The following is a 71,186-nucleotide window of genomic DNA, read 5'->3' as shown; positions in this document are numbered from 1 at the left end:
GATCTCGGAGGGTTGTGGAGATTGGAGGAACAGAGCGAGCTCGGAGGGTTGAGGGGATTAGAGGAGCAGAGAGATCTCGGAGGGTTGTGTAGACTGGAGGAACAGAGAGATCTCGGAGGGTTGTGGAGACTGGAGGAACAGAGAGGTCGCGGAAGGTTGAGGGGATTGGTTGAGGTAATGCAGATCCTACGGGAGTTTGGAGACTTTACGGGCTATAAGCTCAATGTGGGAAAGAGTGAGCTCTTTGTGATCCATCTGGGGGACCAGGGAAGAGGGATAGACGACCTACCGTTGAGGAGGGCGGAAAGGAGCTTTCGATACTTGGGGATTCAGGTAGCTAGGAGCTGGGGGGCACTGCACAAACTTAATTTGTCGCGGTTGGTGGAACAGATGGAGGAGTATTTTAAAAGGTGGGATGTGTTGCCACTCTCTCTGGCGGGTAGGGTACAGTCGATTAAAATGGTGGTCCTCCCGAGATTCCTTTTTGTATTCCAATGCCTCCCAATTGTGATCACTAAGGCCTTCTTTAAGAGGGTAAGCAGGAGCATTACGGGATTTGTGTGGGCGAGCAAGACCCCGCGGGTAAGGAGGGGGTTCTTGGAGCGTAGCAGAGATAGAGGAGGGTTGGCGTTGCCAAATTTGGGTGGTTATTATTGGGCAGCCAACGTGGCAATGATCCGTAAGTGGGTGATGGAGGGAGAGGGGGCGGCGTGGAAGAGGTTGGAGATGGCGTCCTGCAAAGGAACGAGCCTGGGGGCGCTGGTGACTGTATCGCTGCCGCTCTCGGTATACCACGAGCCCGGTGGTGGCGGCAACGCTAAAGATCTGGGGGCAGTGGAGACGGCACAGGGGTGCGACGGGAGCCTCGGTGTGGTCCCCGATCAGAGACAACCATCGGTTTGTCCCAGGAAGGATGGACGGGGGATTTCAGAGCTGGCACCGGGCAGGGATTAGAAGAATGGGGGACCTGTTCATTGACGGGACGTTTGCGAGCTTAGGGGCGCTGGAGGAGAAGTTTGGGCTACCCCCGGGAAACGCTTTCAGGTACATGCAAGTGAGGGCGTTTGTGAGGCGGCAGGTGAGGGAATTTCCGCTACTCCCGGCACAGGGGATTCAAGATAGGGTGATTTTGGGCGTATGGGTCGGGGAGGGCAAGGTGTCGGCGATGTACCAGGAGATGAAAGAAGAGGGGGAGGCTTTGGTAGAGGAGCTGAAGGGTAAATGGGAGGAGGAGTTGGGGGAGGAGATTGAGGAGGGGCTATGGGCTGACGCCCTAAGTAGGGTTAATTCCTCTTCCTCGTGTGCCAGGCTTAGCCTGATACAATTTAAGGTGGTTCATAGAGCGCATATGATGGGGACGAGGCTGAGCAGGTTCTTTGGGGTGGAGGACAGATGTGGGAGGTGCTCAGGAAGTCCGGCGAACCATGTCCATATGTTTTGGTCATGCCCGGCACTGGAGGGGTTCTGGAGGGGAGTGGCGGGAACCGTATCTAAGGCGGTGAAAGTCCGGGTCAAGCCAAGCTGGAGGCTAGCAATATTTGGAGTAGTGGACGAGCCGGGAGTGAGGGTGGCGAAAGAGGCCGGCATTCTGGCCTTTGCGTCCCTAGTAGCCTGGCGAAGGATCTTGCTAATGTGGAAGGAGGCGAAGCCCCCCAGCCTGGAGGCCTGGATAAATGAAATGGCTGGGTTCATTAAGTTGGAAAGGATAAAGTTTGCCTTGAGAGGGTCTGCGCAGGGGTTCTACAGGCGGTGGCAACCGTTCCTCGACCATCTCGCGGAGCGTTAGATGAAGGTCGGTCAGCAGCAGCAGCAACCCAGGGGGGGAGGGGGGGGGGACATCGTTCATTGGGGGGGGTGGGGAGGGAGGGAGGGGGAAGGGGGGGTTTCTCTGGGGGGCATTTGAGCAAGAAAACACATGAATGATCCGGAAACTGACATGTACGGGAAGAATCCAATGTACAAAGTTTTGTATCGTATTGACTTGCCATGTACATGTCTTGCCACACGAGTTATTTTTCTTTTCTTTGCGGGGGGGGGGGGGGGGGGGGGTTGTTTGTAAGGTGGATAATATTGTTAATGAAAAATTCTTACAAACATTTTTTTTAAAAAAAAGAACTTTCGAATCCAGGAAATCATGCTTTAAAAAAACGATTAGGTAGAGAGTGTTCCCACCTTGCTCAGTTTGCAGACGAGTTCTGTTGGTCTTGTCAATTTGTTCTGTATGTCACAAAAAACGGGTTTCACAAAACGTTTTTTAAAAATTATGCAAACGGTAAAATCTTTTCCATTTCCAAACCTATCCATTTCTTTTGTGTTCAACAGGATTTTTTTCCGACGTCATTACCCAGTCAACACAGTTACATTCTGCAATCTGGACCCACATGATCGAAGGTACGTTCACCCTCTGTTCAGGTAAAGTGAGCTGTTACCACTCCGATACTGTTACTGCCTTAGAGACGGTACGTGGCTAAAACTCACAAAATATGTCCTCTGATGTTGTTGCACCATTATCAATCAGACATTCCTTCGAAACTTAGTGCTCAGGGGGTGAGGAGCTGTAGCACTGGAGAAAGGAACCCATTGTCCCATTTAGCACTCCCAGGTCATATAACCACCCAACCAAATGCAGAGGCAAACTCCCCTGTGTTCTACCTTGCCCTCAAAAGACAAATGTGACATTTTCAACTGTTTCCCACACGAGCCATCTACTGGCCTCTGAGTGTGTGTTCCAAAGTAGGAGTAGCCTTGTGCTGTGGGCCCGATGCTCACTAGGAGTAGAACATAGAACAATACAGCGCAGTACAGGTCCTTCAGCCCACAATGTTGCACCGAAACAAAAGCTATCTAACCTACACTATGCTATTATCATCCATATGTTTATCCAATAAACTTTTAAATGCCCTCAATGTTGGCGAGTTCACTACTGTAGCAGGTAGGGCATTCCACGGCCTCACTACTCTTTGCGTAAAGAACCTACCTCTGACCTCTGTCCTATATCTATTACCCCTCAGTTTAAAGCTATGTCCCCTCGTGCCAGCCATTTCCATCCGCGGGAGAAGGCTCTCACTGTCCACCCTATCCAACCCCCTGATCATTTTGTATGCCTCTATTAAGTCTCCTCTTAACCTTCTTCTCTCCAACGAAAACAACCTCAAGTCCATCAGCCTTTCCTCATAAGATTTTCCCTCCATACCAGGCAACATCCTGGTAAATCTCCTCTGCACCCGCTCCAAAGCCTCCACGTCCTTCCTATAATGCGGTGACCAGAACTGTACGCAATACTCCAAATGCGGCCGTACCAGAGTTCTGTACAGCTGCAACATGACCTCCTGACTCCGGAACTCAATCCCTCTACCAATAAAGGCCAACACTCCCTAGGCCTTCTTCACAACCCTATCAACCTGGGTGGCAACTTTCAGGGATCTATGTACATGGACACCTAGATCCCTCTGCTCATCCACACTTTCAAGAACTTTTCCATTAGCCAAATATTCCGCATTCCTGTTATTCCTTCCAAAGTGAATCACCTCACACTTCTCTACATTAAACTCCATTTGCCACCTCTCAGCCCAGCTCTGCAGCTTATCTATATCCCTCTGTAACCTGCTACATCCTTCCACACTATCGACAACACCACCGACTTTAGTATCGTCTGCAAATTTACTCACCCACCCTTCTGCGCCTTCCTCTAGGTCATTGATAAAAATGACAAACAGCAACGGCCCCAGAACAGATCCTTGTGGTACTCCACTTGTAACTGAACTCCATTCTGAACATTTCCCATCAACCACCACCCTCTGTCTTCTTTCAGCTAGCCAATTTCTGATCCACATCTCTAAATCACCCTCAATCCCCAGCCTCCGTATTTTCTGCAATAGCCAACCGTGGGGAACCTTATCAAACGCTTTGCTGAAATCCATATACACCACATCAACTGCTCTACCCTCATCTACCTGTTCAGTCACCTTCTCAAAGAACTCAATAAGGTTTGTGAGGCATGACCTACCCTTCACAAAGCCATGCTGACTATCCCTGATCATATTATTCCTATCTAGATGATTATAAATCTTGTCTCTTATAATCCCCTCCAAGACTTTACCCACTACAGACGTGAGGCTCACCGGTCTATAGTTGCCGGGGTTGTCTCTGTTCCCCTTTTTGAACAAAGGGACCACATTTGCTATCCTCCAGTCCTCTGGCACTATTCCTGTAGCCAATGATGCCATAAAAATCAAAGCCAAAGGTCCAGCAATCTCTTCCCTGGCCTCCCAGAGAATCCTAGGATAAATCCCATCAGGTCCCAGGGACTTATCTATTTTCAGCCTGTCCAGAATTGCCAACACCTCTTCCCTACGTACCTCAATGCCATCTATTCTATTAGCCTGGGGCTCAGCATTCTCCTCCACAACATTATCTTTTTCCTGAGTGAATACTGACGAAAAATATTCATTTAGTATCTCGCCTATCTCTTCAGACTCCACACACAACTTCCCATCCCTGTCCTTGACTGGTCCTACTCTTTCCCTAGTCATTCGCTTATTCCTGACATACCTATAGAAAGCTTTTGGGTTTTCCTTGATCCTACCTGCCAAATACTTCTCATGTCCCCTCCTTGCTCATCTTAGCTCTCTCTTTAGATCCTTCCTCGCTACCTTGTAACTATCCATCGCCCCAACTGAAACTTCACACCTCATCTTCACATAGGCCTCCTTCTTCCTCTTAACAAGAGATTCCACTTCTTTGGTAAACCACGGTTCCCTCGCTCGACGCCTTCCTCCCTGCCTGACTGGTACATACTTATCAAGAACACGCAGTAGCTGATCCTTGAACAAGCTCCACTTATCCAGTGTGCCCAACACTTGCAGCCTACTTCTCCACCTTATCCCCCCCAAGTCACGTCTAATGGCATCATAATTGCCCTTCCCCCAGCTAGAACTCTTGCCCTGCGGTGTATACTTATCCCTTTCCATCATTAACGTAAACGTCACCGAATTGTGGTCACTGTCCCCAAAGTGCTCTCCTACCTCCAAACCAACACCTGGCCTGGTTCATTACCCAAAACCAAATCCAACGTGGCCTCGCCTCTTGTTGGCCTGTCAACATATTGTGTCAGGAACCCCTCCTGCACACACTGTACAAAAAACGACCCATCTAATGTACTCGAACTATATCTTTTCCAGTCAATATTTGGAAAGTTAAAGTCTCCCATAATAACTACCCTGTTACTTTCGCTCTTATCCAGGATCATCCTCGCCATCCTTTCCTCTACATCCCTAGAACTATTTGGAGGCCTATAGAAGACTCCCAACAGTGTGACCTCTCCTTTCATGTTTCTAACCTCAGCCCATACTACCTCGGAAGATGAGTCCCCATCTAGCATCCTCTCCGCCACCGTAATACTGCTCTTGACTAGCAGCGCCACACCTCCCCCTCTTTTGCCTCCTTCTCTGAGCTTACTAAAACTCCTAAACCCCGGAACCTGCAACATCCATTCCTGTCCCTGCTCTATCCATGTCTCCGAAATGGCCACAACATCGAAGTCCCAGGTACCAACCCATGCTGACAGTTCCCCTACCTTATTTCGTATACTCCTGGCATTGAAGTAGACACACTTCAAACCACCTACCTGAACACTGGCCCCCTCCTGCGACGTCAAATCTGTGCTCCTGACCTCTATACTCTCATTCTCCCTTACCCTAAAACTACAATCCAGGTTCCCATGCCCCTGCTGCATTAGTTTAAACCCCCCCAAAGAGCACTAACAAATCTCCCCCCCAGGAGTGCCCAACATCAATTCACATTGGGCCAGAGGAGATTGTTTTTCCAATAAAATATGTAAAAGTACATTACACACAAGTTCAAATTTGGCATTATGCAAAGTGCAGTACAGTACCATTTCTTTCAGCGCAGTACGTGGCCCTCTGACCTGCCTCACTACACTTACAATTGCATGTTCTATTTACCAGCTCTGACAAAGAGTCATCCAGACTCGAAACGTTAGCTCCCTTCGCTCTCCACTGATGCAGTCAGACCTGCTCAGATTCTACTGTTTTTTCTGTTTTTGTTTCTGATTCCAGCATCCGTTTTTTGCTTTTATCCTTTATTTAGCATGTATGTTTAAACTTCATGTCAAACATAACGGGTACAGATAACCTGAAGGGTTTTAAATGGTTTCCAGTCCCTTTGCACTGGCAAGAAGGCCTGAGAAAGTGGCCTTGGCCCATTGAGTCTCAGACAGTGGCCTTTCCCCATTGAGCCTTAGACAGTGGCCTTTCCCCATTGAGTCTGAGACAGTGGCCTTTCCCCATTGAGTCTGAGACAGGGGCCTTTCCCCATTGAACCTTAGACAGTGGCCTTTCCCCATTGAGTCTGAGACAGGGGCCTTTCCCCATTGAACCTTAGACAGTGGCCTTTCCCCATTGAGTCTTAGACAGTGGCCTTTCCCCATTGAGTCTGAGACAGGGGCCTTTCCCCATTGAGTCTGAGACAGGGGCCTTTCCCCATTGAACCTTAGACAGTGGCCTTTCCCCATTGAGTCTGAGACAGGGGCCTTTCCCCATTGAACCTTAGACAATGGCCTTTCCCCATTGAGTCTTAGACAGTGGCCTTTCCCCATTGAGTCTGAGACAGTGGCCTTTCCCCATTGAGTCTGAGACAGTGGTCTTTCCCCATTGAGTCTTAGACAGGGGCCTTTCCCCATTGAGTCTGAGACAGGGGCCTTTCCCCATTGAGTCTGAGACAGGGGCCTTTCCCCATTGCGTCTTAGACAGGGGCCTTTCCCCATTGAGTCTGAGACAGGGGCCCTTCCCCATTGAGTCTGAGACAGTGGCCTTTCCCCATTGAGTCTGAGACAGTGGCCTTTCCCCATTGAGTCTTAGACAGGGGCCTTTCCCCATTGAGTCTGAGACAGGGGCCTTTCCCCATTGAGTCTGAGACAGTGGCCTTTCCCCATTGAGTCTGAGACAGTGGCCTTTCCCCATTGAGTCTTAGACAGTGACCTTTCCCCATTGAGTCTGAGACAGGGGCCTTTCCCCATTGAGTCTGAGACAGCGGCCTTTCCCCATTGAGTCTGAGACAGGGGCCTTTCCCCATTGAGTCTGAGACAGGGGCCTTTCCCCATTGAGTCTTAGACAGGGGCCTTTCCCAATTGAGTCTCAGACCGGGGCCTCTCCCCATTGAGTCTTAGACAGTGGCCTTTCCCCATTGAATCTGAGACAGGGGCCTTTCCCCATTGAGCCTTAGACAGGGGCCTTTCCCCATTGAGTCTGAGACAGTGGCCTTTCCCCATTGAACCTTAGACAGGGGCCGTTCCCCATTGCGTCTGAGACAGGGGCCTTTCCCCATTGAGTCTTAGACAGTGGCCTTTCCCCATTGAGTCTGAGACAGGGGCCTTTCCCCATTGAGTCTGAGACAGTGGCCTTTTCTCATTGAATCTTAGACAGTGGCCTTTCCCCATTGAGTCTGAGACAGTGGCCTTTCCCCATTGAGTCTGAGACAGTGGCCTTTCCCCATTGAGTCTGAGACAGGGGCCTTTCCCCATTGAGTCTGAGACAGTGGCCTTTTCTCATTGAATCTTAGACAGTGGCCTTTCCCCATTGAGTCTGAGACAGTGGCCTTTCCCCATTGAGTCTGAGACAGTGGCCTTTCCCCATTGAGTCGGAGATAGTGGCCTTTCCCCATTGAGTCTGAGACAGTGGCCTTTCCCCATTGAGTCGGAGATAGTGGCCTTTCCCCATTGAGTCTGAGACAGTGGCCTTTCCCCATTGAGTCTGAGACAGTGACCTTTCCCCATTGAGTCTGAGACAGTGGCCTTTCCCCATTGAGTCTGAGACAGGGGCCTTTCCCCATTGAGTCTTAGACAGTGGCCTTTCCCCATTGAGTCTGAGACAGGGGCCTTTCCCCATTGAGGCTTAGACAGTGGCCTTTCCCCATTGAGACTTAGACAGGGCCCTTTCCCCATTGAGTCTGAGACAGTGGCCTTTCCCCATTGAGCCTTAGACAGGGGCCTTTCCCCATTGAGTCTGAGACAGGGGCCTTTCCCCATTGAGTCTTAGACAGTGGCATTTCCCCATTGAGTCTTGGACAGTGGCCTTTCCCCATTGAGTCTGAGACAGTAGCCTTTCCCTATTGAGTCTGAGACAGTGGCCTTTCCCCATTGAGTCTTAGACAGTGGCCTTTCCCCATTGAGCCGTAGACAGGGGCCTTTCCCCATTGAGTCTGAGACAATGGCCTTTCCCCATTGAGCCTTAGACAGTGGCCTTTCCCCATTGAGTCTCAGACAGTGGCCTTTCCCCATTGAGTCTCAGACAGTGGCCTTTCCCCATTGAGACTTAGACAGTGGCCTTTCCCCATTGAGTCTTAGACAGTGGCCTTTCCCCATTGAGTCTGAGACAGTGGCTTTCCCCATTGAACCTTAGACAGTGGCCTTTCCCCATTGAGTCTGAGACAGGGGCCTTTCCGCATTGAGCTTTAGACAGGGGCCTTTCCCCATTGAGTCTCAGACAGTGGCCTTTCCCCATTGAGACTTAGACAGGGGCCTTTCCCCATTGAGTCTGAGACAGTGGCCTTTCCCCATTGAGCCTTAGACAGGGGCCTTTCCCCATTGAGTCTGAGACAGGGGCCTTTTCCCATTGAGTCTTAGACAGTGGCCTTTCCCCATTGAGTCTGAGACAGGGGCCTTTCCCCATTGAGCCTTAGACAGGGGCCTTTCCCCATTGAGTCTGAGACAGTAGCATTTCCCCATTGAGTCTTAGACAGAGGCCTTTCCGCATTGAGTCTTAGACAGTGGCCATTCCCCATTGAGTCTTAGACACTGGCCTTTCCCCATTGAGCCTTAGACAGTGGCCTTTCTCCATTGAGTCTGAGACAGTGGTGTTTCCCCATTGAGCTTTAGACAGGGGCCGTTCCCCATTTAGTCTTAGACAGGGGCCATTCTCCATTGAATCTGAGACAGTGGTGTTTCCCCATTGAGCTTTAGACAGGGGCCTTTCCCCATTGAATCTGAGAAAGTGGCCTTTCCCCATTGAATCTTAGACAGGGGCCTTTCCCCATTGAGTCTTAGACAGGGGCCTTTCCCCATTGAGTCTTAGACAGTGGCCTTTCCCCATTGAGTCTGAGACAGTGGCCTTTCCCCATTGAATCTTAGACAGGGGCCTTTCCCCATTGAGTCTTAGACAGTGGCCTTTCCCCATTGAATCTTAGACAGTGGCCTTTCCCCATTGAGTCTTAGACAGGGACCATTCCCCATTGAGTCTGAGACAGGGGCCTTTCCCCATTGAGTCTTAGACAGTGGCCTTTCCCCATTGAGTCTGAGACAGGGGCCTTTCCCCATTGAGTCTGAGACAGTGGCCTTTCCCCATTGAGTCTGAGACAGTGGCCTTTCCCCATTGAGTCTTAGACAGTGGCCTTTCCCCATTGAGTCTGAGACAGTGGCCTTTCCCCATTGAATCTTAGACAGGGGCCTTTCCCCATTGAGTCTGAGACAGGGGCCGTTCCCCATTGTGTCTTAGACAGGGGCCTTTCCCCATTGAATCTTAGACAGGGACCATTCCCCATTGAGTCTGAGACAGTGACCTTTCCCCATTGAGTCTGAGACAGGGGCCTTTCCCCATTGAGTCTTAGACAGTGGCCTTTCCCCATTGAGTCTGAGACAGTGACCTTTCCCCATTGAGTCTGAGACAGGGGCCTTTCCCCATTGAGTCTTAGACAGGGGCCTTTCCCCATTGAGTCTGAGACAGTGGCCTTTCCCCATTGAGTCTCAGACAGGAGCCTTTCCCCATTGAGTCTCAGACAGGGGCCTTTCCCCATTGAGTCTGAGACAGGGGCCTTTCCCCATTGAGTCTGAGACAGTGGCCTTTCCCCATTGAGTCTGAGACAGGGGCCTTTCCCCATTGAGTCTTAGACAGTGGCCTTTCCCTTGAGTCTGAGACAGTGGCCTTTCCCCATTGAGTCTGAGACAGGGGCCTTTCCCCATTGAGTCTGAGACAGTGGCCTTTCCCCATTGAGTCTGAGACAGTGACCTTTCCCCATTGAGTCTGAGACAGGGGCCTTTTCCCATTGAGTCTGAGACAGGGGCCTTTCCCCATTGAGTCTTAGACAGTGACCTTTCCCCATTGAGTCTGAGACAGGGGCCTTTCCCCATTGAACCTTAGACAGGGGCCTTTCCCCATTGAGTCTTAGACAGTGACCTTTCCCCATCGAGTCTGAGACAGGGGCCTTTCCCCATTGAGTCTGAGACAGGGGCCTTTCCCCATTGAGTCTGAGACAGGGGCCTTTCCCCATTGAGTCTGAGACAGTGGCCTTTCCCCATTGAGTCTGAGACAGGGGCCTTTCCCCATTGAGCTTTAGACAGTGGCCTTTCCCCATTGAGTCTGAGACAGTGGCCTTTCTCCATTGAGTCTGAGACAGGGGCCTTTCCCCATTGAGTCTGAGACAGGGGCCTTTCCCCATTGAGTCTGAGACAGGGGCCTTTCCCCATTGAGTCTGAGACAGTGGCCTTTCCCCATTGAACCTTAGACAGGGGCCGTTCCCCATTGAGTCTGAGACAGTGGCCTTTCCCCATTGAACCTTAGACAGTGGCCTTTCCCCATTGCGTCTTAGACAGGGGCCTTTCCCCATTGAGCTTTAGACAGGGGCATTTCCCCATTGAGCTTTAGACAGGGGCATTTCCCCATTGAGTCTGAGACAGGGGCCTTTCCCCATTGAGTCTGAGACAGGGGCCTTTCCCCATTGAGTCTGAGACAGGGGCCTTTCCCCATTGAGCCTTAGACAGGGGCCTTTCCCCATTGAGTCTGAGACAGGGGCCTCTCCCCATTGAGTCTGAGACAGGGGCCTTTCCCCATTGAGTCTGAGACAGTGGCCATTCCCCATTGAGTCTTAGACAGGGGCCTTTCCCCATTAAGTCTGAGACAGTGGCCTTTCCCCATTGAGTCTGAGACAGGGGCCTTTCCCCATTGAGTCTTAGACAGGGGCCTTTCCCCATTGAGTCTGAGACAGGGGCCTTTCCCCATTGAGTCTGAGACAGGGGCCTTTCCCCATTGAGTCTGAGACAGTGGCCATTCCCCATTGAGTCTTAGACAGGGGCCTTTCCCCATTGACTCTTAGACAGTGACCTTTCCCTTGAGCCTTTGTTGTGGCTGCCCCAAGCTTCATTACATACTGTAGCACGTGGTCTTGGAGCTTGGAATGTGCCAGTCTGCAAGACTCAGTAGTCAACAGCTCGTTGCAGAGACCGACAAGTTTCGGGCAGACCAACGAGTGTATTTGACAGAATTGATGATCCTCCAGCAGCTGGTGATGATCATCAGATCATCAGCAAACAGATGATGTTTGTCTTGGTGTGTGCCTCTGGGAACAGTCTGTACAGTGTAGAGACCTGCGTCACAGAGCTGCTCTGGCTAGACCCCAACAAGACCACTTTCCAGACCTGCTCCACAAAGACACATTCCAAAAGGAGGTGGACACCATTGGACCTGAGGAGATTGAATCCTATCAGTCTAGGTCTTAGCGACATGTCCTTAGTGCCCTGTTCAAGGCTGATGGTAAGGCTTACTTGATAACCTATCATGTTAGTGAGAAAATGAGCCTTTACATTTGAATGTGTTGTTTAGCTTAGCTCCTACAACACTGTGATTGCAAATCTTTACTGATTACCGCATAGCCCTGTGTATGGGATTCATCCAGGAATGAAGATAATGTGCTCCATTATCAGGCAGACATTCATCCGTTCATAAGCGGTTTTCATTTCATTTTCATTTTATTTCATTAGCACCTTGATCCCTGTGCAGAGGGGACTGTAATGTCACCCTAAATCTAACCACAAGGTAAAAACGTTTCTCCGCTGGATATTGGATTTTCTCACACCTGATTAATGCAGTAATCCTGATAATCTCTTTTTTTAAATGTAAAATTAGAAAAAGTAAGCTTTCCATCTCTAAATCCTTCAGTGCTGCATCTACTTTTGTTCTCTCTCGCACTCTCCCACACTAAGCCTTGTCTTTTTCAGGTGGACCAACGCAGACGGAACAACGTCAAAGTAAGTGGTTCTGGAAGTCCGCGGTGGATTGAGTCAGACACTGGGTTTGGGGAGGTGGGGGTCTGGCAGCTGTGAATCCGTCCGTCCGCAGATACCATTCTGGGCCTTGTGTTTAATCCTGGGTGGAGGGGGAAATGTAACACAGAAACTGACCAATTTCCCCATGGCAACGGAGCAGTATCAATTTTACCGAGCCAGTCACCTTCATGACTATCATCATTAAGGCCATGTACAGATATTCAGCTGGGATCTGCTCAAACCCTTGTCTTTGTGACATGCAAAACTATTTCTGATGCCAGTAAGTTTGCAAGGTATGAAGTTGTCCTGTGTTGCCCTGCGGATTAAAGTCTGTGTTGTGGTCTTGATGTTTTGATGTATCTCCAGCCCTGAATTCCTACAAAGATGTGCAGGTTAGGTGGATTGACCATATTAAATTGCCCCTTAGTGGCCAAAGATGTGCAGGTTAGATGGGGTTATAGTGATAGGATGAGGGAGTAGGCCTAGGTAGGGTGTTCTTTCAGAGGGTCAGTGCAGACTCGATGGGCCAAATGGCCTCCTTCTGCACTGTAAGGATACTATGGGGAATCCGTCCCTTAACAGCAGTGGAAAAGCTTGAACAAATACTGGTTGGGATTTTCAAAAGGCTTACATGGTTAGCGCCAGCCGGGATTTGAAAAGACGACACAGCTCAGACCCAGAATTCAGCAAAGCCTTAGCTTCCTAAACCCCCGCTTTTACAGGGGTGGCACAGTGGTTAGCAGTGCTGCCTCACAGCGCCAGGGACCCGGGTTCAATTCCGGCCTCGGGTGACTGTGTGTGTGGAGTTTGCACGCTCTCCCCGTGTCTGCGTGGGTTTCCTCTGGGTGCTCCGGTTTCCTCCCACAGTCCAAAGATGTGCGGGTTAGGTGGATTGGCCATGATAAGTTGCCCGAGTGTCCAAGGATGTGTCAGTTAGGTGGGGTTACAGGGATAGGGTGGGGGAGTAGCCGAGACAGGGTGTGCTTTCAAAAGGTTGGCGCAGATTCGGTGGGTTGAATGGCCACCACCTGCCCTGTAGGAATTCTATTTTAAAAATCTGGCCTTCAGTGGCAGCTACAACCCACACTGGCATGTAACAAGTGACTATGATTTCTGGCTCTCCTCTCTCTTCCAGAATGTTTGGTTTTGTGGCTAAGAAGCAAGGGAGCACATCGGACAACGTCTGCCATCTTTTTGCTGAGCTCGACCCAGAACAGCCCGCGTCAGCCATTGTGAATTTTATCACAAAGGTTATGTTGGGGCCCCAGAAGAGATGAGGCCGTGCACACAGTCCCTGCAATCAAAGAGGAGTCAACTGATGGAGCAAGATGGATGGCTACTTCTGAATCACCAATGCTGTCAGAAATGAAAGGAACTAAGCTTTCAAATCATCTGATTTTTTTTTAAATGCAAAAAAACGTCTTTCTCTGTTTAAGTTCAGCCAGACCTTGCTGTAGCTTCTATCTAAATATTCCCATGACCGGAGATTCCTTTCATATTTTAATTGAGGTTTCATTTGCTCCAGGGTCACAAAGGGACAACAGAAGGAAGGGCTTGACTCCATCGTAACCTCATTTGCCCTCAGAACCTTTCAGAGTAAACGCTAAGATAAGGTGGCTGCCTTGTATGGTGATGGTGCCTTGCTTTGGTGGGAGTTTTCAGTGCCTTGCCCATGGGAGCTCAGTCACTGGCAGTGCAGCATATAAACAATACAAATGGAGTTGCTCCCTGACGTTGTAAAAGGGTGTTGTCAGCTGATTAAAAACTGGCGCGTGACTTTTGGAAAGCAGCAACAGATTCAGGTTTCTGAATTCAGGAGTACAATATTCATAAGGGCACAAACCCCCTGTACTGGCAGATCCTTTGGGCTAGGTACACTCTTCTCCAATTGTAGCTGCATTGACAGGCTCCCCATGCGAGAACAAACGTGGAGTTCAGGGCAGGTCAACTCCCAAAATTAATTTAATTACTTTACAGAATGGTTGGACCAACACTGTAACAGTTCAGTCCAGATAAAAGCCAATTCCTGGGCTTTCTCAACACACACATACACACACATATATACATATTCACACATATGCACATACATTGACACACAAATCCCGGCCCATACTCAATTCAGAGCTAGGTTCAATCAACCTTTGTGTAAAATTGTGACTTGTTTTGCGTTTTTCTGACACGTGTCACAAATTTTTCACTGGTCTATCCTGTGCCCAACAGAATAAATGTTTCTCTTGTGCTGACCCACAGCTTTTTGGGTTTGTAGAAGCAAATGTGTCCGCATCTCACACCCGGATGTGTCGTCATCCTCAGACAATTGGACTGGTTGGAAGGTCCGTTATTCAGAGTTTAAATTCATTTCACCACCAAAAACATCACAACCACCTCCTGCCCCACCCCCTTCTCCCTGAACCGTTAACTCCGCTTCTCTCTCCACAGATGCTATCTGACCTGCTGTATATTTCCAGCAATTTCAGTTTTTAATAGAAGCAAATTTACTCCCTTCATCAGATCAAACTTTCCAAATTCCTCAGCAAAGTACAAACGAATCTAACACAGAATATTAAATTGACAAAGGTTCAAGCAAAATATTTTAATGGTCCACAAAATATAATACCACAGGCCCTCATTTATTTTATTATAATAATCTTCATTAATGTCACAAGTAGGCTTACATTAACACTGCAATGAAGTTACTGTGAAAAGCCCCAAGTCGCCACACTCCGGCGCCTGTTCGGGTACACAGAGGGAGAATTCAGAATGTCCAATTCACCTAACAGCGCATCTTTGGGGATTTGTGGGAGGAAACCGGAGCACCCGGAGGAAACCCACGCAGACACGGGGAGAACATGCAGACTCCGCACAGACAGTGACCCAAGCTGGGAATCGAACCCAGGTCCCTGGAGCTGTGAAGAAAACAAAGACAACCTCTCGATGCCTATTTGAACAGAAGCAATTTTCAGAGAGGACTGTCAACACCCAAGACCAAGGGCTGAATTTCTGCTTTGGGGGTGGGAAACGAGCTCGGTTTGTTTCTGAATCCCGAATCCACACCTCATGAAATGGTCGGTGTTGGGAAACCTCCACACCAGCCAGTGTCGGTATCTTCGGGCCCCTCCGCCTCCATTCTTGACCTCGGCAATGCCCAAAAATGTTGTTTCAAAGTGCACGCTGAGATCCCATGACAGCATTCCTGAGGCTTGGGTCGAGAGTATTCTGTATTCCCTGCAAGTTATAAAGTGTACTAACCCTTCCTTTATTCTGCTGCATCCTCAGAACAATAGCCACCGCTGCAAATAGTGTGACAATTTCCTATTTGCCACACCACATGCTTACCCTGGATGCTTTACCAGGTAATGGGTAGTTTTGTGTTGAGGGTTTGGGCCCCACTAAGTTGGATTTAAGGGAATGGTAGCACAGTGGTAATGTTACTCGGCTAGTAATCCAAAGGCCTGGTCCAATGCTTTGCAGACAAGTGTTCAAATCCTGTCACAGCAGCTGGGAGAATTGAAATTCAATAAATTAATTTTAAATAATCATTTGGTGGCACAGAACTTGCATATTTCTGAAAAGAGACGATTGTGTCAAAACGTTTTGGCTCACACTCATCAGGACAATTTGTAAGAATACCAATGTGTTGATCTGATGAGTGCAAGATGAAAAGCTTTGACAAAATGTCTTCTCAACAATACTCAAATTATGTTTTTTAAACCACAGAATAAAACGGTAGTTATTAATCATCATGAAACTACCATACTGTTGTCATAAATCTGGTTCACTAATGTCCTTTAGGGACCGGAATCTGCCATCCTAATCTGGTCTGGCCTACATGTGACTCCAGACCCACAGCAATGTGGTTGACTCTTAACTACCCCTCTGAAATGGCCGAGCAAGTTACTCCGTTCAAGGGCAACAAGGGATGGGCCTCGTCAGTGATGCCAACATTGCAAGAAACAATAGAAAAGAAAATTGACCTGCCCAAACTAATTTCACTTTGGTTCCTTACAGCCAGCCAGAAGGGTAATGTGCTAGGCACTCGCTCTATAATCATTGTACGTTGGGACTACCAGACTGTTCGAAGGAACCTGGGGCTGGATTCTCTGCAGCCCCGCGCCAAAATCGTGTTTGGCGCGGGGGCAGAGAATCAACTTTCATGCTGAAATCGGGCCTGGCGCCGATCCGGCGATTCTTCGGGACCCGAGAATCAGCGTTTTTGTGAATTACACCGTTGGGGGGCGGGGGGGGGGGGGGGGGGGGGGGGGGGCATTGCCAGAGGCCCGACCAGCGATCATCCGCTCCTGACCGTCCGAGTTCCCGACGGTGTGGAACTAACATGCTATGGCTGGTCGGGACTCTCACGTGGCGGTTGCGGACTCAGTCCGCACCGCCCTGGTGGGGGGTGGGGGGATCGGGCACCGGGGGACAGATTGGGCGGATTGGATGCAGGGGCGCGTGGCCGATCGGGGGGGGCCTACTTCTTGCAGCTGCCTCCGCGGTCCAAGTCCGCAATGGCACTCGGCGTGGCCGCCGCCGTACGCATGCGCGGACTCGAAACCGGAAGTGCGGGGGCCCATATCCACAGCTAAAGCTGCGAGAATCACTCTGGGTCCCTGACAGTCCCCTGCAGGGCATTGAATCGGCTCAAACTGTCTTCAGGAATCTTCGGAGTGAAACACCACGGGCGTCATTCTCCGCCGGCGGGAGTCTCCGTTCTGCCGGCGCTCGGGGGTTTCCCGACGGCGTGGGGGTGCCCCACAATGGGAAACCCCATTGACCGGCCGGTGTTACGGAGACTCCCGCCGGCCGGTCGGCGCAGAAATGTGGCGGGGCGGGTAGGAGAATTTCGCCCCACGTTTTTACCCTGGCGTGTGGACATAGTCCCATTTTGGGAGAATCCAGCCCCTGATCTTGTGCAGCAGTTCGCGTGCCCCGCTCCCACAATAAACCCTTGCATCTCGCCTGCAGAGTGAATCCTGAGGGAGTATGCATCAGCCTTGATGAATAATGTTGCAGTGAATCACTTGAATTTATCGAGCTGTCCTGGAAAAGTATTTTGAGTGTCAATGGCCTTTCAAATGATCATGTAAAATGCCATAGGGTGCTGCCATAAACTGTGAGCAGGAATCAGAAAGCTAGCAGTGACTGTTCAATGCCAGACTCCTTGATATATAATATATCGTGTGTGTATGTAATATATTCGATGTATATGAACTTGGTGACAGAAAATGGGGTATTATGAAATCTCTGAATGGTGTTCTAATGTTTGATGGATGGTGAGTTCATGCGATAGTTCTTGCTGTGCTTATTTTATTAAATATATAAATTTATTTTATTTGGGCGTGTAACCAGGCACTGTTTGCAAACACAATAGTTTCGAAATTTTACAACTGCGGTTAGCATTTCTCATTGGTTGCTGTGGGGAATGCCGAATTCACATTCTGAATGATCTGTCACAAAGTCATGGGCAGCGCACAGACTCCTACCTGCCTTGTGCATGCTCCAAGGTGCTTCACAGGAGTGTTAATCAGACATTTGATATTGAGCTACCTATTAGCACAGGTGACCCAAACTGAACAAGTTGTACTGGTTTCACAAGAGGGGGAAAGGGGAAATGGTTGTAAAGTCAGGTGGTGATCTTCAAGGTGAAGCTATGTGGTGGAGGTCAATGCAGTAATACCTATCCTCTTGCCTGTCACTGAAGCACCCTCATACCATATTGTGCAAAGTAGCCATCTCTGATGTGACTGAGGACCAGATGTGCCATTATTTCAAACTAATGAGTCGGTGAATAAGTTGCTGGTACACGCTCAAGTAAAAAGAGAGTTCACGAGCGTTCAGTTCAGTGAAGAAAAATATATTTTTATGTTCTTACTCAGATATAGACAGAGGACAAAAGTATTAATCAGAGAAATTTCTATTGTAATGATAGAGTCAGTCACAAAATGTCAACATGTCACTGCTAAATGTGTTGTAACCTTCATATCTAATGATGTATTCAAACAAATAAGACTCCCAGATAATTCAAGATTCAGGGCAAGAATCAGTCTGCCAGGAGCCTTCCTGGAAAAGATTCTGTGCCATATTTTTGCCTGGAGAGAGGAGGAAAGGGTGAATCAAAATGTTATTGATGGAAATAGAGTAGGTTTGGTAAGCTGTCTACTGGAAAATGCAGTTCTACGTTCAACCTAATGCACACAAGGTGAGAGAAATATAACTGCGGCTCAACAGTCTGGTTGAGGTGAGGTGCAGGTAGCCTGGCCCATTGGCATTGTCACAGGCCAGGGCCTCACAATGTCACTGGAAGTGGAGTGCCCTCAGAGTGCCTCTACCTGCTGGAAAATATTGAATGGGGCAACAGGAGAGAGAGACGCAAGTCAATGTGTTGAAATATTTGGGATGAAAGGGGAATTCAGCAATCCAAAGGTGAGGGGGGTTGGGGGGTCTCTCTACCACCGCCTCGCCCCACTCATGCGACCTCCCCTCCCCCCACCCATGCAGACGATTTAGAGACAACTGGACTATAGGCACTCGAATCCCAGCATGTTTGCCCATTATTGCAAAGGATAATTGTCCCTTCTGAATAATTGTTTGGAGGCCCTGAAAAGACTTCACCATGGGGGGGCGTGGGGGGAGGGAGGATGGATGGGCGATGGATTCCTCACCACCCAGAGTCACTGTGCATGTGGTTTAGTAATTTGTGGAGCAGAGGAACCGAATCTGAAGAGGTTGATATACACATTGGACAAAGTGGCAGAAAAAATTACCTATTTGAACAGCTTTCACCATACTGTATATTACATATTTTAATCAAAGTCTATAGTTTTATTTGTATAGTTCAGACATTTATTTTACCTGATAATGGAGAATTTATGGAAAAAGCTTTAGTCAAGAACGTATAATATATTATACTTATGCTGTTATTTACCTTGTGTGTAGTGTCTTATCAATCCTAAACAAGCTCCATATATTCCTTTGTGTGTATACCATGTGTTCATATCTGCTTTCCAAGTATACTACGTCTCTAAAGAAATGAAAGATCGCAATGTTTTCCTCTCCCGGCCCTTGTTCCTAACCCTTCACTGGAAGTCTTTGAAGATGGTAAATGATCAGGGTTGGGCAGGCCACCTAGCCTGGGACTTTAAGCCTTTGCCTCTGCTCGGGTAGCTGAATTCAGTCAGAGCAGTCACCAGCACCCCTCAGCTAATCAGCCCTCTAATGGATACTAGGCAAGGGACAAAACCTGGATCGATTGTGCTGCCTTTCTCAGTCGGATAGCTTGCAAATGTTCCCATGAAAAAAAATGATTGAGGAACAGGACCAAAGTATCTGACGGTGAGTAACATCACAACCAAAGCTGATTCTGTCCTCGTTACCTGGTTCATACAGCTCGATTGGGGTGTATTTATGTTTTTAATGCACTATGTTCATGGTGGGGTGAGGAGTGGGGTTGGTTTGTTGCCAAAACAACCATTTATTACCAAATTTTTAATCTCTATTCGCCAAAATTACAGTATCATCATGCGTGATTTGAATTCTTAAGAGAATATTTCAGCTTCGTAGTATCAGCAGTACTAAAACTGTCAGAGCAGCGCCTCCTGCTGAAAGATGTGTGACACTGTTGGAACTTGTTTTAAACGTTTCCCGTGCCAACTCAGAGTTTATAAGAATCATGTGCTGCAAAGTGTAACAGAATTTAATTTGTTAATAAAACACAGTTGCTAGAAATTATTTCCAAAAGTGCCAAGTTGCATTTACCTTAAATACTTTCTGGACACAAGACTCGCTACTGACAAGAAAGGTCCTTTCTGGCAACAAGAACTGTTCTTTATATAGCTCCTTTAACGTAATAAAACGTCCTCAGATGCTTCACAAGAGCATTATAAAAGATGCAATATGTAAGAAGACCAAAGACGTAGGAGGCATTGCTGGACCTCGTAATAAAACAGAGCAGATAAGGGAAGTTGATAATGGGGAGCATCTGGGGAATAGCAGTGACAATATAATTAGGTTTGATTGAGAGATATAGATAGTACAAAGATCAAAGTAATTGAGGAAAAGGCAAAACTTATGGAATGAGAATACAGTTTAAGGAAGATGAACTGGAGAAAAATATTGACAGCATAATAGTGGACAATATTTAAAGGAAAATCTTATAGAATTCAGAAGAAATATATTCCACTAAAAAATAAGAACAAACTAGACATGTGAGTGCAATGGATAAAGAGGATAAAATTAAATCTGATGAAAGAGGCATCCTGCAAAGTACATAAATGATAAAGGAGAAATGACAAAAAAAGAATATGATGAACTTCGAAATAGATTCTTAGGAAGTCTTGCAAGGTAAAGAAATAATTAGTAAAATCATCTGCAGGCACATAAATAACGAAAGGAGTTAGATAAGGATCTAACTCAAGGATGAGTAAGATAAACTCCCAGAAGCAGACACTGAAATGAGCGAGCATGAACAAAATCGGAAAACGCTGGAAATACTCAGCCGGCCAGGCAGCATCTGTGGAGAGAGACACAGAGTTAACATTCCAGGTCAATGATCAGTTCTGAGGAATGGTCATCGGTCTGAAATGTTAACTCTTGTTTCTATCTCCACAGAGGCGACCAGGCCTGCTGAGAATTTTCTGTTTTTATTGCCGATTTCCAACATCCGCAGTACTTTACTTTTGAATTGGGGTACAGGACAGATACTGACTGAGGAGGTTACCAAAGAGGAAATGATGACAGCAGAAGAAGTCGACGGGTATATTTGAAATGATTAGGACAGAAAGAAAGGAGGTACTGCATTAACGAGTCAAACTCAAGGAGGAAAGATCCCACATCCAGACAGATTGCACCAGCGGCTACTCGAAGCAGCTGCTGTGGAGACATCTCTACTACCCCCAGCTCCACATTTAGGCAAGTATGTTTTTTTTTACATGTTTCTGGTGGGAGCTTCCAGCAGCCCTTTTAAGGACATGGTTACACTTGGCAATCCTATATATAGCAGGCAGGATGTGTTCAGGGCAACCCAATTTCAGGAAAGGGGGGAGGGGCTCAAACAGATGTTGCCAATGAGTCCCCCCTGCAAGTGGTTTCTTGAATTGTCCAGGCAGAAGCTGTGGTTTGATCCTGCCCATCTTCACTGCTGTGGAGTTTTGTCTGGTGTTGTGAAAAAAGGCAACTAGCCCCAAGCAAACATATCAGGGGCAGCACGGTGGCACAGTGGTTAGCACTGCTGCCTCACGGCGCCGAGATCCCAGGTTCGATCCCGGCTCTGGGTCACTGTCCGTGTGGAGTTTGCACATTCTCCACGTGTTTGCGTGGGTTTCGCCCCCACAATCCAAAGATGTGCAGGGTAGGTGGATTGGCCACGCTAAATTGCCCCTTAATTGGAAAAAATGAATTGGGTACTCTAAATTTTGGTAAATAAATAAAAAGCAAACGTTTCAGGAAAAGGAAAACTACAATACAAGATCAGCACATCCAAGCACGAGTTCAGATCTGTCCAGATCCCACAGACACACACACACATGCAGACACAGACATACATAGACACACAGACGTGCACACAGACATAAAGACACAGACAGACACGCACACACAGATATACATAGAGACACAGATCTACACACAGGCATACACACAAACACAGAGAGACATGAAAACAAATGGCCTTCCTATAATATACCATGGGTTGTTCGGTATAACTTTACCCACCAGCTCACTGTAACGGAATAAGTCAAATACTCCACTGCCTCCAGTGGAGGGTAAAATCGAGTGGAGAGTCGAAACACTGTTGGAGCTGTCACTTTCCCATTGGCTGGGGAAAGTTGGAAAGCTGACCTTGCCAGTGATGTTCACATCCGAGAAATTAATAAAAGTAATGATGATCCACAAGAGGTGCAACAAATTGATGTTTTGGAATATTTTTGCCTGATGACACACAAACAGAATGCAAAATAACCAGTTTCTAAGGTGTGCTCTGAACGAATGACATTTCAAACTGGTTTCAGCATTGTTTGGTATTTACACCCTGTCATTTCCCATTGTACAAAGCTAATCCTGATGAATTGCAGCAGTGGGAAATACCAAGCTGAATTCTGAAGGCTATGCGTCCTGTCCAATCATTATTCTGATGCAGTTTGTCGCTGCTGACTCTCTGACTGGACAATGACATCTTCCTCCTGCCATGATGCTGAGCTTGTCCAAACAGCCCGTATCCTAGCTTGCACCAAGTCCTGTTCACCTATTGTGGTAGTATCAGGTATTGCGGTACCCGAGAGGCTGTAGACCATTGGGTAAACCTAGGAGTTTACCATTGGCTGTTTGGTATGTAGCTCCGCCCTGATAGGCGGGGTATAAGAACAGGTGCCGTCCCAGCAGCCCTCATTCTGTACCGAAGCTGCTGGGGAACAGATCTAGTCTAGTAAAGCCTTCAGTTATGATACAACCTCGTCTTCGAGTTTAATTGATCGTGCATCAATTTAATAGACTACTCTTAAGCTGAAAGAATGGATCTCCGAATCAAGCCGGAGTGTCTACAACTCAGCCCCCACGTGGAGAACTCGGCGGCGATATTTAAGCACTGGCTGGCGTGCTTTAAAGGCTACCTCGAGACGGCCGGAGGCACCCCCTCAGGAGAACAGAAACTGCATCTCCTGCACTCGAGAGTAAGCCCTGGAATCCTCTCCCTCATCAAGGAGGCGGAGGACTATGATGATGCGATCAAACTGTTAAAGGGACATTAAAGACGCCCTGTAAACCAGGTCTACGCACGTTACCTGCTTGCAACTAGACGGCAAAGCCCCGGGGAATTGCTGGAGGACTTCTACCGTGCGCTACTGGTGCTGGGCAGAAACTGTGGCTGCCCGCAAGTTTCGGGCAGTGAGCACACGGAACTTCTAATCCGGGATGCCTTCGTAGCAGGTATGAGCTCTTCAGAGATCCACCAAAGACGTTTAGAAAAGGACACCCTGGGACTGAGAGAAGCACGGGCCCTGGCAGGGTCCATGGATGTTGCCTCCAGAAACGCGCAGTCCTATGCGCCTGACCGCGCAGCGGCCCCCTGGGCTGCGTAGCATCCCGCAGCGGCAGCCCCACTGACCTTCCCCGTGTCCCCGCAGGCCTGCGCTGTAAGACGGCCCGCTAGCTCCGTTGGGCCCCGTTGCTTCTTCTGCGGGCAGGCGAAGCACCCCCGCCAGTGGAGGTGCCCAGCCCGCACCTCCACCTGCAAAGGGTGCGGCAAGAAGGGCCATTTTGTGGGGGTCTGCCAAGCACGAGCCGTGGCCGCGGTCTCCAACGACTCCGGACCGCCGCGGCAACTTTCCCTTCGGGCCCCAGGCGGCCAGCACTCACCACCACCCCCCTATCCGAAGGCCACGCCCAACCCACGGCCGCGCCCATCTTGCCCCTCGGACACCACGCTGGACGGATGGGCGCCGCCATTTTGTCCATCCCCGCCACCATTTTGTCCATCCCTGACCACCATGTGCGATCCATGGGAGACGCCATCTTGAATGGGGCCCCAAGCCCCCAGCACAGCCGACTACATGCTGCCCGATCACAACCCACAACTGCTCAATCTGGCCTCGGTGACGCTGGACCAAAATCGACCTTGGACACTCGCAACAGCAACGACGACAATCTTCATCAACGGCCACGAGACGTCTTGCCTGATCGACTCTGGGAGCACGGAGAGCTTTATACACCCCGACACGGTAAGGCGCTGTTCACTTGTTACCCACCCTGTCAACCAAAGAATCTCCCTGGCCTCCGGGTCACACTCAGTGGCGATAAAGGGGTTCTGCCTAGCAAACCTCACTGTCCAAGGCAGGAAATTCAACAATTTCCGCCTTTATGTCCTGCCGCACCTCTGCGCGGCTACACACCTGGGGTTGGACTGCCAATGCAACTTGCAAAGCCTCACTTTTAAATTCGGCAGACCCTTAAGGTCGACCCGCCTTCCCTGTTTGCGAACCTCACCCCGGATTGCAAACCTGTCGCCACCAGGAGCAGACGGTACAGTGCCCAGGACCGGACCTTCATCAGGTCAGAGGTCCAAAGGCTACTGAGGGAAGGGGTCATTGAAGCTAGCAACAGTCCCTGGAGAGCTCAAGTAGTGGTGGTAAAGACCAGGGAGAAACATAGGATGGTCATTGACTACAGTCAGGCCATCAACAGGTTTACGCAGCTGAATGCGTACCCTCTCCCCCGCATATCCGACCTGGTGAACAGGATCACGCAATACAAGGTCTTCTCCACGGTGGATCTCAAGTCCGCCTACCATCAGCTACCCCTCCGCACTAGTGACCGCAAGTACACTGCCTTCGAAGCAGATGGGCGGCTCTACCAATTTTTAAGGGTTCCCTTTGGTGTCACTAGTGGGGTCTCGGTCTTCCAACGCGAGATGGACCGAATTGTTGACCGGTACGGCTTACGCGCAACGTTCCCGTATCTTGATAACGTCACCATCTGCGGCCATGACCAGCAGGACCATGACACCAACCTCCGAAAATTTCTCCAGACCACGAAAATCCTTAACTTAACGTACAATTAGGATAAATGCGTCTTTAGCACCGACCGCCTAGCCATTCTCGGCTACGTAGTGCGAAATGGAGTTATAGGCCCCGACCCTGAATGCATGCGCCCCCTTATGGAGTTCCCCCTCCCTCACTGCCCCAAGGCCCTGAAGCACTGCCTCGGGTTTTTCAGTTATTACGCACAGTGGGTCCCCAACTACGCAGACAAAGCCCGACCCCTAATCCAGTCCACAACCTTCCCCCCGTCAACGGAGGCCCGCCAGGCCTTCAGCCGCATCAAAGCAGACATTGCAAAGGCCACGATGCGCGCCATCGACGAGTCCCTCCCCTCCCAGGTCGAGAGCGATGTGTCCGATGTAGCTCTGGCCGCAACCCTCAACCAAGCAGGCAGACCCGTGGCCTTCTCTCGTACCCTCCATGCTTCAGAAATTCGCCATTCCTCGGTCGAAAAGGAGGCACAAGCCTTAGTAGAAGCTGTGCGACACTGGAGGCATTACCTGGCCGGCAGGAGATTCGCTCTCCTCACTGACCAACGGTCGGTGGCGTTCATGTTTGATAATGCACAGCGGGGCAAGATAAAGAACGACAAGATCTTGCGGTGGAGGATAGAACTCTCCACCTACAACTACAAGATCTTGTACCGTCCTGGGAAGCTAAATGAGCCTTCCAATGCCCTGTCCAGCGCACGTGTGCCACTGCACAAGTGGACCGCCTCCGAGCCCTCCATGAGGACCTCTGCCACCCGGGGGTCACTCGCTTTTTCCACTTCATTAAGGCCCGCAACCTGCCTTACTCCATCGAGGAGGTCAGGACAGTCACCAGGGACTGCCAAATTTCCGCGGAGTGCAAACCGCACTTCTACCGGCCAGAGAGGGTGCACCTGATAAAGGTTTCCCGTCCCTTTGAGCGCCTCAGTATGGACTTCAAAGGCCCCCTCCCCTCCACCGACCGCAACACGTATTTCCTGAACGTGATTGGCGAGTACTCCCAGTTCCCATTCGCCATCCCCTGCCCTGACATGACCACAACCACTGTCACCAAGGCCCTCCAGGGTATCTTTACACTGTTCGGGTTCCCCACGTACATACACAGTGATAGGGGGCCCTCCTTTATGAGCGACGAACTGCGTCAATTCCTGCTCAGCAAGGGCATCGCCTCAAGCAGGACGACCAGTTACAAACCCCGGGGAAACGGGCAGGTAGAGAGGGAGAACGGAACGGTCTGGAAGACCGTCCTACTGGCCCTGCGGTCCAGGACTCTCCCCGTCTCCCGCTGGCAGGAAGTCCTCCCGGAGGCCCTCCACACCATTCGGTCGCTGCTCTGTACAACTACCAATTAGACACCTCATGAACGTCTCCTTGTCTTCCCCAGGAAGTCCTCCTCCGGGACCTCGCTCCCAACCTGGGTAGCGACACCCGGACCCATCCTGCTTCGGAAGCACGTGCGGGCGCACAAGTCGGACCCGTTGGTCGAGAGGGTCCACCTGCTGCACGCTAACCCCCAGTACGCCTACGTGGCGTTCCCTGACGGCCGGCAAGATAAGGTCTGCCTACGAGACCTGGCGCCCGCCGGAACCCCACGCGCACCCGAACCATTACCCCCACCCCCTCCCCCCCACAGCACCTCACTGGAGTTCGGTCCTCCCGCCGCTCCTACCTAGGCCATTTCACCCACTGACGCCCCCTACAGGCGCCCCCTCTTGTGTCAATCGTTTGCCCCACCAGCGCCGTCTAGGGGTGACGAAGCTGCCATGGAGGACGAAGCCACGCTCCCGGAGTCGCAGACGCCCGGACCCCCACCAGAATCACCACAGAAGCTCAGACGATCCAGGAGGACGACCAGGCCACCCGACCGACTGATTGCTTCACTGTAACTAACTGTAAATGAACCTGATTGTATATATCTTCCACGCTTGTAAATATTCATGGTATCTCCATATCTGATCATACCATGTTAAATGCAATTGTAACCACTGGCCACCACCCCTGCAACAGGGGGTGAATGTGGTAGTATCAGGTATTGCAGTACCTGAGAGGCTGTAGACCATTGGGTAAACCTAGGAGTTTACCATTGGCTGTTTGGTATGTAGCTCCACCCTGATAGGCGGGGTATAAGAACAGGTGCTGTCCCAGCAGCCCTCATTCTGTACCGAAGCTGCTGGGGAACAGATCTAGTCTATTAAAGCCTTCAGTTATGATACAACCTCGTCTTCGAGTTTAATTGATCGAGCATCACCTATCACCCTGCCCAATGCTGGCTCCTGGCCCAGCAATGCTTCCATTTTAACATCCCCCCACCCCCGCCTTGTTTCCAAATCCCCCTGTGGCCTTGTCACTCCTTCTATCTGTAATCTCCTCCAGCCCCACAATTGGGGAGCTCTGTGCTAATTCACCCTCCCGAGCATCCCCAGTTTTAATCACTCCACATTTGTGACTGGCTCTTACTGTCACCCAACAGCTGCTCTTCTCTTCAACATCCACAACTGACAGAAACAAAACTTGCCAAAAATGGGGAGAAAAAGGAAACTGGGATCCATTAACCAGCCATGTTTCACAGAGCAGAATTATGTGAAATCAGTTGAACGAAATGTTTACAAACGACTCAAAGGTGCTGTTGAATATAAAACACGTGTGTTATTGTCTCAGAGTCCCAGGGAGACATCGCCTGCCCCTTCAGCTGATGAATCATTATTCCACGACTTGGAGGAAGCACTGAGGGTGTCAAGGACGCAGAATGTCCTCTGGGTGACGTGGGGGGACTTCAATGTTTATCCTAGGCCCAGCCATCTTCAGGTGCTTCATCAATGACATTCCCTCCATAATGTCAGAAGTGGGGATTGTTCGTTGATGATTACACAATGTTCAGTATTATTTGCGACTTCTCAGATACTTAAGCAGTCGATGTCCAAATGCAGCCAGACCTGGGCAACATCCAGGCTAGGGCTGCCAAGTGGCAATTTACATTCGTGCCACACAAGTGCCAGGCAATGACCATCTCCAACAAGAGAGGATCTAACCATCGCCCCTTGACATTCAATGGTATTGGCATCGCTGAATCCCCCATTATCAACATTCTGGGGGTTACCATTGAGCAAAAACTGAACTGAACTCATCACATTAATACTGTGCCTATCAGAGAAAGTCAGAGGCTGGGAATTCATAGAATCGCTGCAGTGCAGGAGGCCATTTGGCCCATCGAGCCTTTACCGACCCTTTGAATGAACACTCTACCCATGTCCACTCCTCCCTATCTCCATAACCCAGTAACCATCCCGGGACACTAAGGGACTATTTAGTACGGTCAATCCACCTAACCTGCACATCTTTGGACTGTGGGAAGAAACCGGAGCACCCGGAGGAAACCCACGCAGACACAGGGAGAACGTGCAGACTCCGCACAGACAGTGACCCAAGGCTGGAATTGAATCCGGGTCCCTGCCGCGGTGAGGCAGCAGTGCTAACCACTGTGCCACCGTGCCGCCATCTCTCGTTCTGTCATCTATTTTTGGATGATCTGAATGTTGGACCCATGTTGAAATGAACAATGTGGGACTGATACTGAGATTAGATTGTGTTCTCGCATGGGGAGCCTGTCAATGCAGCTACAATTGGAGAAGAGTGTACCTAGCCCAAAGGATCTGCCAGTACAGGGGGTTTGTGCCCTTATGAATATTGTACTCCTGAATTCAGAAACCTGAATCTGTTGCTGCTTTCCAAAAGTCACGCGCCAGTTTTTAATCAGCTGACAACACCCTTTTACAACGTCAGGTAGCAACTCCATTTGTATTGTTTATATGCTGCACTGCCAGTGACTGAGCTCCCATGGGCAAGGCACTGAAAACTCCCACCAAAGCAAGGCACAATCACCATACAAGGCAGCCACCTTATCTTAGCGTTTACTCTGAAAGGTTCTGAGGGCAAACAAGGAATTATTTGGTGAGTAACTCACCTCCTGACTCTCCAAAGCCTGTCCACCATCTACAAGGCACAAGTCAGGAGTGTGATGGAATACTCTCCACTTGCCTGGATGAGCGCAGCTCCAACAACACTCAAGAAGCTCCACACCATCCAGGACAAAGTAGCCTGTTTAATCGGCACCCCTTTCCACAAACATTCACTTCCTCCACCACCGACGCACAGTGGCAGCCGTGTGTACCATCTACAAGATGCACTGCAAGAGCTCACAAAGGCTTCTTAGGCAGCACCTTCCAAACCCACGACCACCCCCATCTGCAACAGTAATTTTCAAAGTCAGCGTCATGACCTGCAGCCGGGTTTCGGGAGGGTCGCGGGGCCACGCGTTGTGGTATTCCCGATTGCGGAGCCATGCGTCGCAGTGTTCCTGATTGTGGGAGGAAGAGCCCAACGGCAGGAGCAGCTTTCAGAATCCCGGCCGTTCCGTGCATGCGTACCCCCTCAGCAGTGCAAACGTCCAGAGCCCAGCCAGGCAGAACGCCTCCTCCTGATGTCAGCGTGCTGACCCCAGAAGCAGATCATTGTTTTAAATCGCTGGAGTCTTCCTGCCTGGAGTGGCAGCAGAGAGCAGGTCACGCGCTCCGTGCGCTGACATCACGTGTTCTGGGCACACGAGAGAGAGTCCTCCATTTTGTAGCTGCCAGCAGTGCTGGTGTGAGCTCCTCTGGTGAACAACCCATTGAGAAGAAGCTGAAAACAGGAACAAAGCAGCATAAAGATGATTATGTGAGGTGTGGGTTATTAATTGTGCCACTGCAAATCAGGATTCAAAGTTCATGTGTGATATATGCAGGGAAGTACTGGCAAGTGAAAGATTAAAACCCTCAAATCTTCAAAGATATTTGAAGACTAAGCATGGCGGGTTCGAGGCCAAACCCGCTTGATTTTTTCAAAGGATGCAGTGAGATCTTAAATCATCAGCTGACGTCCTCAGCAGAAATGGAACATTGAATAACAAAGCAAGTGAGATCGTGAGGATCAAGCAGACTCACCTGTCACATTAAAGGTAAGTGAAAATGGTGGGTTGCGAAGGTCGGCCGGCGCGGGTCGCGAAGGTCGGCCGCCGTGGGTCGCGAAGGTCGGCCGCCGTGGGTCGCGAAGGTCGGCCGGCGTGGGTCACGAAGGTCGGCCGGCGTGAGTTCGGAAGGATGGCCGGTTGGTAAAAATGGGTCCCGGGGAAAAAAGTTTGAAAACACTCATTAGAAGGACAAGGGCAGCAGACACATGGGAACACCACCACGTGGAGGTTCCCCTCCGATTCATTCACCCCACTGACCTGGAATTATATCGTTGTTACTTCACTGTCGATGGGTCAAACTGGAACTCCCTCCCTCACAGCACTGTGGGTGTACCTACACCATCAGAAAAGGAAGGATGTTCTGAGTTACGGGGAGAAGGCGGAGAATGGCACTAAGGGAGTTACTCATTTGGAGAACCAGTAGAGACACGGTGGGCTGAATAGCCTCCCATGCTATAACAAGTCTGATTGTATAATTCTGTGAAAGACAGCACTGCCAACAGTGTGGCACCCCCTCACTACTGCACAGAGAGGGGCAGACGAGATCATGCGCCCAAATCTATGGACTGAGGCTTAAACCTTCTGACACAGAGGAAAGAGTCTTTCCAACTGATCCACTCCCACCCATGTGTGATTATGTGTCTGATACTTGCCTGCATGTCATCATGCACTCCTACTTGTGTTAAGGGATTTCACAGTGGTATTCTCAGAACAACATGTATGCTGGGCTGACCCCATACACTGGATGATGTTGCCAAGAGACAGCAAGTGGATGACAAAGAGGAGCATTGCAGAGTTGATGGGCGGGGATGGAGATACAATGGAGATGTTTGCGTGTTGTGCCCAGTGCAGGAATGTCATATTATCAACTTTCTGTAATGATAGTAGGTATTTCAGACATATTATATTATATGGATTTGGTGCAGTATGGGTTAAAAGTCTGGGTTAGTGAGTATATGACTGCTGCAGTAGTGGTTTTAAAAATCCTGATTTGAAAGATAGCCAGGCTTTTTGGGAGCCAGAGGTGTAATTAAAGCACTGTAAAAGTTTGGGCTAAAGGTTTTTGTTTGGATTAAGAGGGCTCCCTGTGGAGTAGTTAGAGACTTGGCTGGGTAAGATAATGGGCTGGATTCTCTGGCCGCGCCCTCCCATCAACTGGAAATTCCCGCCTGAGGTCAATGGACCTTTACATGGTCCGCTTCCCGCCCGTGGCGATCTTGCGGCAGGCGGGGTGGAAGAATCCAGCCCAATGTAACTAATGGGAGTAGCTAGGGTACCAGGCATTTTTCAGAAAAGCAGTTTCGTTTTAGATTGGGATGTGAGCTGAAGTCAAGCATCTGCTCTTGATACAGTTCAGTTAAATATATGTCTGTAGGCAGACTAGCAGTTTCTTTCCAAACAGTTCAGAATTAATTGTGTGGCTGGAAGGTAAGCTGAATCAAGCTGAGAAGTAGCTTGATACGGGCGTCACGGTAGCACAGTGGTTAGCACAGTTGCTTCCCAGCTCCAGGGTTCCAGGTCCGATTCCCGGCTTGGGTCACTGTCTGTGCGGAGTCTGCACGTTCTCCCCACGTCTGCGTGGGTTTCCTCCGGGTGCTCCGGTTTCCTCCCACAAGTCCCGAAAGACATGCTGTTAGGTGGATTGGCCGTGCTAAATTGCCCTTAGTGTCCAAAAAGGTTGGGTGGAGTTACTGGGTTACAGGGAGAGGGAGGAGGTGTGGGGTTGGGTAGGGTGCTCTTTCCAAGGGCCGGTGCAGACTCGATGGACCGAATGGCCTCCTTCTGCACTGTAAATTCTATAATTCTATGAAAAAATACAGCCAACGTTCTGACAGGGTCAGGTCTTTCTTTAGTGGAGTATCCAGACATGGGGTCCCGGTTGTGGAGAAGTCCAGAACTAGGGGTCATAGTTTGAAGATAAGGGGTAAATCTTTTAGGACTGAGGTGAGGAGGAATTTCTTCACCCAGAGAGTGGTGAATCTGTGGAATTCATTCCCACAGAAAGTAGTTGAGGCCAGAACGTTGTGTAATTTCAGGAAGGAATTAGATACAGCTCTTGGAGCTAAAGGGATCAAGGGATATGGGGGGGAAGGCAGGATCAAGATATTGAACTTGATTAGCCATGATCAGAATGAATTGCGGAGCAGACTCGAAGGGCCGAATGGCCTCTTCCTGCTTCTATTTTCTATGTTTCTATATTCTGGTCATGTCCTGAACTTTGTACGCTTTTGGATCTCCTTCTTCAACACCATCTCAGGGATTCTTGGGAATGAGTTGGAGCCATGCCCGCTGGCGGCTATCTTTGGGGTGTCAGATTTGCCAGAGCTGCAGACGGGAGTGAAGGTGGATGCTCCTCGAACCAGAGGCTCCGGTTCCGCCCAGTGCTTTGTCCTGGTTGAGTGACCTTATGGAGAGTTCTTTACTTAGAGAAGATCAAGTACATCATGAGGGGGGTTGGCAGAAGGGTTGTACTTGAGATGTCAGGGTGTTCGGCATCAGGGTGTTCAGCATAGCAAGGGGGTGTAGTATAAGGGTGTTCGGCAGAGCAAGGGGGTGTAGTATAAGGGTGTTCGGCAGAGCAAGGGGGTGTAGAAAAAGGGTGTTCAGCAAGCAAGGGGGTGTAGTACAAGGGTTTTCGGGAGAGCAAGGGGGTGTAGTATAAAGGTGTTCAGCAAGCAAGGGGGTGTAGTATATGGGTGTTCAGGAGAGCAAGGGGGTGTAGTATCAGGGTGTCAGCAAGCAAGGGGGTGTAGTATAACGGTGTTCAGCATAGCAAGAGGGTGTAGTATAATGGTGTTTGGCAGAGCAAGTCGTGTAGTATAAGGGTGTTCGGCAGAGCAAGGGTGTAGTATAAGAATGTTCTGCATAGCAAGGGGGTGTAGTATAAGGGTTTTCAGCATAGCAAGGGGGTGTAATATAAGGGTGTTTAGCATAGCAAGGGGGTGTAGTATCAGTGTGTTCAGCACAGCAAGGGGGTGTGGTATAAGGGTGTTCAGCATAGCAAGAGGGTGTAGTATAAGAGTGTTCGGCAGAGCAAGGGGGTGTAGTGTAAGGGTGTTCAGCAAGCAAGGGGGTGTAGTATAAGGGTGTTCGGGAGAGCAAGGGTGTAGTATAAGAATGTTCGGCATAGCAAGGGGGTGTAGTATAAGGGTGTTCCGCATAGCAAGGGGGTGTAGTATAAAGGGGCTCAGCATAGCAAAGGGGTGGAGTATAAGAGTGTTCAGCATAGCAAGGGGGTGTAGTATAAAGGTGCTCAGCATAGCAAGGGTGTGTAGTATCAGTGTGTTCAGCACAGCAAGGGGGTGTAGTATAAAAGTGCTCAGCATAGCAAGGGTGTGTAGTAAGGGTGTTCGGCGGAGCAAGGGGGTGTGCTATAAGGGTGTTTGGCAGAGCAAGGGGGTGTAGTATAAGGGTGTTCAGCATAGCAAGGGGGTGTAGTATCAGTGTGTTCAGCATAGCAAGGGGGTGTTCGGCAGAGCAAGGGTGTAGTATAAGAATGTTCGGCATAGCAAGGGGGTGTAGTATAAGGATGTTCAGAATAGCAAGGGGGTGTAATATAAGGGTGTTTAGCATAGCAAGGGGGTGTAGTATAAGAATGTTCGGCATAGCAAGGGGGTGTAGTATAAGGGTGTTCAGAATAGCAAGGGGGTGTAATATAAGGGTGTTCAGAATAGCAAGGAGGTGTAATATAAGGGTGTTTAGCATAGCAAGGGGGTGTAGTATAAGAATGTTCGGCATAGCAAGGGGGTGTAGTTTCAGTGTGTTCGGCATAGCAAGAGGGTGTAGTATAAGGGTGTTCGGCAGAGCAAGGGGGTGTAGTATAAGAATGTTCGGCATAGCAAGGGGGTGTAGTATAAGGGTGTTCGGCAGAGCAAGGGGGTGTAGTATAAGGGTGTTTGGCAGAGCAAGGGGGTGTAGTATAAGGGTATTCAGCATAGCAAGGGGGTGTAATATAAAGGGGCTCAGCATAGCAAAGGGGTGGAGTATAAGAGTGTTCAGCACAGCAAGGGGGTGTAGTATAAAGGTGCTCAGCATAGCAAGGGTGTGTAGTATAAGGGTGTTCAGCATAGCAAGGGGGTGTAGTATAAAGGGGCTCAGCATAGCAAGGGTGTGTAGTATAAGGGTGTTCAGCATAGCAAGGGGGTGTAGTATAAAGGGGCTCAGCATAGCAAAGGGGTGGAGTATAAGAGTGTTCGGCAGGGCAAGTGGGTGTAGAATAAGGGTGTTCGGCAGAGGAAGGGGGTGTAGTATAAGAATGTTCGGCATAGCAAGGGGGTGTAGTATAAAGGTGCTCAGCATAGCAAGGGTGTGTCGTATAAGGGTGTTCGGCGGAGCAAGGGGGTGTACTATAAGGGTGTTTGGCAGAGCAAGGGGGTGTAGTATCAGGGTGTTCAGCATAGCAAGGGGGTGTAGTATCAGGGTGTTTGGCAGAGCAAGGGGATGTAGTCTAAGTGTGTTCGGCATAGCAAGAGGGTGTAGTATAAGGGTGTTCAGCATTGCTAGGGGATGTAGTCTAAGTGTGTTCGGCATAGCAAGGGGGTGTAGTATAAGGGTGTTCAGCATAGCAAGAGGATGTAGTATAAGGGTGTTCGGCAGAGCAAGGGGGTGTAGTATAAGGGTGTTCAGCATGGCAAGGAGGTGTAGTATAAGGGTGTTTGGCAGAGCAAGGGGGTGTAGTATCAGTGTGTTCAGCATAGCAACGGGGTGTAGTATAACGGTGTTCGGCATAGAAAGGGAGTGTAGTATCAGTGTGTTCAGCATAGCATTAGGGTGTTGAGCAGAGCAAGGGTTAATGTGGGACTGGCGAACAGCACCGCCCACTGTATGATGTAGAAAATCACATGACCAGAGACAGACTTGGAGAGACTTGAGTAGAAGTAATGCATTCTGGGAGGACTAACAAGGCAAGGGAATATACAATGAATGGTAGGACCCTAGGAAGAACAGAGGAACCTTGGTGGGCAGCACGGTAGCATTGTGGATAGCACAATTGCTTCACAGCTCCAGGGTCCCAGGTTCGATTCCGGCTTGGGTCACTGTATGTGCGGAGCCTGCACATCCTCCCCGTGTGTGCGTGGGTTTCCTCCGGGTGCTCCGGTTTCCTCCCACAGTCCAAAGATGTGCAGGTTAGGTGGATTGGCCATGATAAATTGCCCTTAGTGTCCAAAATTGACCTTAGTGTTGGGTGGGGTTACTGGGGTATGGGGATAGGGTGGAGGTGCTGACCTCTTTCCAAGAGCTGGTGCAGACTCGATGGGCCGAATGGCCTCCTTCTGCACTGTAAATGCTATGATAACCTATGTCCAAAGATCCCTGAAGACAGCAGGGCAGGTAGATAAGATGGTTAAGAAGGCATATGGGATACTTGCCTTTATTAGGCATAGAATATAAGAGCAGGGAGGTTATGATGGAGCTGTACAGAATGTTGGTTAGGCCATAGCAACAGTACTGTGTGCAGTTTTGGTCACCACAGTATAGGAAGGATGTGATCGCACTAGAGAGGGTGCAGAGGAGATTCACCAGGATGTTGCCAGGGTTAGAGCGTTTCAGCTGTGAAGAGAGACTGGTTAGGCTGGGGTTGTTCTCCTTGGAGCAGAGAAGGCTGAGGGGGACCCGATTGAGGTGTATAAAATTATGAGGGGCCTAGATAAGGTAGATAGGAAAAGTTTTTCCTTTTAGTAGAGGGGTCAGTAACCAGGGGCATAGATTTAAGTAAGGGGCAGGAGATTTAGAGAGGATGTGAAAAAACACTTTCACCCAGAGGGTGGTGGGAGTCTGAAGCTCTCTGCCTGAAAGGATGGTCGAGGCAAAAACCGTCATAACATTTAAGAAATATTTAGATGAGCAATTGAAACACCACAGCATACAAGGCTACGGATCAAGTGCTGGAAAATGGGATTAGGATAGGTGCTTGATGGCCAATGCAGACATGACGGGCCAAAGGGTCTCTTTCTGTGCTTTAAAACTCTTGACTCTAAGTCAGCATGAAGTTAGCTCCTAGTTTGGAGCAATTTGTATATATGTGTTACCAATGTAATGATATGTATACATGTAGATAACTAAAGGGTTAATTATAACGTGGAATTCATTACCACCGGAAGTAGTTGATGCTAAAACATTGAATATACACAAGAGGTGGCTGGATCTAGCACTTGGGAAGAATGGGATCAAAGGCTATGGGGAGAAAGCAGGATTAGGCTATTGAGTTGGAATATTAGCCATGATCGTGATGAATGGCGGAGCAGGCTCGAAGGGCCAAAAGGCCTCCTCCTGCTCCTATCTTCTATGTATCTAACTGTAACACTACCACTAGAGGGCACCACTAGATCCTACTATAAGTATCAGCTCCCAGAGGACCTTGGTCTCTTTCAACCCAGGAGTGACCTAGACAGCAGTAGTGTATGATAGATGGATCACAGCATAGTTAGCATGTGTAGTTTTGAATCAGTTAATACATTATTTAATTACTTGATTTCTAGTGATAGTTCTGTAGAGTGTCGAACTTAATTATAATTAATCGTTACTTAATAAATGAGTTTTAAGTTGAAGACTCGTGGTTTCTTCAGGATCACACCATCAGACCTTCTGGATATACAGCAACTAGTAACGATACATATTACTGAACCCGGTAATATAACCAATAAGCACTAATGTTCAACCTTACAAGCCTCTGGCCCTCTTTGTCGGACCTACTGAACAAAACCTTACCGCAGGTAACAAATGCTCACCTTGCCAGTGATGCCTCTGCCCCATGAATTATTTGAAAAATTTACTCTGCCCGGATACCTCATGTTTTTGAAACTCTCTATTTAACCTTCTCTTAATTCTCTCTTCTCCAATGTATCTAAATAACTGAAGTCCCGCGTCCCTGGAATCACTCTCATAAATCCTTTATGTACCCTCTCTAACCCCTGCCCATCCTTCTTAAAGTGTGCTGCCCAGAACTCGACAAAATACCCCAGTTGAGGCTTTACAAAGGAGTAACATGGTGCATTTGCTTTCTTAAACTGTCCTCCAAAAGCTTTGCCAACCCTGCCATACACAATGACTGGAGCCTGTTCTACACACTGAGCCTCTGCGTGGCACCAATCTCTGCTCCTCCCAGCCAGCGTGCCAAACCATCCGCAATCTTCCCCATTGGCTAAACGCCTCGCCCCTGCCGATTGGCTCTCCCAGAGGGGGCGGGGATTGTGACGGCACAATGGAGGAATGCGGTTGTCTGGGGGACGGTGCCGGGGGCGCTGTTGGATTGGCTGTCGAGGAGCTGTCACTGACAAAGGCTTCCTGCTGCAGAAATAGACAAGGAGCAGAGTGAGTGTGTACACCGGGAGCAGAGTGAGAAAGTGAGTGTGTACACCGGGAGCAGAGTGAGAAAGTGAGTGTGTACACCGGGAGCAGACTGAGAAAGTGAGTGTGTACACCGGGAGCAGACTGAGTGAGAAAGTGAGTGTGTACACCGGGAGCAGACTGAGTGAGAAAGTGAGTGTGTACACCGGGAGCAGACTGAGTGAGAAAGTGAGTGTGTACACCGGGAGCAGACTGAGTGAGAAAGTGAGTGTGTACACCGGGAGCAGACTGAGTGAGAAAGTGAGTGTGTACACCGGGAGCAGACTGAGTGAGAAAGTGAGTGTGTACACCGGGAGCAGACTGAGAAAGTGAGTGTGTACACCGGGAGCAGACTGAGTGAGAAAGTGAGTGTGTACACCGGGAGCAGACTGAGTGAGAAAGTGAGTGTGTACACCGGGAGCAGACTGAGTGAGAAAGTGAGTGTGTACACCGGGAGCAGACTGAGTGAGAAAGTGAGTGTGTACACCGGGAGCAGACTGAGTGAGAAAGTGAGTGTGTACACCGGGAGCAGACTGAGAAAGTGAGTGTGTACACCGGGAGCAGACTGAGTGAGAAAGTGAGTGTGTACACCGGGAGCAGAGTGAGAAAGTGAGTGTGTACACCGGGAGCAGACTGAGTGAGTGTGTACACCGGGAGCAGACTGAGTGAGTGGGTGTGTACGCCGGGAGCAGAATGAGAAAGTGAGTGTGTACACCGGGAGCAGAGTGAGAAAGTGAGTGTGTACACCGGGAGCAGAGTGAGAGAGTGTGTGTGTACACCGGGAGCTGAGTGAGAGAGTGTGTGTGTACACCGGGAGCAGAGTGAGTGAGTGTGTGTGTACACCGGGAGCTGAGTGAGAGAGTGTGTGTGTACACCGGGAGCAGAGTGAGTGAGTGGGTGTGTACGCCGGGAGCAGAGTGAGTGTGTGTGTACACCGGGAGCTGTGTGAGTGTACACCGGGAGCTGAGTGAGTGAGTGGGTGTGTACGCCGGGAGCAGAGTGAGTGTGTGTGTACACCGGGAGCAGACTGAGTGAGTGTGTGTGTACACCGGGAGCTGAGTGAGAGGGTGTGTGTGTACACCGGGAGCAGAGTGAGTGAGTGTGTGTGTACACCGGGAGCTGAGTGAGAGAGTGTGTGTGTACACCGGGAGCAGAGTGAGTGAGTGGGTGTGTACGCCGGGAGCAGAGTGAGTGTGTGTGTACACCGGGAGCTGTGTGAGTGTACACCGGGAGCTGAGTGAGTGAGTGGGTGTGTACGCCGGGAGCAGAGTGAGTGTGTGTGTACACCGGGAGCAGAGTGAGTGAGTGAGTGTGTGTGTACACCGGGAGCTGAGTGAGAGAGTATGTGTGTACACCGGGAGCAGAGTGAGTGAGTGGGTGTGTACGCCGGGAGCAGAGTGAGTGTGTGTGTACACCGGGAGCTGAGTGAGTGTGAGTGTACACCGGGAGCTGAGTGAGTGAGTGGGTGTGTACGCCGGGAGCAGAGTGAGTGAGTGGGTGTGTACGCCGGGAGCAGAGTGAGTGTGTGTGTACACCGGGAGCTGAGTGAGTGAGTGGGTGTGTACGCCGGGAGCAGAGTGAGTGTGTGTGTACACCGGGAGCTGAGTGAGTGTGAGTGTACACCGGGAGCTGAGTGAGTGTGTGTGTACACCGGGAGCAGAGTGAGAAAGTGAGTGTGCACACCTGGAGCAGAGTGAGTGAGTGTGTGTGTACACCGGGAGCAGAGTGAGTGAGTGTGTGTGTACACCGGGAGCTGAGTGAGAAAGTGTGTGTGTACACAGGGAGCAGAGTGAGTGAGTGTACACCGGGAGCAGAGTGAGTGAGTGTGTGTGTACACCGGGAGCAGAGTGAGTGAGTGGGTGTGTACACCGGGAGCTGAGTGAGTGAGTGTACACCGGGAGCAGAGTGAGTGAGTGGGTGTGTACACCGGGAGCAGAGTGAGTGAATGTGTGTGTACACCGGGAGCAGAGTGAGTGAATGTGTGTGTACACCGGGAGCAGAGTGAGTGAGTGGGTGTGTACACCGGGAGCAGAGTGAGTGAGTGGGTGTGTACACCGGGAGCTGAGTGAGTGTGTGTGTACACCGGGAGTGCAGGGGACTCTTGCCGGAGCTGGCTCTGCTGTCATGGAGGGGGTACTGCACAAGTGGACCAACTATTTGAGTGGTGAGCTGGGGGCTGCGGGTATTGTACTGTCTCCTTACCGGGAATGATGCCCAAGCGAGTCAACTTGCCACTGAGCCTGCTGCAGCTTACAGAAGCAGCGCCCACTCTTACTGGCGAAGCAAAGGGATTGACAATTGCTCTTTTCTCTGCCCCTCTTCTTCTGGAGACTCTGCAGCATTGCAGTTTGCTGCAAAGCTGCCAGGGAGGGAGGACACGGGGCTGAATTCCATCCCCATCCCCCAAAGCGTGGGACCTTCTGGCATTGTTTGGCTTCTTACCAGATGAGCCGGGTGCATTCAGTAATCGGGAGATGCAAACGAACCCTATTTCTTTACATTTCTTTAACCTCTGCAGGGAGTCGGTGTGGGCTAGATGGTGGCAATTTTGGTCTTTTGTACAGGAAATGAGGGCTGAGTGTTTGGATGGTGGGAATAATTGCCCGAACTGCTCTTGCATTGCTGCCTGGATCTGATCATGGAGTTGAATTGGAGGATGTGTGCGCTCTCCCCTCTGATGTCAGGAATGATGATTCATGTATGGAGGGAGAGGGAAGCTGACAGGAGTCCTGTCGGTTCTGAAGTGGTTTGACGTGATACACAGATATCTCCATTTGTGTGAAAACAGTCCATCAATACAAGCTTGTCACTAATCAATCCAATCTGGAATTCCAGGAGAAACGTCTTTATCCAGAGAGTGATGGGAAGGTGGAACTTACTCCCACAGGAACTGAATTCTATAGATGCATTGGGGGGGGGGGGGGGGGGGGGGGGGGGGGGGCAGGAGCTGGATGAACAAGTGGGAGGAAGGAATATGATGATTGGGGCTTGCGTGGGACATAAACATCAGTATGAATCGGATGGGCTGAATGGCCAGCTTTGGTGCTATGGTCTCCATGTCAGACAAATGTGATGGGACTACCTACGAGATGTAAACTGTACAGGGCACTAGTCAGACCACGCCGAGGGGAGATGGTGGTGTAGCATAAATCATAGACTCCCCACAAAGCAGGAGGCCATTCGGCCCATTGAGTCTGCACCGCCCGTCTGAAATGTCACTGGACTAGTCATGCAGAGGCCCAGGCTGATGCTCTGGGGGACACTGGTACAACTCCCACCACGGCAGCTGGTGGAATTTAAATTCAATTGATAAAACTGGAATATAAAGCTAGTCTGAGTAATAGAGACCGTGACAACTATCACCGATTGTTGTAAAAACCCTTGTGGTTCACTAATGTCCCTTCAGGGAAGTAAATCTGCCGTCCTTACCTAGTCACGCCTACCTGTGACCTCAGACCCACTGTGCGTGTGTGCACGAGCAAATGGCAAGCTTCAGAATTTCAGCCTTGCACTTTTTCTTGCTGTTCTGCTTGCTCCGACACCATTTGTGTACTCTAACCCGAGACACTCCAATATACACAGGTGGAGCCCAGTACACATCAAGCTCCAATTCATGCCAGAATAAAATGCCTTTGTCCACACCCTAACTCCATTGGTTTCTGGGTGGTGTACTTTGGTTTCAAGTGGAATCCTGTAAAGGATTTTGGCTATTTTGGGGGGGGTTTGTATGTGAAGAAGAGCTTTGGTGAGGACAAGTTTACAAATTTATAACGCTTAATTTGGATTTGAGAGGTAGACTCAGAAACAAATTTGATCTTTGCAATGTGTCTGAGGCTGGCTCCGTGGCACTGGCTAAGGTAATTGAATCTGTAGCACAGGGTGGGAATGCCGAGTTTTGATTCTGGATGGAGTGTAAAAGTAGCAGGAGTTTACGTTTACATGGATTTGTCACTTGGGAGGGGAACTCTGGAGACTGGAGACTCTGGAGACGGTGAACTGTTTCTCTGACTTTTTTTTAAGCAGGCAGGAAGGAATTTGAATTGTTTGCCTGTTGGGTGCCCTGAATCTTTTGCAACAATAGAAGTTTGCAGTGTTCCTTTTAATCAGTGCTACATTGGCCAAATGCTACAGGAGTAGTTGACGTAGCTAAGTGGTCCTTTATTGCTGCTGAAGCTTTTCATCCTACACTCATCAGAACAAACACAAGAATGCCAAATTTCAAACAATCACAATTTCTACTTCAAGAGAAAAGGGGCGCTGATTGGTTCGCAAGTCGACTGATTGGCTGAGATGTCACCATGGAGACAGCAAAGGGGACTGCAGGCTCCTCAAGCTCCCAGCTAATTTTTTTAAAAGGTGCAAGGCTTGGACCGATTCCTTTTTGTTTGCAGAAGATGAGTTCCTGCCTATGAACGTACATGTTTCCCAGCAAGTGCAAATGAGCCAGGCTATGAGCTTGACTGATTTAGCACATTCAGAATTGTTCAGTAAGTGCTGCCCAATTGTGGCATCACATCTTTTAAAAAAAAAACTTAGAGTACCCAATTCATTTTTGTCCAATTTAAGGGGCAATGTAGCGTGGCCAATCCACCTAGCTTGCACAACTTTAGGGTTGTGGGGGCGAAACCCACGCAAACACGGGGAGAATGTGCAAGCTCCACACGGACAGTGACCCAGGGCCGGGATCGAACCTGGGACCTCGGTGCTGTGAGGCAGCAGTGCTAACCACTGTACACTGTGCTGCCCCTCATCTCAATTGTGGCATCATGGGCTGCCTATACTTCCCTGTCGCTTTCTCTGTGACAATGCCTCGGCCAATCCGAGCTGACTTGCCGACACCCTTTCCTCTAGTAGAAATTGTGATTCTTTGAAATTTCGCATTCTTATGTTTGTCCTGATGGTGCAAGACGAAAAGCTTCAACAACATGTCTCTCTTCAGTTTTATTCAAATTCTGTACGAGCGACCGACTATCCTTTATTGACGTGGCTGTGAGATAATCATTATTTAGGGAACGTTCCACGTCCATTCAGTAGGTGGGGAGAGAGGTTTAAGGGAGATGTGCGTGGAAAGTTTTTTACGCAGAGGGTGGTGGGTGCCTGGAACGCTTTGCCAGCGGAGGTGGTAGAGGCGGGCACAATAGCATCATTTAAGATGCATCTAGACGGATATATGAACGGGCGGGGAACAGAGGGAAGTAGATCCTTGGAAAATAGGCGACAGTTTTAGATAAAGGATCTGGATCGGCACAGGCTGGGAGGGCCGAAGGGCCTGTTCCTGTGCTGTAATTTTCTTTGTTCTTTGTAATTACATTAGAAATAGTTCAGAGAAGGTTCACTGAAATCATTCCTGGAATGAGGGGCTTATTTTATGGAGAGGTTGGGTCTATACCCGTTGGAATTTCAAACTAATGAGAGGTGAGAATTTGTTTGAGGGTGATTAGCCTGTGCAATTCTCTTTAACAAGCAGTGTTGGCTGGATTGAATTTATTCAAGACAGAGTTAGACAGATTTTTGATGGGCAAAGATTATGGGGGGAGACGGCAGACAGGAAGGTGGAACTGAAACCACACCCAGAGCAGCCATGAGCTTATTGAATGGTGGACCAGGCTCGAAGGGTTGAATGGCCTCCTCCTCATCCTCAGGCTCATGTTCCAATGATCACAAGCTTGGTCAAAGAGGTAGGTTTTAAGCTGTATCTCAGGAGGAGAGAGGGAGTCAGGTGGAGAGGTTTAGAGAGGGAATTCCAGAGCTTTGGGTCCAGGCAGCTAAGCATTTAAAAATCAAGACATTGCTGGACTGAGAGTCAGTGTAGGTCAGCAAGCACAGTGGGGGGGGTGCAGTGAATGAGGAGTTTTGAATGTGCTTGAGTTTACATCTGACATTAGTTGATCTTTATTGGCCAAAGGTATGAAGGAATATGGGTCAAATGCCCATGAAGGGTATATGGAGTTGGGTGACAGGTCAGCAGAATAGGTTTGAGGGGCTAAATTGCCTCCTCCTGTTCCTATAATGCCCCAGACACTTCAGTTGTCACCATGTCGTCACTCATCCCATTTCCAGCAATTGTTTCCCGTTTGTTATTTATCTGTTGTCACAATCTTCTAGTGACCCGTCCTAACCTTTCATTTGGCAGGTTGGCAGCCACGGTACTTTGTGTTGGATGGCACCGTGTTGTCATACTATGACTCGCAGGAAGATGTTGGCAAAGGAAGTAAAGGGAGCATCAAAATGGCCGTGTGCGAGATAAAAGGTAGAAAAGTGAAAGGAGCTCTTATACAACTGTCCACATTGGACCCTTCTGGGAAGCACCCCCACAGTTTGGTATGGCCTGACCTTGTGTCAGGAGTGATGTCCATCCTTGGTGCTTTTAGCCTTTAGGGGAGTTGGTGACATAGTTGTAATGTCACTGAATTAATAATCTATGGTGTTCTGGGGACAGGGGTTCAAATCCCACCTATCCTTACCTGGTCTGGCCTACACGTGACTCCAGGCCCACAGCAATGTGGTTGACTCTTGGCTGCCCTCTGAAATGGCCTCGCAAGCCACTCGGTTCAAGGGGAATTAGGGATGGGCAACAGATGCCCACATCCCCATGAAAGAATAAGAGAAAGAAAATTGATATAATTTCAAATGGGAAAATGTTTGGAGTTGTGCAGAGGTTAATGCTCCCTCATTGATATGCTTGGGAAGGTGCAGTTCAGGTCTGACCAGTGTGAATTGCAGTCTGCTTACACATGTAAATTACAGTAAGAAGTCTTACAATGCCAGGTTAAAGTCCAACAGGTTTGTTTCAAACACGAGCTTTCGGAGCGCTGCTCCTTCCTCAGGTGAATGAGCAGTGCTCCGAAAGCTAGTGTTTGAACAAACCTGTTGGACTTCAACCTGGTGTTGTAAGACTTCTTACTGTGCTCACCCCAGTCCAACGCCGGCACATCACAAGTAAACTAGTGAGCGATTGCTGCATGTTAATCAGGATGACTGGGTGTGGGGGTGGTGGAATAGAATACAATGAAGATTTTAAAATAGAATATTGGCAGTACTCGGGTCCATTGGCAGGTAAAGGTGACTCAGAAATGCACTTCCTTACCTTATTTCACCATTGCAATTATTATTTATGAACGTTGTTTGGAATACATGGGCAGGGCTCATAACCCCTGGAGCAAAGCTGCTCCGACTTCAGTGTGGGAGAGTCTGAGCGAGACCAGGCTATCAAGTTAGGAGACAGCTCTTCACAGAAAGGGTGACAGAAATGGGGAACTCTCCTGACAGAACGCGAGTTCAATTAATCGTTTCAAATCGGAGGTGCTTGCTAGCCAAGGGTATTGAGCAATTATGGAGCCAAGTTTGGGAACCAGGTCCGCCATGATTGAATTGAGTATCGCCCGTCGCTCGGTTGGCAGCATTCTCATCTCTGGGTCGCGAGGTTCTGGGTTCGAGTCTTACTCCAGGGACCTGAACACAGAAATCAAGGGTGACACTCTCAGTGCAGAACTGGGGGAGTGCGGCTGAAACATTACAGACGAGGCCCCAACTACCTGCTCGAGTGCATATAAATAATTTTGAAGCTGGGGGGGGTCATTATCACATTCCTGTTTTATCGTTCTGTTTGTGGGGGCTTGCTGTGCGCAAATTAGCTGCTGTATTTCCTGCATTGCAATAGTGACTCCGTATTTCATTGACTGTAAAGCACTTTGAGATGTCCAGTGGCTGTTAAAAGCGCTATATAAATGCAAAGCTTTTTTGTTGTTGAAATAACAACAGTCTCGCCCGGTGACGTGGGGTCTATTCCTATATTCTGCTTCAATGTTTTTCCCTTTTTGTGTGTTCCTGGCTGCCATTTGTTGAACTTCCTTGCCCTTCTCGTCTTACTGTTGGTGTGTTGTGGCCTTTTGAGTTTTGCTGGCAGATTCACACACCGGACAGCGATCGTAAACCAGTTTGATGCCTTCTCTCCTCACTATAATGTTCTTGCTAGTACACACAGCCGACTTCACCCGGATGGACTTGATCATCCCGGGAGAGCAATACTTCTACCTCAAAGCAGTAAATGTTGCAGAGAGACAGAAATGGTTGGTCGCACTTGGCAGTGCCAAAGCTTGCCTGGCTGACAGCAGGAGCAAGAAGGAAAGAGGTAATGCTTTTATTCTATCCTTTCCAGGCCATTTTGATTAGCTCTGTTTCCCCCCCCCCCCCCCCCGTCACACAAGGCTACTGGTCCACATGCTTGGATATTCTGCGATACATGACAGTAGCAAGCACATACACTCCTCTTGTCACCTTCCTGATAGCTTGGTTGACAAATGCATTGACCAATCTGTTTGCTGCTTTGTACTGAATTAGCTGATTCCCATCAAGAAAGCTCCGGGAACATTTGGCACATCTGATTTAAGGAAGGGACAAGTGTCCAGGAATCCTACATTCGATACTCATTTGGCGCAGTTGAGGCGACCAGTGCAGAAAATACAGTGCAGAAGAGGCCCTTTGGCCAATTGAGTCTGCACTGACACATTTAAAGGGAAATGGGATAAACACACGGGGGATGGGGGGATGGAAGGAACAGAAGGGTCCGAGGAGGCTCATGTGGAGCATAGACCAGTTGGGCTGAATGGTCGTTACTGTGCTGTAAGTCCAGCAAACCTTGTAAACATAAACGCTTCACGTACAAGGGGTCAGGTTTACAGGTAAATGAGGAGCAGGCCATTTGGCCCCTCGAGCCTGCTCCGTCATTCAATGAGATCTAATTGTGGCGTCAACTCTACTTTCTTGTCTGCCCCGTCCCCAATATCCCGATCAGCAAAGGCAGTCGATGTAACTCGGCCTTGAATATATTCGATGAGCCAACCTCCACTGCTCTCGGTGGAAGAGAATTCCACAGACTAGCCTCAGAGAAAAAACTTCTCCTCCTCTCTTGTCTGAAAAGGGAGACCCCTTTATATTTAAACTGTGTCCCCGAGTTCTAATCTCTTCCACAAGGAACACTTTGGGTAGAATTTTGACAAATTGTTTTCCCTGGCCTAATCCACAGTTATCAAGACCAGTTGTTGTAATCACGCCACCCTGACGCGAGTACATGGGTAACCTGGCACTGTGGTCTCCATCAAGCCGTAACTCTTGAGGTATCAGGGAGCTCCAACACTTTGAATGAAGACAGCTCTAATTTAGTGAGGGTGGGAAGCGAGGGGGGGCACCTGTTTTAGAACCCTAGGCGAGCTGAGAAAATGTGTGTCCTGATTCAAACCCCGATGTAAGGGGAACCACTTCCACCTCGGGGGAGGCAGTGGCATAGTGATATTGTCACTGGACTAGTAAACCAATGAAAAGTCTAATGATGACCGTGAAACCATTGTCGATTGTCGTAAAAACTTATCTGGTTCACTAATGTCCTTTAGGGAAGGAAATCTGGCGTCCTTACCCAGTCTGGCTTGCATTTGACTCCAGATCCACAGCAATGTGGTTGTCTCTTAACTGCCCCTTCAAGGACAACTAGGGATGGGCAATAAATGGCCCAGCAAGCGATGCCCACGTCCGATGAACGAATAAAAAAACAAGAACCTCGATGCAAGGGGAACCACTTCAAGAACAGCAGGACGTGGCTGTATGAGAGCCATTGTAATCACAGGCTGACGAGTATGATCAGGCTGAACCGGGTTGGAGACACAAACCTGTCTGTCACCCAGCTTCACGAGGCGAGACATCAATTGTTGGGTTTGTAGCCACAGCCTGCTGACAGTGATTCCTGGTATTTCTGCTTGCCCCATGCCTCGCTCCCCTCGGGTATTCTGGGAAGGCTGACGTCAAGGGGTGCCTTGTGGGGGATTGATTCCCACATCCCTCCTGACTGGTCACCCTACATTTTCCCTTTGCTTAATGTGCTGTGCCACCATGCTCGTTATAAACTTCTTTTTACAACTCCAATCAGCACGGAAATAGAGGGAACGAATGGTGGAATCTTCTAGTACAGAAAAGGAAGCCATTCAGCCCACTGACACATGCTGGCTATTTGAAAGAGCCATTGATCTCTTTTTTTTTTTTTTGAGGGATATTTCAGTGACTAGCCTTTTTGTTTTCTTCAATACAATTCAGTTTCTTTCTGCGTGACATTTGAATGTTTTGAATCTGCAGAGATCAATGAAACTGAGGATTCCTTGAAATCCAAGATGTCTGAGCTGAGACTCTATTGTGACTTGCTGATGCAGCAGGTGCATAAGATCCAGGAGTCTGCACTGCCAGTCCAGGCCACTTCCATTCCTGATATCGAGGTAACGTACCAGGGGCTTTCTTTCATTTTGAGTGGCTAATAAACACAAGGCCAGGGCAACGGGCTTACACTTGATAACAACTTACTGCTGACCGGTGTTAAACGTCCACAAATTCTCCTGTATGATCCACTCTATAAAGAAACTGCCTGATTTATATATGAAATTTATTTTGACTGACCCGCCTTTCCTCTTCCATCGTCCTGAGAACATCTTCATCGCTCTTGTCTTCTCTCCAACTGACCCGTTCCGTCCTTCTCCAGAACCACGTTTCACTACTGACCAGTCGTGGGACATTTTTCTCCAGGTCCATGGCCAGGATTCTCCGAGCAGGAATTGCGCTCGGCGTGGGGGCAGAGAATGGGCGTCAAACCAGCGATCGGGTCTGACGCCGCTCCCGCGATTCTCCGGTCGCCGGAGAATCGCCACGAATCAGGCACGCGCGGTCGACGCAGCGCGTTCGGGGGCCATTTGCCGATTCTCCAGAAGTCAACTGGTCGAGTTCCCGCCGGCGTGGCTTTCTCATGGTTCCACCCGCTGGCATTCGGCGTGGCGGCTGCAGACTCGGTCTGCGGCCGCCCTGGTGGGCGGCGGGGGGATCCGTCGCTGGGAGGGACCTCCACGGTTCTGATCAGGGGCCACCGGTCAGCGGGTGCGCGCGATCTGGGGGGGGGGCATATGTTGTCGGTGCCGGACCGTGGTGTGGGTCGGCCATGTCGCGCCAAGCGGCCGACCGAGGCCGCTGCCGTGCGCATGCACAGACCCCCGACCAGAAGTGCAGGGCCCCGTATCGGCAGGCAGAGCTGTGAGGAGCACTCCGGGGCCCTGCTAGCCCCTGCAAAACGGAGAATCACCCTGGACTTTCTCCAGGCAAGTCCAGAGTGATTCGCACGCGTTTTTCCATGGGCGTGGAGACATAACCCCATTACCGCCCCATGTTTCAGCCCCCACAGAAGGACCTACCAAATTACTCTCTTGACCATTCTTTTCTTCAGGTCTCTATTTGTTCCTCTGCTGAATAACATGTTTGGAGAATGTGTTCTTTGCCATTGCTTTTCGAATGCTGATTTCTTTCATTTAAAAAATGTTATTCTTTCATGGGATGTCGGCCATCCTTGCCCATCCCTAATTGCCCCTTGAGAAGGTGGTGTTGAGCTGCCTTCTTGAACTGCTGCAGTCTAGGTGGTGTCACCATGTTGGGAAGGGAATTCCAGGATTTTTGACCCAGTGACAGTGAAGAAACGGCCAATATATTTCCGAGTCAGGATGGTGAGTGACTTGGAGAGGAACGTGCAGGCGCTGGTGTTCCCATACACCTGCTATCCTTGCCCTTCTAGGTGGTAGCGGCTGTGGGTTTGGAAGGTGCTGTCGAGGGATGGCTGTAACCATTTTCTGACCAGGTTCTTTCCTTGTGAAACATGTTCCAGCTATTATCCATTTGGGAGCCAGTTGAGTTCAGTTGGCTGGTCAGCTAGTTTGTGATGCGGAGCGAGGCCAACAGCATGGGTTGAATTCCTGTACCGTCTGAGGTTATTCATGAAGGCTCCGCCTTCTCAACCCTGCCCCTTGCCTGAGGTGTGGTGATCCTCAGGTTAAATCACCACCAGTCAGCTCTCTTCCCCCCCCCCCCCCCCTCGGGGAAAGCAGCCTATGGTCATCTGGGACTATGGCGACTTTATTTTATTGACCATTTACCTTGGTCTCTAGTGTTCCCTCATTATTTCTACCAATCTTCATAACTTCTGCGTTTTGGACATTAATTTTTATTTTTATTATATTATTATTATTTTTTATAAAAATTTAATTTAGTTGTTAGCCAGATCTTGGTAGAAAGTTAGAGGAATGACAGGGAAGGGAGTGCAATGTTCCTCCTGCAGGATGTTTGAGGTGAGGGATGCAGTTAGTGTCCCTGCTGATTTTACCTGCAGGAAGTGCTGCCATCTCCAGCTCCTCCAAGACCGAGTTAGGGAACTGGAGCTGGAGTTGGAAGAACTTCGGATCATTCGGGAGGCAGAAGGGGTCATAGATAGCAGCTTCAGGGAATTAGTTACACCAAAGATTGGAGATAGGTGGGTAACTGTAAGAGGGACTGGGAAAAAACAGTCAGTGCAGGGATCCCCTGCGGTCGTTCCCCTGAGAAACAAGTATACCGCTTTGGATACTTGTGGGGGGGACGACTTACCAGGGGTAAGCCATGGGGTATGGGCCTCTGGCACGGAGTCTGTCCCTGTTGCTCAGAAGGGAAGGGGGGAGAGGAGCAGAGCATTAGTAATTGGGGACTCTATAGTCAGGGGCACAGATAGGAGATTTTGTGGGAGCGTGAGAGACTCACGTTTGGTATGTTGCCTCCCAGGTGCAAGGGTACGTGATGTCTCGGATCGTGTTTTCCGGGTCCTTAGGGGGGAGGGGGAGCAGCCCCAAGTCGTGGTCCACATTGGCACCAACGACATAGGTAGGAAAGGGGACAAGGATGTCAGGCAGGCTTTCAGGGAGCTAGGATGGAAGCTCAGAACTAGAACAAACAGAGTTGTTATCTCTGGGTTGTTGCCCGTGCCACGTGATAGTGAGATGAGGAATAGGGAGAGAGAGCATTTAAACACGTGGCTACAGGGATGGTGCAGGCGGGAGGGTTTCAGATTTTTGGATAACTGGGGCTCTTTCTGGGGAAGGTGGGACCTCTACAGACAGGATGGTCTACATCTGAACCTGAGGGGCACAAATATCCTGGGGGGGAGATTTGTTAGTGCTCTTTGGGGGGGTTTAAACTAATGCAGCAGGGGCATGGGAACCTGGATTGTAGTTTTAGGGTAAGGGAGAATGAGAGTATAGAGGTCAGGAGCACAGATTTGACGTCGCAGGAGGGGGCCAGCGTTCAGGTAGGTGGTTTGAAGTGTGTCTACTTCAATGCCAGGAGTATACGAAACAAGGTAGGGGAACTGGCAGCGTGGGTTGGTACCTGGGACTTCGATGTTGTGGCCATTTCGGAGACATGGATAGAGCAGGGACAGGAATGGATGTTGCAGGTTCCGGGGTTTAGGTGTTTTAGTAAGCTCAGAGAAGGAGGCAAAAGAGGGGGAGGTGTGGCGCTGCTAGTCAAGAGCAGTATTACGGTGGCGGAGAGGATGCTAGATGGGGACTCTTCTTCCGAGGTAGTATTGGCTGAAGTTAGAAACAGGAAAGGAGAGGTCACCCTGTTGGGAGTTTTTTATAGGCCTCCTAATAGTTCTAGGGATGTAGAGGAAAGGATGGCGAAGATGATTCTGGATATGAGCGAAAGTAACAGGGTAGTTATTATGGGAGACTTTAACTTTCCAAATATTGACTGGAAAATATATAGTTCGAGTACAATAGATGGGTCGTTTTTTGTACAGTGTGTGCAGGAGGGTTTCCTGAAACAATATGTTGACAGGCCAACAAGAGGCGAGGCCACGTTGGATTTGGTTTTGGGTAATGAACCAGGCCAGGTGTTGGATTTGGAGGTAGGAGAGCACTTTGGGGACAGTGACCACAATTCGGTGACGTTTACGTTAATGATGGAAAGGGATAAGTATACACCGCAGGGCAAGAGTTATAGCTGGGGGAAGGGCAATTATGATGCCATTAGACGTGACTTGGGGGGGATAAGGTGGAGAAGTAGGCTGCAAGTGTTGGGCACACTGGATAAGTGGGGCTTGTTCAAGGATCAGCTACTGCGTGTTCTTGATAAGTATGTACCGGTCAGACAGGGAGGAAGGCGTCGAGCGAGGGAACCGTGGTTTACCAAGGAAGTGGAATCTCTTGTTAAGAGGAAGAAGAAGGCCTATGTGAAGATGAAGTGTGAAGTTTCGGTTGGGGCGATGGATAGTTACAAGGTAGCGAGGAAGGATCTAAAGAGAGAGCTAAGACGAGCAAGGAGGGGACATGAGAAGTATTTGGCAGGAAGGATCAAGGAAAACCCAAAAGCTTTCTATAGGTATGTCAGGAATAAGCGAATGACTAGGGAAAGAGTAGGACCAGTCAAGGACAGGGATGGGAAATTGTGTGTGGAGTCTGAAGAGATAGGCGAGATACTAAATGAATATTTTTCGTCAGTATTCACTCAGGAAAAAGATAATGTTGTGGAGGAGAATGCTGAGCCCCAGGCTAATAGAATAGATGGCATTGAGGTACGTAGGGAAGAGGTGTTGGCAATTCTGGACAGGCTGAAAATAGATAAGTCCCCGGGACCTGATGGGATTTATCCTAGGATTCTATGGGAGGCCAGGGAAGAGATTGCTGGACCTTTGGCTTTGATTTTTATGTCATCATTGGCTACAGGAATAGTGCCAGAGGACTGGAGGACAGCAAATATGGTCCCTTTGTTCAAAAAGGGGAGCAGAGACAACCCCGGCAACTATAGACCGGTGAGCCTCACGTCTGTAGTGGGTAAAGTCTTGGAGGGGATTATAAGGGACAAGATTTATAATCATCTAGATAGGAATAATATGATCAGGGATAGTCAGCATGGCTTTGTGAAGATAAGGTCATGCCTCACAAACCTTATTGAGTTCTTTGAGAAGGTGACTGAACAGGTAGATGAGGGTAGAGCAGTTGATGTGGTGTATATGGATTTCAGCAAAGCGTTTGATAAGGTTCCCCACGGTAGGCTATTGCAAAAAATACGGAGGCTGGGGATTGAGGGTGATTTAGAGATGTGGATCAGAAATTGGCTAGCTGAAAGAAGACAGAGGGTGGTGGTTGATGGGAAATGTTCAGAATGGAGTACAGTCACAAGTGGAGTACCACAAGGATCTGTTCTGGGGCCGTTGCTGTTTGTCATTTTTATCAATGACCTAGAGGAAGGCGCAGAAGGGTGGGTGAGTAAATTTGCAGACGATACTAAAGTCGGTGGTGTTGTCGATAGTGTGGAAGGATGTAGCAGGTTACAGAGGGATATAGATAAGCTGCAGAGCTGGGCTGAGAGGTGGCAAATGGAGTTTAATGTAGAGAAGTGTGAGGTGATTCACTTTGGAAGGAATAACAGGAATGCGGAATATTTGGCTAATGGTAAAGTTCTTGAAAGTGTGGCTGAGCAGAGGGATCTAGGTGTCCATGTACATAGATCCCTGAAAGTTGCCACCCAGGTTGATAGGGTTGTGAAGAAGGCCTATGGAGTGTTGGCCTTTATTGGTAGAGGGATTGAGTTCCGGAGTCGGGAGTTTATGTTGCAGCTGTACAGAACTCTGGTCCGGCCGCATTTGGAGTATTGCGTACAGTTCTGGTCACCGCATTATAGGAAGGACGTGGAGGCTTTGGAGCGGGTGCAGAGGAGATTTACCAGGATGTTGCCTGGTATGGAGGGAAAATCTTATGAGGAAAGGCTGACGGACTTGAGGTTGTTTTCGTTGGAGAGAAGAAGGTTAAGAGGAGACTTAATAGAGGCATACAAAATGATCAGGGGGTTGGATAGGGTGGACAGTGAGAGCCTTCTCCCGCGGATGGATATGGCTGGCACGAGGGGACATAACTTTAAACTGAGGGGTAATAGATATAGGACAGAGGTCAGAGGTAGGTTCTTTACGCAAAGAGTAGTGAGGCCGTGGAATGCCCTACCTGCTACAGTAGTGAACTCGCCAACATTGAGGGCATTTAAAAGTTTATTGGATAAACATATGGATGATAATGGCATAGTGTAGGTTAGATGGCTTTTGTTTCGGTGCAACATCGTGGGCCGAAGGGCCTGTACTGCGCTGTATTGTTCTATGTATGTTCTATGTAATTGTCATTCCTTAAGTTGTCACCACTTCCTCCATTAGCATCCGTAGATCTCCTGCTGTGCTGGCCACTCGGGGAGGCTTCACATATGAAGTGATCCACACTTCGAAAGCTGGCATGGTTCGGATAGTGGAACAGAAAATCTCGTGACTTGTTCAAGGATGGGTTTGGATGGCACGATGGTCTGGTCGGATAGGCTTAAGATGGGACGGCGTTTCAGTGGTGCCTGTTTTGTGATCTTGTAGGTGTGCTGTCTTCCAACATTCACTGTCCAGGATCGAGATGAGGAAGAAACAGGGGGGCGGGTGGTTCTAGATGAACTGTAGCCTGGAACAAGAGTTGGCTCTTTTGAGGGGAAGGATTTTAGAAGTGCTTGTTGTGAGAGATTGTTTGGCCGATCCTTTCAACTAAAGAAATGTGGTTGTTCTAGTTTTACCAGAACTGTACCAGAGTTTCCTGCTTTATAATGATATGGCATTTGTTTGAACGATCAGTATTGACCTATACTGTCAGATCCAGACAGTATGTTTTATGTAACTAGCCTTGAATTTCTCTCCCCACCCCCGCACCCCCCAATTTTAATCTGTTGGTGACTGTGCCTCCAGCTGCTAAGGGTTTGAACGTTGGGATTCTTTCCACGTTGTCCTCATCTTGATAAAATACACTTTAAAGTCTGCCTCTTTAGCCAAGCATTTAATTACCTTTTATGACATCTCCACAGCTTGGTGTCAAACTCTGTTCGATAATTGCTCTTGCGTAGCACCCTGGAGCATTATACAACGTTAAAAAGATGATATAAATGCAGGAGGTTGTCCTGATGGGGAATCATGTGTAGCCTGTAGCCTATTTGAACATGGTTTTTATTGCATTCCCTTTTACATTTCAATCCAGAGATCATTGTGGGATATAGGTTAGGCATTACTGTTGCCTGTGAGTGGGTTAAGCGACTTGCTCTGAAAACCAGAAAATGTACAATGGTAATGTATGTCAACTTGGGTTACTGTGTAAATAGCAACGTTCCAGTTTAACCAGCCTTGTGCTTAATGCTGCATCTGTTGTGAATCCAGACTGGCTAAACTGTAGCTGCTGTGGGGGCGGGGAAGGGGAATAATCCACATGTGCCACATCTATTTAAATTTGAGAAAAGAGCAGGTTTTACTGTCATGACTAATTATAGGCTTACATGGATCTGAATTGGAGGCTGCCAGTTCCAGGAAGCTATTCAACTGTGCGGGCATCGTGTTTGATCTTTCCCTCGCTGTTGGACAGTGAGTTGCTTGCTAGACTAGATTGAAGGTACAATTGGCCCAGACTGGGTAACAATGGCAGGATTCCTTTTTTTTTAAAAGAAAATTATAATTCGATGGTTTTGTGGTCACTTTGTTTTCCTCATGTCAGCTTTTTAACTCCAGTACCTCTTTTAAACTGAATTCAAATTCTCAAACCTGCCAATTGAACTTGTGTTCTCTGGATTGAGTCCAGGGACAAAATCGCTGCAACCTAGCACACTAGGAGCACCCACTGTAAGGAATTCGGGCTTGATAAATAAGTTAATGGCAATTTGATCCAATTGTAGCAAAGGGGAAAGATTTCTCAAGCATAGAATATGACAATGTAGACAATAATTGATGCTTTTTACCAGGTTATACTTCCCTGTTTTGGCTATGGGCAAGGGAGCACACAAAAACCTGGACTGGATTTGTAGACTCCTCAGATGTCCTGTGGTTTCTTCAGACTTGGGTCGAACTCTGATCGGGGGGGAGGGGGCGATCCGTTCCCTTCCCTTCAGATCTATCCTCTCTCCCCTACAATGGACATGCTTTTGACTTCCTACCCGAAACAGTTAATCAGTGCCCTCCTTTACAAACCATTTGAGCCAATTGACCAGGAATTGTTCTTGAATTGGTTACTGCCACTTGCTGTCAGCTCCTAATCTGCACCATTCCTACTTGAGAGAATTCGCACACACCCAGGCACTTTTGTTATGTCCTAGTTTTGATTTGTTCAGTACGATTGCGAATGAATACACCTGCGGCTACAGAGTCTAAACTATGGTCCTTGACGTTATACAGATATCGGAAAACAGCAGGATTTGAATTTCTTTCCACAGCACCATTCTAAAGCATGATCTTCTCACCCCAGAGCAGAGCAAAAATAGTGTCCTTTCCCCATCCAGATTTACTTTCAAGACAGCCTCTTTGGGGCATTTCCCATTCAGGAGAGCAGAGTTAGGCTTGCGGAGTAACTCCAAATGTTTTGACTTCGATAAATAATCTACACATGAGCCAGGGAAGAAGGTGGTGTGAATAAAACGTGCTCCTTTACTTTCCCTTTTCACCACCCCATCCTGAATTTTTGACTGGAACTAGTTTTCAATGACATCGCCTGGCCACTTTCCCCCGGAGGGTGCTGATGGGGTAGTGGTAATGTCACCAGACTGGTAATCCAGAAGGCCATGGGTTCAATCCCACCACAGCAACTGGTGGAATTTAAATTCCATTAATAATCAGGAATATAAAGTTAGTCTCCGTAATGGTGACCATGGCAACTATCATCGATTGTTGGAAAAATCCTTTAAGGAAGGATATTTGCTGTCCTTACCCGGTTTGGCCTACATGTGACTCCAGACTCACAGCAATGTGGTTGACTCTTCCCTCTGGAAGGCCACAAATTAACTTGAAGACCAGGGGCGAAATTCTCCGGAAACGGCGCGATGTCCGCCGACTGGCGCCCAAAATGGCGCCAATCAGACGGGCATCGCGCCGCCCCAAAGGTGCGGAATGCTCCGCATCTTTGGGGGCCGAGCCCCAACATTGAGGAGCTAGGCCGACGCCGGAGGGATTTCCGCCCCGCCAGCTGGCGGAAACGGCCTTTGTTGCCCCGCCAGCTGGCACGGAAATGACATCCCCGGGCGGCGCATGCACGGGACAACAAATGACAGTTTCCCACGCATGCACAGTGGAGGGAGTCTCTTCCGCCTCCACCATGGTGGAGACGGAGGCGGAAGGGAAAGAGTGCCCCCACGGCACAGGCCCGCCCGCGGAACGGTGGGCCCCGATCGCGGGCCAGGCCACCGTGGGAGCACCCCCTGGGGTCAGATCGCCCCGAGCCCCCCCCAGGACCCCGGAGCCTGCCCACGCGGCCTTGTCCCGCCGTTCAAAAGGTGGTTTAATCCACGCCGGCGGGACAGGCAATTTATCGGCGGGACTTCGGCCCATCCGGGCCGGAGAATCGCGGGGGGTGGCCCGCTGGGGGGGTCGGAGAATGACGCCCCTGATTTTTGATTTCTATGTAGCCAATGTTTTTTTTTTGGGGTGGGACATCGCTGGCTAGTCCAGCATTTATTGCCCATCCCTAATTGCCCTTGAGAACGTGACGGTGAGCTGTCTTCCTGAACTGCTGCAGTCCCTGAGGTGTAGGTGCACCCACAGTGCTGTTAGGGAGGGAGTTCCTGGATTTTGACCCAGCGACTGAAGGAACGGCCGATACAGTTCCAAGTCAGGGTGGTGGGTAACTTGGGAGGGGAACCTCCAGGTGGTGATGTACCCAGGTATCTGCTGCCCGTGTCCTTCTAGATCAGTGTTCTTCAGACTTATTTTCACGGGACCCACTTTTGCCAACTGGCCGACCTTTGTGACCCACACCGGCCGACCTTTGACACACGCCATGTTCACTTGCCTCTTTGGTCCTCACGGTCTTACTCCAATCAGATTCACAGGAGGAGAGGTCAATGCGCATATGTCAGGTGCAGACGTCTTCCAGTTCCTTTGTGTCGTTTTCATCTTTGTGAGAACAGAAAATCCAACCTCGCACATGTAGGTTGTCATGAAGGGCAATAGCAACAAAATGCATCTTTAACTCAGCACTGGATACTTCTGGGAGATACTACTCCAGAATGCTGACCGTCTCATGGGCTTTTGACGTGTTTTAAATGTGGTATCATAGGTCAGCTACAGCAGCGTAGTCTTTTAATTTGGAGTCAGCTGTAAGTTAATAACTGATTCTGGGGTCTCAACCTCGAAAGGAATTTTTCACCCACCACTTCTCTTTCAAAATCTGAAACTTCACCTCTCATTAGCTAGTACTTCCCTGCATATAACACACATGGGCTTTGCATCCTAGTTTGCATTGGCACAATTGACAAAACCATACTGCAAGAAATCATCTTTATACCTTGATGAATTCCTGCAGTGCATCTTGTAGATGGTGCACATGGCTGCCACGGTTCATCGGTGGTGGAGGGAGTGAATGTCTGGATGGGGTGTCGATCAAGCGGGCTGCATGTCCTGGATGGTGTTGAGCTTCTTGAGTGTTGTTGGAACTGCACTCACCCAGGCTAGTGGAGAGTATTCCATCACACTCCTGACTTGTGCCTTGTAGATGGTGGACATACTTTAGGGGGTCAGGAGGTGAGTTACTCGTTGCAGGATTCCTGGCCTCTGACTTGCTTTGGTAGCCACAGTATTTATATGGCTAGTCCAGTTCAGTTTCTGATCAATGGTAACCCCCCAGGATGTTGATTGTGGGGGATTCAGCGATGGTAATGCCATTGAATGTCAAGGGGTGATGGTTAGATTCTCTCTTGTAGGAGATGGTCATTGCCTGGCACTTGTGTGGTGCGAATGTAACTTGCCACTTGTCAGCCCAAGCCTGGATATTGTCCAGGTCTTGCTGCATTTGGACATGGACTACTTCGTGATCTGAGAAGTCGTGAATGACACTGAACATTGTGCGAACATCAGTGAACATCCCCACTTCTGACCTTATGATGGAAGGGAGGTCATTGATGAAGCAGCTGACGATGGTTGGGGCCGAGGACACTACCCCGAGGAACTCCTGCAGTGATGTCCTGGAGCTGAGATGATTGACCTCCAACCACCACAACCATCTTCCTTTGTGCCGGGTATGACTCCAACCAGCGGAGAGTTTTCCCCGATTCCCATTGACTCCAGCTTAGCTCGGGCTCCTTGATGCCACACTCGGTCAAATGCTGCCTTGATGTCAAGGGCAGTCACTCTCCCCTCACCTCGTCACTGGCAGTCCGCTCTTTTATCCATGTTTGGACTGAGGCTGGGCCATGAGGTTACACACTGTGGTTGAGTACAATTCTGCTGCTGCTGAGGACCCACCGCGTGCCTCCTGGATGCTCAGTCTTGAATTGCTAGATCCGTTCGAAGTTTATCCCAATTAGCATGGTGGTAGTGCCACATAACACAGTGGAAAGTATCCTCAATGTGAAGATAGGACTTTATCTTCACAAGAATTGTGGCCAATCCACCTACCCTGCATCTTTGGGTTGTGGGGGTGAAACCCACGCAGACACGGGGAGAATGTGCAAACTCCACACGGACAGTGACCCGGGGCCAGGATCGAACCCGGGTTCTCGGCGGTGAGAGTGCGAACCATTGTGCCGCCCTTTCCAAGTAGTGTTCAACATGACGGAGCACTGCTTGTTGGCTCTAGTGGATTCCAGCAAATAATCCAGAAATGCTGCAGCTCCATTTTCTACCCCCTATTTGTGGACAGTTGCATATGTCTGATTCCGTTATTTGTGGCTTAAGACAGCGAGGAAGAAAATCGGACTTGCTCAAGTTACTTTTGCAAATTCTGCTCGATCGCCGTGTCGCATCTTTTCTCTCTCCTGCTCCAAGTGTGTGCAGGGACTGCGTCTGGTTCTCTCCTTCCAGCTAGTCCAATAGATTGGTGGGAAGGTGCAGCGTTTGATGTGTTGCCAAGCCATGCGGCTAGGGAATGTCTCCCAATTATTTTTGATCCCAGTTTCTGATTGCTATTCAAAGACATGAGCTGGACAGCGCAGATATGTGGACATGAGGTGAGAGCTGCCCACCCTCCTGCTGTGAAGCCACCTGTGGTTGAGCAGCTGCTTGAAGCTCACTGGCAAAGTTCACCCATTGGGAGTGGTAACTTGGATTAGGCCACAAAGTGGATGGAATTGTGCCCCATCATGAGTTATTAATTTCAGGAAAGGGGAGTGTTTCTAATTAATTAAATGAATTTGTGTATTAATTTCAATTGACACTGTGGTTAGTCAGTGGTATCTCTGGGGAATATGGCCGCCTTCTTTACCTTGTGTGTAACAAAAAGAACATTTGAGCTGGTACTTATGCATATTCATAGATAAGTGTGTGTCTTTTTTTCAGAAAATGAATGAGGCTTCTTCGTTGCTTAAAGCCACGTGCAATACCTTTATAATTACACTCGACGATTGTATGAAAATAGCAAGCGAGAAGATATCCCCAGAGCTGCTTTCACCCCCAGAGTCCACGGTTGCTCATGTTACCTCCACACCTCTTCGCAGGGTAAGGGAACTTCAGTTCTGATCTTAAATATCTCCATTTTCTTTTCATGCCTGCGGCAGGCTTCCTGGTTGGAGCAAGGGCAGGTTTTGTACATCTAGTGACAGGTATCGTTTGCCCCTCACGTTTGCCCCTCACGTTTGCCCCTCACGAAGCACCAATGTGATATGTCACAAGTCTGCTGTTTCATAGCAGCGCTACTCAACCTCATTTTTAAAAGTATTGTTATTAACGTTTTCATTTCATAAAACACAAAATCATACAAACTAAATACCATTTGCAACCCCTCCGCGGAACCATTGTTTTCTGTTTTTAGGAATTGGTCACAGTCAAAGATCACCACCTCCGGTGGGCCCAGAGCCCACCCAAGCCAACCCCCCCCCCCCCTGCCCCATACACCCGCCCCGCCCCATACAACCCCCCCGCCCCATACAACCCCCCCGCCCCATACAACCCCCCCGCCCCATACAACCCCCCCGCCCCATACAACCCCCCCGCCCCATACAACCCCCCCGCCCCATACAACCCCCCCGCCCCATACAACCCCCCCGCCCCATACAACCCCCCCGCCCCATACAACCCCCCCGCCCCATACAACCCCCCCGCCCCATACAACCCCCCCGCCCCATACAACCCCCCCGCCCCATACAACCCCCCCGCCCCATACAACCCCCCCGCCCCATACAACCCCCCCGCCCCATACAACCCCCCCGCCCCATACAACCCCCCCGCCCCATACAACCCCCCCGCCCCAGACAACCCCCCCGCCCCAGACAACCCCCCCGCCCCATACAACCCCCCCGCCCCATACAACCCCCCCGCCCCATACAACCCCCCGCCCCATACAACCCCCCCGCCCCATACAACCCCCCCGCCCCATACAACCCCCCCGCCCCATACACCCGCCCCGCCCCATACACCCGCCCCGCCCCATACAACCCCCCCGCCCCATACAACCCCCCCGCCCCATACAACCCCCCCGCCCCATACAACCCCCCCGCCCCAGACAACCCCCCCGCCCCAGACAACCCCCCCGCCCCATACAACCCCCCCGCCCCATACAACCCCCCCGCCCCATACAACCCCCCCGCCCCATACAACCCCCCTGCCCCATACAACCCCCCCTGCCCCATACAACCCCCCCTGCCCCATACAACCCCCCGCCCCAGACAACCCCCCCGCCCCAGACAACCCCCCCGCCCCAGACAACCCCCCCGCCCCAGACAACCCCCCCGCCCCAGACAACCCCCCCGCCCCAGACAACCCCCCCGCCCCATACAACCCCCCCGCCCCATACAACCCCCCCTGCCCCATACAACCCCCCGCCCCAGACAACCCCCCCGCCCCAGACAACCCCCCCGCCCCAGACAACCCCCCCGCCCCAGACAACCCCCCCGCCCCAGACAACCCCCCCGCCCCAGACAACCCCCCCGCCCCAGACAACCCCCCCGCCCCAGACAACCCCCCCGCCCCAGACAACCCCCCCGCCCCAGACAACCCCCCCGCCCCATACAACCCCCCCGCCCCATACAACCCCCCCTGCCCCATACAACCCCCCCTGCCCCATACAACCCCCCCTGCCCCATACAACCCCCCCCGCCCCATAAAACCCCCCCCGCCCCATAAAACCCCCCCCGCCCCATACAACCCCCCCCGCCCCATACAACCCCCCCGCCCTATACAACCCCCCCGCCCCATACAACCCCCCCGCCCCATACAACCCCCCCGCCCCATACAACCCCCCCGCCCCACACAACCCCCCCCGCCCCACACAACCCCTCCCGCCCCACACAACCCCCCCCGCCCCACACAACCCCCCCCGCCCCACACAACCCCCCCCGCCCCACACAACCCCCCCCGCCCCACACAACCCCCCCCGCCCCACACAACCCCCCCCGCCCCACACAACCCCCCCCGCCCCACACAACCCCCCCGCCCCACACAACCCCCCCCGCCCCACACAACCCCCCCCCGCCCCACACAACCCCCCCCGCCCCACACAACCCCCCCCGCCCCACACACCCCTCCCGCCCCCCCCCCCCCGCCCCGTACACCCCCCCGCCCCGTACACCCTCCCCCCGCCCCATACATACACCCCCCCGCCCCATACACCCCCCGCCGCCCCATACACCCCCCGCCGCCCCATACACCCCCCCCCCGCCCCATACACCCCCCCCCCCGCCCCATACACCCCCCCCCCCGCCCCATACACCCCCCCCCCCCGCCCCATACACCCCCCCCCCCCGCCCCATACACCCCCCCCCCCGCCCCATACACCCCCCCCCCCCCCCCGCCCCCCGGCTCCATACACCCCATAAAGGAGCTTTACACAACCTAATTTAATAGAGGCAGAGGCCATGGTCCTTTCTAATATAACATCAGGACTGTCTAATTGGAAGTTTAGAAACATGTGCCTGCCGTGTCATCTTTTTATATTCATTGTGACAGGATTGCAACATGAAGTGTATGTTCGTGTTGTCAGTGAGAGCAATTGTTACTAATTAGGGAAAGGTTAGGGCATTATTCTAAAGTGTGTATATGTAGGGCTGGTTTTCACCTGTATTGGAAAGAGGGAAAAGAGAGTGGGCGCGATTCTCCACTCCCGCGCCGGTTGGGAGAATCGCTTGGGTCACCAAATTTTCCCGCGACGCCGGTCCGACGCCCTCCCTCGATTCTCCCAAGCGGCGGGAACGGCCCGGTCGAGTTCCGCGCGGCGCAGGCCGGAGAATTGCCCCGAGACGCCCAAAATGGTGATTCTCCGGCACCCCTGCCATTCTCAGGCCCGAATGGGCCGAGCGGCCTGCCCAAAACAGCGGGTTCCCCCCGGCGCCGTCCACACCTGGTCGCTGCCGGCGGGAACAGCGCGGGAACGCTGGGGGGGCGGCCTGCCGGGGGAGGGGGGGGGATCCTGCACCGGGGGGGGGGGCTCAAATGGGGTGTCGCCCGCGATTGGTGCCCACCGATCGTCGGGCCGGCCTCTCTGAAGGAGGACCGCCTTTCTTCCGCAGCCCCGCAAGATCCGTCTGACATCTTCTTGCGGGGCGGACTCGGAGAGGACGGCAACCACGCATGCGCGGGTGACGCCAGTTATGCGGTGCCGGCCGCGTCATGTATGCGGCGCCACCTTTACGCGGGGCCAAGGCCTGGCGCGCGTAAATGACACGGCCCCGCTCCTAGCCCATTATCTGGGCCCTGAATCGGTCGTGATAGGAGCCGTTTCGCGCCGTCGTGAACCTCAACGGCGTTCACGACGGCGCGAACACTCTGCCTCCATTTCGGAGAATCCCGCCCAGTGTGTCCTGAAAGACTGGCTGACTCCAGATTCTGCCTTCACTCAGTGAATTATAACAGCTTGTTGCTGCCCTCTGCTGGAGGCAACTGATAAAACAGGCAAACCAATCCTCTCAACAACTTGATTTAATACAGCTTTATTGAACTCACTTAGACTTCTTAATTAAACAGATACACAAGTTTCAAGACTCCCCACTTGAACTACAAAATACTACCTGATTGAGAGAACTTGGCCAGGCTCGCTCTGGAGGGTGTGTGCCGTGAGCTTCCAAACTCAGGGTCCTGTCTTGCCCGTGTTGATCCCGGGGTTATCGTTGCTGAATCTCAGAAGTCCCTGCTATTTTATAAAGATTTTCGTTTTTTGTTTATAGTTCATTCATATAAACAATCCTGTGGCCCACAGACGTCATTGGTCCTTGGGAGAGCCTTGCTCTCGCTGCTCCAAAACACTGTGAGAAGCAAAATGTCCAGTTGCAAGCTGTCGTTCTGTCTGGTCCCATGAAATTCATTCTGCTTCAACTTCCACACAAATCTGTTGGCCTCTTTTCCCATCATTCTTCATGGCACAATGTTAGCCATCTTTCCTACTCAGCAGTCTGATATTGTATAAACGTGCAATTTAATTGGAATGAAACTTTATGTAATTGATGCTAAAACTCTCCGTTGCCCAGTTATTTAAAATTATGCTGAAAAGAAGCTGCAATGTTATTAGAGGTATAATGGGTGTGTGCGCCTGCAATCTAGAAACCCTGCGAGAACAACCAGTGTATCACAAAGAGCTCTGCTTCAGATTTTCAGAAGTTGACTTGTTTCCTTTTTGCGTTTGTTCTTTAAATTTTCAGGTTAAACGTTCTGTCAGTCACAGTGGTGTTGTTCCACCGGACAGGTAGGTGTCTTGTCTGCTCAGTGTGTTCCCTTTTAAATGCGTGGTTATAGCAGAGATGGTGCAAAGAAGCTAAACAACTGCCCACTGGATTGGCACCCCAGTCACTCCCACCAGCGCACAGTGGCAGCCGTGTGTCCCATCGACACTACTGCAACTCACCAAGACTCCTCTGACAGCACAAACCCGGGACCCCTCCCATCTAGAAGGACAAGGGCAGCAGATACATAGGAACACCACCACCTGGAAGTTTCCCCCCCCCCCCCCCCCCCCCCCCCCCAAAAGGTCGCTCACCATCCCAACTTGGAAATATATCGGCTGTTCCTTCACTGTCGCTGGGTCGAAATCCTGGAACTCCCTCCCTCACAGCACAGTGGGTGTACCTACACCACAGAGACTGCAGCGGTTCAAGAGGGTGGTTCACCACCACCTTCTCAAGGCCAATTGGTGATGGGCAATAAATGCCAGCCTAACTAGTGGTGCTCACAATTCTTTTAATGATTTGGGTTTCTAAAGAGCATTGAAGTCCATTTTGTGATGCCTGGTTATAAAATGAAAAGAAGTAGATAGTTTTCCCTATCCTTTCATATTAAGAAAACCAAGCAATGCAAAGATTGTCCCACCCAAATGTCACTCAATTAGGTAGCAGTAATTTACAAACTGACGTTCTGTACTAATACTGTGTTACAGCCTTGAAATAGATAATTGTATTGGAAGCAGTTCAGAGAAGGTTCACTCAACTCATCCCTGAGATGAAGGGCTTATCTTGGTGAAGAAAGGTTGGGCCTATACTCGTTTGGGGTTTCAAAGAATGAGATGTGATCATATTGAAACATATAAGATCCTGAGGGGTTTGACAGGGTGGATACTGAGAGGTGTGCGTGGGTTTCCTCCGGGTGCTCCGGTTTCCTCCCACAGTCCAAAGATGTGCAGGTTAGGTGGATTAGCCGTGATAAATTGCCCTTAGTGTTCAAAATTGCCCTTAGTCTTGGGTGGGGTTACTAGGTTATGGGGATAGGGTGGAGGTGTTGACCTTGGGTAGGGTGCTCTTTCCAAGAGCTGGTGCAGACTCGATGGGCCGAATGGCCTCCTTCTGCACTGTAAATTCTATGATAATCTATGATCTATGATGTTTCCACGTGTGCGAGAGAATAGAACCGGGGGACAATCTTATTGAATGTGGAGCAGGCTTGACCGAATGGCTGCCTCCTGCTCCTTGCTGCTTTGTTGATTGATTCTTGACTCTTTGGCTGCAGAAGTGCAGAAATGAACAATCTGGTCCAGCCTCAGAAGGGCTCCATTACAGTAATGAGAAATCTGGAGGAAATGGTAACGCATCGAGCGAACAGGTGGACAAGACCGCCCATGGGAAGCAAGGCTCCGGAAAACAGCTGCCCAGTGCAGCCAGAAAGTAAGTAATGTGTACCTCGTCCCAGCAAAACATGTCCTCCACTAGTGTAACCTACAAAATGTCATCCAATGATGATCGATCAGTCTCTGATGCAAGGGACATGGTGTGAAAGAACGTGCTCCAGGTTTTAGTGCTCCTCCAACCATTTTTAAAATGGATTGGAAATTGCAAACTAAAGAATACTTTGCCGGACTTTTACTTTGGCAATAAAAAAACAATGCTGGAAAAACTCAGCTGGTCTGGCAACATCTGTGGCGAGAAAGAGTTGGCGTTTCGAGTCTGATGACTCTTCCAAAACTGAGGAAGGGTTAAAATATAATGGGGTTTATACTGTTGAAGAGAGGGGGTGGAGCAAAAGAGGTCAGGGATTGGTAGCTCTCAAGAGAATTTTGACATGGTCATGGACACAGGTAAAGTGAGTGGTAATGATGGTGTTAAAGATTAAGGCGTGTGTCAATAGTGGCATATAATCAAAATGGAGGAGACAGTTCAAGTTGTTGAATTTCACGTCAAGTCCAGAAGGCTGTAAAGTGCCGAATCTGAAGATGAGGTGCTGTTCCTCTAGTTCGTGTTGCGGTTCACTGGAACCGTAATTACTTTAGTAATCTGATTTCAAACTTCACAGATTCACTGCCGCCTTCCCAAAATGCCCACGATGAATCTGCGGGCAGTGCCAATGGTGAATAATGTTGTCGGGGAAATAGTGCCCTCCCGGCACACCGAAGGAATCACAGGCGAGACACGGATAACTCCTCTCCAGAGGAGGAAGCGAAAGGAAATAAAGAGAAACTCCTTCCAAGTTGCCATCAGAAAATCACCCAAACCGAGACCTCCTGCGAGACGATTCGGGAATGGAAGCTTGCAATACAGAAGATGTTGGTAACTCACTAATCTTTAGTATTAGGTTCTCCACTGACACATTAATACTTGGTTGAAATGATGTTGAATATTGAGCAGGATAGTGTTTGATTTTTAAGGCCACCCGCCCCACAGTGCAAGAAGCAATACCTCTTTGTAAATTAATACAACACTCCTCAGCAAACACTGCTCAATAATTTCATGGACAATAGCCACGATTTTAAACGTGGAACTGAATAGCATTCAAAAGTAAATGAAAACTAAGTGGGGAGCTTTGGGGAATTTAAACTAATATTTCACACTCCACATTTGAATTGGAAACATGTGGGGACTGCCGCATTAAAGTAACCTCATTTGCCACTGAAAATACACTTTCTATGATGCAAACTGCCTCCTTTACAATGGGTAAATTAAATCTCACTCGCCTAAATGACTGTGCTCAAGGTAGCTGTCATATTGTTTAAGTAATGGTGACACCATAAATATTAGTTGCACTGTTCTGTAAATACCATCTCCACCAAGCAGCCCTGACTTGTATGGCACCTCTTCAGCCCCCAAATCCAAGCCATACATTGGATCGAAGGCTTAGTCATCCTAACTGCCCAACTTAACCTGTGATGACTATTTAAAAAGATGATGTTGTGGTATGTTCCAGACTTGGAGTCCGAGTTGTTGTGGTAACAAACTTTTATTTACATGCATGTTGCAGTCTGGAGCTGTGGATAGCAATGGTAGAGACTCCCAACTTTCTTTCCATCACCTGGCTGACCGGGAATCTGTCCCACTCTTACTGCCTGCCATTGGTGTGTGTGGTTTTGGAAGGATTTGCAGGTTGGTAACCAATCTGTTTGGCCGCGTTATACACGCACCTTCCTTGGCTATCCAAGTCCTGGGGTGGGACTTGAACCTGGAGCTTCCAGCTCAGAGGTAGGGATGCTACCCTCTGCACAAGATCTAGATGATACAGTCGATGGTCTCAAATTGTTACAAGTATTCTTTTCCATTAACATTGCTGTCAGCTGGAGATGCAAGGTCTAACTAGTTGCGGACGTTTTAATAAATTACCCACACCAGATTGTGCTCTATTTATATTTATCCAAAACAAAATCGAAAGTTAGCCAATATGGATTTAAAACCTAGATTAAGGCAGGATTAGTCACCTGTATGGTATGGTTTATCATTAGTGGACACTAATTTTAACATTTTTCTTGACTATATCTTGGACCCTAAGTTTCATTGGCATTTGACTTTCCTTGCCACATGTCCAATTGCCCTACTTGTGCTGTAGTTGCTTTATCATCTTTGTTCCTGAACTTCTTTAACCTCTCTCACAGGTTAATTCAGTTGTATGAGCTCTCTCGAGGTACGAAATGATAAACTAATATCTTGCTATGTTCTTTCTTCACCTTTTATGTTACCATAGGAATGTGAACAGGTTTGAATGTCGACGTAACACATCTTGTGTAAACAAATATAAATAAATATATATACATATATTTGACTGTGATGTTGAAAAATAATTAAAACAGCAAACTCAAATGAATATGGTTCACTCTGAAGTATCCAGTGTATTTTGGAATTGTAAATTGTATTCCAATGGGGGGGGTCATTTGATTCTTAAGTTAGTTAAAATGGATTCCCCATTAAACGCGTTGGTACGAACAGTTTTAACAGCAGTGTGTATCGTTGCTTGTATTTTAAGCTGGATCGTCATAAGAAGTCGGCCATTTTGAGCCTGCTCCGCCATCCAAATAAGGTCCTGACTGATCTACCTCCTTTTGGTGCCGTCTCCTCATTTGGACTGCACCTTTTAGCAACATCACACATTCTTCCTGGACGAGCGGGACAAGCCTGGCCCAAAATTAATTGTGTCCTAGCAGAGGCCCTAAACTGCTCATTTCCAATTGTACCAAAAATCCTACTTTCTTTCTGAACCCATTTGGTTCCTGAATGGACACTGCAAGCTTACCATTTTCTCAGGGGTTGAAACTGGTGTGGAGGGCAGCGCGGTGGTTAGCCGTGTTGCCTCATGGCGCCGAGGTCCCAGGTTCGATCCCGGCTCTGTCCGTGTGGAGTTTGCACATCCTCCCCGTGTCTGCGTGGGTTTCGCCCCCACAACCCAAAGATGTGCAGGGGAGGTGGATTGGCCACGCTAAATTGCCCCTTAATTGGAAAAAATGAATTGGGGTCTCTAAATTGAAAAAAAAAAATTAAAAGAAACTGGTGTGGTGAACTTTTAAGACTTTGCAAAGAGAAATGAAGGGAAAGTGATGTTTATTAAGTTGTGAAAGTGAGGGGGATTGCAGTGAAGAAGTAAGCAAAGAATAGGCACGACACCTCTTTAAAAAGAGGTCCGCTTAGTTCCTCGTGTTAAGGAGAGGCTCAAATTGGAATGTAAGTAGCATTTTATGTAACTGAACCAGTTTTTTTTCTGTTGACTGTTTTAATGCTGGCACCACACTGTTCAGCAATATTAACTTTGACAAAATGAAGGTAAAAATGAAGAATGTAGCGGCACCTTTTGTAACGTTGAAGGAACCAAATTCCTGATGTCACTGTCCTCCTTGAGAATGCAAGATGAGTATGAGATGGTTGCTCTGTACCGTGTTACAATGTTGTGTTAGGCTGTGGTAACATTTTTTTAAAATAATGGCCCTGCTCAGAGGGCCTTAAAATTAATTACTGTGGTAATAGTTAGAACTATTTCTTTTGTGTGAATTTGTATTCTTAAGGTTATTGGTGCTGGGGCATAAAACGCTTTATATTTTGCGCACCCCACATTAAGCACGCCCAGGGCAGTACAGTTAAGTGTAGAGCATAGCTCCCCCTCTGTTAATCGAGCCATTCACTGTATCAGGGATGGATTGGAACCCCAATCTCTGAATAAAGGCCAGTATCGAGCTGACTCTGTCTAAATATAATTTTTAATTGTAATTCTTTCCTGGGATATGGGCGTTGCTGGCTGGGCCAGCATTTGTTGCTCATCCCTATTCGGCCATTTTAGAGGGCAGTTCAGAGTCAACCACATTGCTGTGGGTCTGGCGTCACATGTAGGCCAGACCGGGCAAGGGTGGCAGATTTCCTTCCCTAGAGGGAACCAGATGGGTAAAATAACTACAATAGAAGACTTGTCGTCCATTCCATCGCGTTTATATAGTACCTTTCCTGAGGTCTGGACAATTACTGTAGGACCTGCAAGTGGGGTGCAGCAAAGCAACTTAAAAATTGACACGAAACACTAATTTTGGGAGCATTTGGTTAAACCTTATTCAGAACCGATAAAGCCGACATTTATACTATTTCACCACAGACTAAAACAAAATTGTACACCGCATCCATGTGAATATACCTCTGCTTTTCCTGAGGTATTCTTTGTAAATTTTATGCTGCCTATTTACTTTTATATAACATTGTCAATTTCATAAATAAAATTGATGTTTTTGGACCTAGTTCGCAGCCTATTTCTTTAATCTGCCTGATGTTTCGTAGAATCTCTACAGTGCAGAAGGAGGACATTTGGCACAGAGTCTGCATCGACCCTCCAAAAGAACACTCTACCTAAGCCCACTCCTCCACCCCATCCTCATAACCCCACGCATTGATCATGGCCAGTCCACCCGGGGTGGCACAGTGGTTAGCACTGCTGCCTCATAGTGCCGAGGACCCGGGTTTGATCCTGGCTCTCTGTCCGTGTGGAGTTTGCACATTCCCCCTGTGACTGTGTGGGTCTCTTCCCCCCCCCCCCCCCCCCCCCCCCCCCCCACACACACACAAACCAAAGATGTGCAGGGTAGGTGAATTGGCGACCCTAAATTGCCCCTTAATTGGAAAAAAAATAATTGGGTGCTCTAAATTTATTTTTAAAAATAAACAAATTTTAAAAAAGGCCAATCCACCTCATCCGCACATCTTTGGACACGAAGGAGCAATTGATCATGGCCAATCCACCTAACCTGTACATCTTTGGGCTGTGGAGGGAAACCGGAACACCCGGAGGACACAGGGAGAACGTACAAACTCAGACAGTCACCCAAGACCGGAATTGAACCCAGGTCCCTGGTGCTATGATGCAGCAGTGCTAACCACTGTGCTGCCCCTTTGTGCTTTGTTTTGTGCTCGTTGGAAAGATGCTTAATATTTTGATCTGGCAAAGGCAACCAAACTTAGTTCAGCTGGAAGCCACTGGTTATGGATTTCAACTATTCCAACACACTCTTGACTGGGCTCCGACATGCTACCCTCCATCATCCAAAACGTCCGCCCATGTCTTAACTGACACCAAGTCCTGTTTCCTATTACCCCTGTGCTCACTGATCTACATTGGCTCCCAGTCATTGTTAAACTTCTCCTGGTTTTCACAACCCTTCATTGCCTTGTTATTACTTTATAGATTACATTGAGCTGGCACGAGGTATGATGATTTATTTTTGAATCGCCTCGCTCTGTTAAACAGATCAGATAATAAGACCTCCTTCTGTGGGATAATCTTTGTGTGCGTGTGCATTAATCTGCTGTGCAGGACGCTAGACTGTAGAGTGGCTTTTATTTATTCCAACTGTCTGGCACATTTTCAGAGCCAGACAAAATCACTGCAACTCGATCTACAAATTAAGGCATTACTTTGAATTAATGATTAATTGAGTACAGGTATCCCCAAGGTTTAACGGTGTTTGGAAGATCGCTGGGTATTTTTTAAATACAAATTTAGAGTACCCAATTATTTTTTTCCAATTAAGGGCAATTTAGCGTGGCCAATCCATCTACCCTGCACATCTTTGGGTTGTGGGGGTGAGACCCACGCAGACATGGGGAGAATGTGCAAACTCCACACGGACAATGATCCAGAGCCGGGATCAAACCCGGGACCTCGGCACCGTGAGGCAGCAGTGCTAACCACTGTGTCATCGTGCCACCCTGAAGATAGCTGGGTGTGAGTGTGTTTTATTCTTTAATGGGATGTGGGTACCACTGGCCAAGGCCAGCATTTTCATGCCCATCCCTAATTGCTCTCGAACTGTCTTGCAGAGGGCAGTTAGTCCAACTGCCTTGCTGTGGATCTGCAGTTGGGAGGCCCAGATGAGGCGAGGACGTCTGATTTCCTTCCCTTAAGAGCACAGTGACCCGACTAGGTTTTTAAAGACAAGAAATATTTTCAACAGATTCCCAGTAATGGTTATTGAGACTAGTTTTTAATTCCAGATTTTGTTTCTTTGAAATTTCACCAGCTGCCTTTTGTAAGGGCCACGAAGAATCCAGCACGAGTTTTAAGGATACAAAGTAATAACATTTATTTACTATAACATATATACATAACAGTAGCAGTAACTTCCCTTGCTACATACTCCTTCCTCCTGGTTCCTGAACTGGCCAGCTTATTTATACTAGGAGTTTACTAGTGGTTTCTCCGCCCCCCCTCATTGGGGAAGCTCATACTCCCACAGGATTGTGGGATAGTCATTAGTCCCCAGCCAATGGTAAGTCGGCAGGTTATAACACTGCCAAAGTGGGATTTGAACCCATGATCCCAGATTATGAGT

General features: G+C 49.4%; 2 protein-coding genes across 9 annotated transcripts in view; both read left to right on the top strand.

Annotated features, from left to right (window-relative positions):
* The window catches only part of LOC140405436 (tensin-2-like), a 377,445-nt gene extending 361,857 nt beyond the window's left edge, over positions 1 to 15,588 (top strand). For all 3 annotated transcript variants that reach the window (XM_072493844.1, XM_072493845.1, XM_072493847.1), the window contains exons 27-29: positions 2,323 to 2,391; positions 12,005 to 12,034; positions 13,188 to 15,588. In XM_072493844.1, coding sequence (XP_072349945.1) covers positions 2,323 to 2,391; positions 12,005 to 12,034; positions 13,188 to 13,329 — 241 coding nt within the window. In that variant the 3' untranslated portion in view covers positions 13,330 to 15,588. The remainder of the gene's footprint in view (positions 1 to 2,322; positions 2,392 to 12,004; positions 12,035 to 13,187) is intronic.
* A 21,207-nt stretch (positions 15,589 to 36,795) lies between these two features.
* On the top strand, positions 36,796 to 69,098 carry LOC140405435 (pleckstrin homology domain-containing family A member 3-like). 6 transcript variants are annotated; one of them, XM_072493843.1, is made up of 8 exons: positions 36,796 to 36,885; positions 43,034 to 43,150; positions 44,876 to 45,031; positions 47,023 to 47,159; positions 59,051 to 59,209; positions 63,340 to 63,383; positions 64,637 to 64,791; positions 65,417 to 69,098. In XM_072493843.1, exons 2-8 carry the CDS (start codon positions 43,129 to 43,131, stop codon positions 65,476 to 65,478), a joined length of 735 nt encoding a protein of 244 aa, XP_072349944.1. In that variant the 5' UTR covers positions 36,796 to 36,885; positions 43,034 to 43,128; the 3' UTR covers positions 65,479 to 69,098. The 6 variants fall into 6 exon arrangements, with proteins under 6 accessions (XP_072349944.1, XP_072349943.1, XP_072349940.1 ...); XM_072493842.1 differs by having other exon boundaries at positions 36,796 to 36,917; XM_072493838.1 differs by having other exon boundaries at positions 36,859 to 39,064.
* Positions 69,099 to 71,186: the final 2,088 nt, after the last annotated feature.

The sequence above is a fragment of the Scyliorhinus torazame genome, chromosome X (genome assembly GCF_047496885.1).
Source record: "Scyliorhinus torazame isolate Kashiwa2021f chromosome X, sScyTor2.1, whole genome shotgun sequence".
NCBI lineage: Eukaryota > Metazoa > Chordata > Chondrichthyes > Carcharhiniformes > Scyliorhinidae > Scyliorhinus > Scyliorhinus torazame.
Note: the sequence above shows the minus strand (reverse complement) of the source record. Positions and strands in the feature narration are given on the sequence as shown.

Coding starts and splice junctions, on each gene's coding strand:
- LOC140405435 (XM_072493838.1), top strand. CDS start 39,025: ATGGAGGGGGTACTGCACAAGTGGACCAACTATTTGAGTG. Junction 43,151..44,875: donor GGCCGTGTGCGAGATAAAAG/GTAGAAAAGTGA, acceptor TGTTCTTGCTAG/TACACACAGCCGACTTCACC. Junction 64,792..65,416: donor CTGCCCAGTGCAGCCAGAAA/GTAAGTAATGTG, acceptor CAAACTTCACAG/ATTCACTGCCGCCTTCCCAA.